The sequence below is a fragment of the Perissodus microlepis genome, chromosome 23, assembly GCF_051167445.1.
Source record: "Perissodus microlepis isolate ML-2025 ecotype Zambia chromosome 23, ASM5116744v1, whole genome shotgun sequence".
NCBI lineage: Eukaryota > Metazoa > Chordata > Actinopteri > Cichliformes > Cichlidae > Perissodus > Perissodus microlepis.
In genome coordinates this window covers 25,892,543-25,962,935 of record NC_140482.1, presented here as the reverse complement: position 1 = coordinate 25,962,935, position 70,393 = coordinate 25,892,543, and the positions used below count along the sequence as shown (strand labels likewise).

General features: G+C 39.4%; 6 protein-coding genes across 7 annotated transcripts; 5 read left to right on the top strand and 1 right to left on the bottom strand.

The window, feature by feature from the left end:
• The first annotated feature begins 9,705 nt into the window (after positions 1–9,705).
• Positions 9,706–12,728, top strand: LOC146361618 (sentrin-specific protease 2-like). The gene is made up of 10 exons (XM_084922521.1): positions 9,706–9,826; positions 10,757–10,872; positions 10,941–10,982; positions 11,070–11,141; positions 11,222–11,287; positions 11,438–11,526; positions 11,642–11,753; positions 11,834–11,942; positions 12,028–12,098; positions 12,614–12,728. Exons 5-10 carry the CDS (start codon positions 11,222–11,224, stop codon positions 12,668–12,670), a joined length of 504 nt encoding a protein of 167 aa, XP_084778647.1. The 5' UTR covers positions 9,706–9,826; positions 10,757–10,872; positions 10,941–10,982; positions 11,070–11,141; the 3' UTR covers positions 12,671–12,728.
• Positions 12,729–14,481: 1,753 nt separating this feature from the next.
• Positions 14,482–16,769, top strand: LOC146361617 (uncharacterized). 2 transcript variants are annotated; one of them, XM_084922132.1, is made up of 5 exons: positions 14,482–15,191; positions 15,334–15,446; positions 15,654–15,808; positions 15,902–16,034; positions 16,108–16,769. In XM_084922132.1, exons 1-5 carry the CDS (start codon positions 15,053–15,055, stop codon positions 16,564–16,566), a joined length of 999 nt encoding a protein of 332 aa, XP_084778258.1. In that variant the 5' UTR covers positions 14,482–15,052; the 3' UTR covers positions 16,567–16,769. The 2 variants fall into 2 exon arrangements, with proteins under 2 accessions (XP_084778258.1, XP_084778257.1); XM_084922131.1 differs by having other exon boundaries at positions 14,483–15,191; positions 15,654–15,811.
• A 100-nt stretch (positions 16,770–16,869) lies between these two features.
• Positions 16,870–19,203, bottom strand: LOC146361616 (uncharacterized). The gene is made up of 2 exons (XM_084922130.1): positions 18,967–19,203; positions 16,870–18,341 (listed from the first exon to the last, which is right to left on the bottom strand). Exons 1-2 carry the CDS (start codon positions 19,143–19,145, stop codon positions 17,111–17,113), a joined length of 1,410 nt encoding a protein of 469 aa, XP_084778256.1. The 5' UTR covers positions 19,146–19,203; the 3' UTR covers positions 16,870–17,110.
• On the top strand, positions 19,059–25,989 carry LOC146361615 (uncharacterized). Its single transcript, XM_084922133.1, has 5 exons — positions 19,059–19,387; positions 19,529–19,548; positions 19,623–19,734; positions 19,836–20,003; positions 24,924–25,989. Exons 1-5 carry the CDS (start codon positions 19,385–19,387, stop codon positions 25,593–25,595), a joined length of 975 nt encoding a protein of 324 aa, XP_084778259.1. The 5' UTR covers positions 19,059–19,384; the 3' UTR covers positions 25,596–25,989.
• Positions 25,990–33,244: 7,255 nt separating this feature from the next.
• On the top strand, positions 33,245–38,309 carry LOC146361614 (uncharacterized). The gene is made up of 5 exons (XM_084922153.1): positions 33,245–33,403; positions 34,434–34,476; positions 37,044–37,093; positions 37,186–37,559; positions 37,662–38,309. Exons 2-5 carry the CDS (start codon positions 34,448–34,450, stop codon positions 37,797–37,799), a joined length of 591 nt encoding a protein of 196 aa, XP_084778279.1. The 5' UTR covers positions 33,245–33,403; positions 34,434–34,447; the 3' UTR covers positions 37,800–38,309.
• A 22,635-nt stretch (positions 38,310–60,944) lies between these two features.
• Positions 60,945–62,985, top strand: LOC146361613 (claudin-24-like). Its single transcript, XM_084922598.1, has one exon. The coding sequence runs from the start codon at positions 61,140–61,142 to the stop codon at positions 61,803–61,805; it is 666 nt and encodes a 221-aa protein (XP_084778724.1). The 5' UTR covers positions 60,945–61,139; the 3' UTR covers positions 61,806–62,985.
• The last annotated feature ends 7,408 nt before the right edge of the window (positions 62,986–70,393 follow it).

Genomic DNA, 70,393 nt, shown 5'->3' with positions numbered 1-70,393 from the left:
TAGCAAAAAAACGGTAAAACTTACCAAATATGCATTTGTAGAGCGCTGTATCTTTAAATGCCATTTTTTGCTTTGTCTGGTCCTTGGTTTTTTTCCCTGCCCAGTTTAGTACCGAGGCCAGCTCGTTTGTAATGGCATAAGCCATTACACGGCGGACTCGCACCTCCAGTGTGGTCCCTCCAATCAAGGCAAAGCGTCTCACCTATAGACACATTTTAAGAGATGGAATTAGCGTGTCTCATGTCTTAAATGTGTATGCAAGTGCTTGTGTGTTTAATCAAGAGGCCGTTGTTATGTCAATGTTGTGCAAGGGCAAATCCAGAGGCAGTACCCCAGCATCTACCGATTCATTGCAGCAGGGATGGCGGATGGCTCTGACCTCCTCACGGAGTTCGTTAACAGCTCTCGTCAGGTCTGACAGCATAGTTAACATCTTTTGTGAGGTTGCATCTGTTTAAAAAAACAATTCTAGAAAGATTAATGGCTTAAGCAGTGAGAGGCGAAAAACTAATAAATAAATAATAAAACGCAGTTTACGTGTGGACAAAAGGTGCAAACGCAAGGTAGGTGAGCGTGCAACGTAAAGTTAGGTGAACGTGCAACGTAAAGTTAGGTGAGCGTGCAGCGTAAAGTTTGAATTGAGTGCGAATCGAAGCGGGTGCTCTCCAATCATTAAAAGTAACAAAGTCATTGAACACATTTATACAGTTACCTTTACGTTTATCAATCATATATCACAGATTTACAATTTTTTGTAGTACTATGCTAAAAAGCAACTACAGAGCGAAAGTCTGGGTCAAGCGCCGAGGCGACGGCAAGAACAAAGGAACCCTCGAAGCAATAAAGCTAGCTTTGTAAGGGAATATAACGGAAAAGTATGAAACGAAAATGTTTTCTTTGTTGATAGACTTTGTTCGCAGTGCAATTTATTTGTTGCCGGATTGTAAGATGATAGTAGACACAATTTCGGGCTCCCACATTTTGTCCGAAACTTTACATTAACAAGTTTGTTTGTTTTTTAACTGTTATTCAAATGCAACCGTGGAAATAACGAATAGAACAAAAGTCATTCATTCTTACCTTATACTAATTGTGGTGCAGGCCAGTGCAGTGCATGAACTGATGTCTTCTCCGGTCAATTCCGCTGAGAGTAAATCTAATGTCCCACTCTACTGTACAAGACAATGGTTACCTGGAGGGATGTACCAATGTGATAGGGGTGCTGCGGAATAGTCCAAGTGGTAGCAGCTTTAATTTCCCGCTCAACTATAAATCGATGGTTTTTCAACGTGATTGTTGTCACCTTGTCAACTATAAATAGATCAACAATCAACGATGACAGAACAACAGTGAATCAATGTTATTTCAATGTCAGTGTCAGGTTTCATCAGTATTTCAATGTTGTTTCAGCATTGAGTGAAAGGTAATGTACACCCTGACCAGGTATCCAGTCTGTCAGAGCTGTTTTCAATATTTGGTTCAAAAATATGAGTGAAAACAAAAATCCAACTAGGATTCTTGCATATGATGAATGAAGTTTGTCTTTGACTGTATTGTCCAGCTGATCCATCAAACCCCTGGCAGGTAAACCTTATTCATGAGATAACAAGACAACAATGTAAAAAAATAAACAGCAACAGTCTAAATGTAAAGTACATTCTATGAACTGATGTCTTCTCCGGTCAATTCCGCTGAGAGTAAATCTAATGTCCCACTCTACTGTACAAGACAATGGTTACCTGGAGGGATGTACCAATGTGATAGGGGTGCTGCGGAATAGTCCAAGTGGTAGCAGCTTTAATTTCCCGCTCAACTATAAATCGATGGTTTTTCAACGTGATTGTTGTCACCTTGTCAACTATAAATAGATCAACAATCAACGATGACAGAACAACAGTGAATCAATGTTATTTCAATGTCAGTGTCAGGTTTCATCAGTATTTCAATGTTGTTTCAGCATTGAGTGAAAGGTAATGTACACCCTGACCAGGTATCCAGTCTGTCAGAGCTGTTTTCAATATTTGGTTCAAAAATATGAGTGAAAACAAAAATCCAACTAGGATTCTTGCATATGATGAATGAAGTTTGTCTTTGACTGTATTGTCCAGCTGATCCATCAAACCCCTGGCAGGTAAACCTTATTCATGAGATAACAAGACAACAATGTAAAAAAATAAACAGCAACAGTCTAAATGTAAAGTACATTCTAAACTCCACTTCAATAAATTATATGAATGTGCAGAGAGTCATTCAGGACTGTAAAACGTGAACTACAGAACCCAGAGTCTTCATTGTTAAATCTCTGGTTGCTTCATTTCTCTATCTTATATCAGATACTTTAAAGGTTTTAGTAAAGTTGCATTGTCATGGTGAGGCAAAGTGTTTTATGTGTGTGTGTGCGCGTGTCATGAACGGCTATAAAAGGCCTTTAATTACAGAACAAAGCGGGGTTTGAGTTCGAGTTACGGCAGACTGTCGCTACTTCTAAATGGAACACAGCCTTCCTACGGCGGACAACTAATAACAGGAATCGGACGCGCGGTCCACCCTAGTCCACAGCAACCACCATAGCAACAGCCTAGCATGACCTTAAAAACATATTCTTTCTTCATAACTATCAAAAACATGAAATGATTTGCAAAGCGTGAAAGTGTTACAGTTGCAGAGAGCTATGGCGGTATCTTTGGAAGCTGTTTACATAGCTAATAATAAACTATGTAACCATGGCGACAGAGTCAGTCACGTGCACGTTTACTACACCGAATAAGGTGATTGCATGCACAGCGTCCACACGCTGCACAGGGTAAAGACATTACTTCAGTATTGTTTCATATTTATATATATTCACTTTCTGTTGACCATCACCTCAGGTTTATCATTACAGTTTCAGCATACAAATGCACACTGTCTAAATATCCTGACAATTACAGTTGAGAAAATGTCAGTTGAAACAGTAGAGACAGGTAGAAATGGGATCAGATTAATCTTTACTTAGTCAGACACCTCCTGTGTTCAGTCCATCATATTAAAAAAGAAACGATAGCACGATCCATGTGATTTTGCATCCACTTCCAAATCGTAGTCAAGCAGCCCAGTCTCATACATAGGTAAACGAAATGTCTCTAATGTAGATGTTTACAGTGTAGTGTAAGCATTAAAAGATCATAAAGGAAACACTAACATTTATGTCAAACTAATTGTAATAAAAAATGAACAGGTGCTTTATAGATTTAAAAAGAAAGAATCTGAAAACAACACTTTTTTGGTCTAAGTGATCAAAGTAGAAAACAGAACTGATGTTCAAGAACAAACCGTAGCTGCACTAATATTACACATCTCGATTGTTGCGGTGAACAGACATGTTGCTTTTAAAACCACATGCAGTGTGTGACCATGACTGTCCACTGAGACCATGAACGCAACTTCGCTGAAGCATTCTTCTTCTTCTTCTTCTTGCCATCAGAATGGAAGCAGAAAGAGCACGAGCTGCTTTGATCTACTGAAAGGAAAAAGCAGAACATCTGAGCTGAAACCAGTCAGCTGAAATCATTAAGATAGAAACAATCATTCAATGCAGTCTCTCAGGTAGCTTAGCCTGTTACAACTGTTGATACAAGCTCAGTACAATTAACACACAGTGTCGGGGAACTCCAATGTGGGAACTAGTGGCTTTAGGTTTGTAGTCATTTAACTTTCATCCATCCATTCATTTAATTCAGGAGGAAGAAATGTCAGATTGGTGCAGGCTGGTTAGCATTTGGTCCCATGCTGTCTTTAACTAAATGACTTGGTTCATTTTATGGCTGGGCTGTATGTGGGGTTATATCATGTTATTTGGGCAGGAGTACCTGTCCCCCGTAAGGCTTAGAAAGTTTATCCATAAGCAGAGCTTCTAACTCTTATAGCTTTTAGCACATATGTAGCTGTGCAGGCTGACATGTTTTTGGTTTCTCTTTCTACCCCACACAGGTTTTGAGTGTGTAAATACCCCCACTAGTTCTTTTGGGTTGCAGTTAACTTGGGAGGAAGGGGTGGGTCTGCCAGGACTAGATGAATAACAATTATCTGGGATACATAAATTTCATAATGCATGCATATATCTCTATCAATTAAACCTGGCCTGAGGGCTGCCATTTTTTACATTCAGTTATTTCTCTTAGAAATGTTGGATCTAAATAATGAATGTGTCACAGTTAAACTGACACTGGTCAGTGTAAATGGCTCATAGGGACATAAAAAGCTTTAAATTAAACCCTATCTACTGATATCTAGTTTCAAACAATATCAAAGCTGTAAAAGCTGTTTACAGTCAGAATTTATAAAAACTATGATTGTAAATAAAATCAAACAAGTCAGCTTTTCTCTTTGTGCTGAATATCAACACTGTGACTTCTTAGACTGTAAGCTTTGCTTCAGCACAACCAGTTGTAGAAGCCGTCACTCCAAATGTCTTTTGATAACAAGACAAAATACCTTTTCAGTACACGACCTGAAGTTCTTCTCCAAACATCTTCTGCCATCAGCTTTGTCTGCTGGTTTGAGGACAATAAACCACAAAAAAGATGATTTAGTCACTTTGTCTGCGTCATGCAGCTCGAATGTGTTGTGTAACGATGTTGAATAGCCGTCATTATCCCTCTGCTGTGTCACTAGGATTGTACTGTACAGCATCTCATTGATATGTGAGGAATGCTTATGTAATACAATAACAGACGTCTAGTCTTACATCATTAAAATATAAAGGGGAGGAGATATTTAGATATTTTTCATATTTATATTATATTTTATAGCTGACAGATATTACTAAATAGATAGAATTTACTAAATAGCTGGATGAACATGAAAAATATGTTCATCATTACAAATGACCATGAGAGTCACCAGAAAAAATTCAAGTGGACACTCAAAAGACGTCCTTAAATGCTCTTTAAGTGGCAGAACAGATGAACAAACAGTTAATCGCTTACTTGAGATGAAATCTGCTCAGCTACTTTGAAAACAGCTTCTAACTGGTTCCTCCTTTAACTGGATGACTTCTCAGGGGTAAGGCCATCATGCAGTCCAGCAACCTTTATGATTCTGTTTTGATTCACCAGGAACTATTATTGAAACCTTTCAGCACCTCCTGTGAAAGACACAGGAATGAACACACAAACATTTATTAACATGTTCCACAGTCTTCCAGTTTGATTATTTTGATTTTCTCATCCTGTGGACAACAACGTACATGGATGCAGGTTTATTGTTGACTTTTGTAAGGTTTATTTACTGGACATATCCAGCTCCAGCTCCAATGTGATCCTGAACTGGATAAGCACTTAAGAAAACGTGTGAATAAATCGACATACATCAGCTTACTATATTTATCCAAACAGACTGGATCAATAAGGCTTCACTGAGTTAGAGACTTTAACAGTCTCTTCTATGTAAGAATGTCTCGTGCTGATATACCTGCAAACTTGACAACAAAGGTTTTTCGGACTACATGTAGCTGTCCTCTATGTCAGCTAACACACAATGTATCCAATTCGGGGTCGCAGGAGGGTGAAGCCTATCCCAGCTGATACAGGACAAAGGCAGGCTGCCAGTTTATCGCAGGGCTAACACAATACGTGTGACAGAAAATCCACTTAAATGTTTGATATTTCTAATAATAATCATAATTATGATTATTATTTAAAATATTATTTAAAGGTTTCTTTATAAATATATTTAGTTTTTTTATAACCCCTAGAATATAAACCTGAGCTGTTTCAGATTCTGACCTCTGACCTCAGTGACCAGGCTGTGCCCTCACTGCAGCTCCCTCTTGGAAGGACTTCAGCTTCTTGTCTACCCCCAGTGTTGACCGCCTGCCCTTGATATCACGTACTGTACCTGAGGAACAAAACAAGACAAACACTTGCCTTGATTTAAGAATTACATTCATACAGAGGTAATCTGTGGAAACACACTAGTTCACCCTTTGGGAGGAATCAGTTCCTGTGAAACATTTCTGTAAATGAACATCGTGTGGAGAATGAATGACATGAGTTCTTCAGGTGACTCAGCAGTCCCACACTGACAAATGAAACTTCTGTGGAAGAAGAATCTGGACTTTTTTCTATTTCTAATTCAGTTCTGGTTTAAAGTATTAAGGATTAAGAAACTGTGCTCATCTTTGCTTTTCTGAAATCTGTGTTAAACAACAACAAACATAAATTAGTAACAAAAATACAGCTGAGTAAAGGCTTTACACACCACCAGCAGCCACAATGCCAAATTTTAATCTTCAAATGTTTCTGAGCCGTCTTCAACCTGTTTTTAACAGAGAAAAGTCCCACAGTCAATGCAGCCTGACTGAAATCCTAAATGTTCAGCACACACACACAGACACAGAGGTACTGTTTAAAGTTTAACGTTAACCTGACTCACTGATCATTTACAGTATTACAGAGTCTGGCAGTCTTTGCATGATGTCCACATCACTGTAAGTTTCTAGCTGACTCTCAGGTGTGACAGGTGTGCCAGCAGGAAAGAGGCTCAATAAACCTGCATCCTGAGGTTTGTCATGCAGGATTAAAGGAGCCAGGCTTTGTTCACACAGCTAGGATTGTATTTTACACTGACCCAGGGTCAGTATAAGTATCATACAGTTTAAACGAAGCACTGAAACTTGCACATATTTATTATAGATGTACTGAAGCTAATCGAGATATTTACTGTCAATCTGTGGCTGCGATTAATCACTTTACTGGAAACTTTATTAACTAGTAACTTCATTAGTCATGACAGAAGCTAACATTTCTGTGCTAACATCATTTAAACAGTAACAGCTTTACTACAATATAAGCTAACGTTTACACCGTAACTTTACGCTAGCACCATAAAGACGGTAAAACACGTAATAATATCTACAAATGCATCGTAAAGCTGTTATATTAGCACTCGTTACATTACTAACATAACCACATTAACATTATTGACACTCGCTGACTTTTAATAGTCATTCTATAAATGGAGATGGCCCATATCTCTGGGACTGATTTCTGCTAATAACGCCCATTGTATGGACTGATAACATCCTAAGCGGGTGAATAAAGTCACCCAGTCGCTAGCTGTGCCATTACCCAGCATACATCACTCCCTCCATCAATGTAATAAAGATACAAAAGTAATAGCCTATAATTAATTGATCTGCTGTATCTGCTTTTTCTCAGGTAGTTGTTGACATTATAATTTATTGTGTTCTGTATACGTCACTACAATGTGATTTCGGAAATGTATAAATATACGGGCAACAGGCTCTTCCGCGGCAATCTCTTGTTGTCAATAAACAACGTTTAGGGAGCTCTATAGTATTCAATAAGAGGACCCTGCACGTCAATTCTTGACGCGCGGGGGGTACCCTGCGCGTCGAGAAGTGAAGCAGAGGGAGCCTGACCATGCGTCACACATTTGACGAGTTGGGAGTGAGAACGTGTTGGATAAAGTCATAAAGAAAACATTACTTGAAGTTATTTCTGCTAGCTGATCTACAAGCTGTTGAGTCATGGGGTGTGGTTAGTTTTCTGCACACTGCTTTTGCATTTGGTTTCGTTTTTGTTGATTAAATAGTGACAGTTAATACAGTGTGTTGTGGTTCATTTCAGATTGTATTGAACTACTTTTAACAGGACTAGATGAATTTTATTGAAAGAATCTCTTTGAATTAACCCTTTAAAGCCGGTGGGAGCAACTATTTTTAAATCCAGGTGTTCTGGGAATTTCTCCTACCCCGTAAACTGTCCTACCCGTTGTTCCTGAGCATGTGCGCGCATGCGCACAACACAAAAAGGGAAGCTAAGCGCATCCGGCTGTGATTTCACGCTACTCCGTTGTCATATTTGCAGGAGAATAGGTAAGTAGTAAGTATTAGTACTTTTTATTGATGTTGATACTTGATTTTTTAAGCCTTTGTGATTGTTTGTCAATATTAAAGTGAAGTCGCTATCTGCTTTCTGCACAAAACTGTCGAATTTGCAGATTCGGTGAAGTCTGCTGTCAAGTTACTGGACACGTGGTATTTGCACAACACTTTTGAGTCCGCAGCTTCGGTGTTTTAAGGCTGTTTCGGTAATGTCGTTATTTAATAAGTTAAATTATTTGCATTGTTAACTGCACATATTGAAGCTCATAAGAAAATGTTTACTGACATTCGTAGATATGGAGAAGAAGTGGGAAGAGATTTACGCGTTCATTTCTGCGGGCTCCTACCCTTCAGGATATGACAAGGCTCAGAGGCAAAACCTCAGAAGATATGCCTCAAAATTCAAACAAAAGGGTCAGTAATTTATTATTAATACTAACAACTCATATATGTGGTTAAATTAATTTCTAAATATATATTGTTTTACTGCAGATGGAGAACTCTTTGTTGGAACCAGAAGAGTAGTAAAAACCATGGAAGATGCCAGGAAGATATTTCATGAGTTTCATTCATCTCCAATTGGAGGACACACTGGCACACACAAAACGCTAAATGCAGTGTGTTCCAGATTTTACTGGTTTGGTATGACAGTTGACATTAAAACATGGGTATGTATTAACTGTTTGTACTGTTGTTAAATAGCGTTTAAAATAAGCAAATTTTTTGATATCAGTTAAAAGAGAAACTGCACACTTGCAAAATATAAATAAATATGGTTAATTAGTGATATTACAGTAATAACCTGTAGGCCTGGCAGAGATTTGAAGACGCGCACACAAACTATTGTTGCTAAATAGTTTGTTCGTTAGAGAATATGTCATTAAGTGTTTTTGTTTTTTAAAATTAGGATGTTGAACATTTACGTGAACTCCATAAATATTTTTACCTTAAAGATTCTGGAATGTGACCAGTGTCAAAAAGTTGGGAAACCACTGACTGCTGTGCAACCGTTGCAGTGTATTCAGGTAAATATTATGCCCCATTTACCCATCAAACTATGCTTGTAGCTCATATTCATGAAGGCAGGAGGGTTTGCCAACTAATTTTAACCATCAATGTTAATGTGTACATTATACAAATTGTTATTCAAATTATTAATTTGTCCTTGATAGGTGTCTGAAGTGTGGGAACTTATTGGTATAGATCTTACTGGACCTCTTCCTAAAACTTCAAGCGGCTTCCAGTATATACTTACTGCAACTGACTACTTTTCAAAATGGGTTGAAGCTTTCCCATTAAAAACAAAATCTGCATCTGAGGTAGCCCAGCACTTGTGCTCCATTATATATAGACATGGCTGCCCCAAAAGGATTTTGTCAGATCAAGGCAGAGAGTTTGTGAATGAAGTAAGTGTTAAATAATTTTCAGTTACATTTTTTAACTTTACTTCACTGGGGTCAAAGATTTTTTCTTGTGTGCTTGTATAAGAAGTATAAGAACCTTGTCCTTATCTGTTGAAGCTCAACTCTGATCTTTGCAAGTTATTGCAAATTGAAAGAAGTGTCACAGCAGCATACCATCCACAGACCAATGGTCTAGATGAAAAGACCAATGACAACATAAAAAGGTATGCCTAATTTTTATCTAACAGTTTTTAATAACATTACTTATGTTATTCAAACTTAATTGTTACTTAATAATTTATTAATTTCTTTACTTCTAATTAAACTTTCATTACTGTCTTTACATATTTCTATGCCTGCATTTAGAGCCCTCCGAAAACTGGTGAATGACCAGCAGAATAACTGGGATCTGTATCTAGAGCCCACCCTGTTTTCACTTCGGTCAAAAGTACACACCACAACAAAATACACACCTTTTTTTCTGATGTATGGAAGAGAGGCAGTATTTCCATCAGAAGTGCCTGCTCAAGTGCCGGTGAGTGTTTGTCAAATTCTTTCTATGTTAGAACAAAGAATTGAAACCATTTAAGCAAAAAACCCAGTAATGTCTTTATGAATATGATATCATCTTGTTTTAATTGCTAATATCTACAAAATTTTAGATTTTCAACATCATTCTGCCAGACGACAAAAGGTACAGTGACTATGTACAGTCTGAAAGTGAAGCACAACATGCAGTTAAAGAAACTGCACAAGAAAACATTGCGAAGTCACAAGACAAGCAAAAGGTTGCATACGCCAAGCGGGCCCTGAAAAAGTACAAAAATGTTGTGTACAATGTAGGGGATCAAATTCTGCTTCTAAATATGAGGAAACGTGGGCGAAAAGGAGGAAGACTTGAACCGGATTTTTCAGGTCCCTACACAATTGATGACTTCAGTGGAAAATGTGTTAGACTGAAAAACGCTGAGGGAAATACTTTAAAAAGTCTATACAGTATTGACCACATTAAACCCTATAGAAGAAGCCACCCTGTCCAAGTCTCAACTCCAACTGAACCTGTTGAGAGTAGCCCATCTTCTGAGATGTGGCCTTGCAGTCCTCAGCATCATCATGAAGCGCTGCAAAATAACAGATCCTCTGTCATTCAGTTTGCACCAAAAATAGCTCAGGTAAAATCAGTCCAAGCACCAGAAGAGCTTGTACCAGTGACCCCCCCAGAAACCCAGCACGCAGGAAAAAGGTGGCATAGCTAAAAATCTCATTCTGACCGGTTGGTCAATTGTTGCCAGTTTGGCTAGTCAAATGGATACTCCCCTCTGGCATGTTTATGTTGTTGGCCCGTTGGCCCTTGTCTGCTTGTGGCCCGTTGGCCCTTGTCTGCTTGTGGCCCGTTGGCCATTGACCGTGATTTTCAAATGGCAACTGTTATTACTAAAGAAACTTATCATATTTTGTTTTTTAGTGAAGTGGCTTTGGGCTGCAAAAGACACCGGGCGTGTGGAGGCAGTCGTTGGGCCATACAAATTGTATGACTCTTCTTTTCGCACACTGGAGGACAGTGGGTGGCTTTCTGATGAGGTAAGTGAAGTAATCATTTTTGGTCCTAGTGGTGGTCTGTAAAAATAATCTTCTTTTAATCCAAACAGGTCATTGATGCATACCTGCACTGCCTCATTAGGAAACAAAAGGCAAGTAAGAACGTATGCCGGTTATTTCACAAAAGTATTTTATACAATTTTGTAATCTTTTAAAAAAAAAAATCTTGCATTTTTCAGAAACCCGTGTATCAGTTGTCTTGCGTTGTTGCAACCTCTCTGTTTTCTGGGAAGTTTAAATGTGTCAGCAAGGTAATGTAGATGTTATATTGGTTATATAGTGTATGTTATGTAAATAAATCTAAACCTTTATAAACTTAAAAATATTCCAGATGTTGTTTCCGGCTGAGGACATTTGGTTGTGCCCACTGAACTCTGGTGCACACTGGATCCTTGTGGTACATGTTCACACCTCATGTGTTTTTTCTCTTTTTTGTTTTACTGTTCTTTTTAGCAGCATATTCTTATTTTGAAAATGCTTACAATTGATTATGTTTACTTAAGTGAGTATAATACACATATTCTACTAAATACAATTTTTATTTTAGGTTGTCAAAATCTCCTCACAATCTGTACTGCTGTTAGACCCTCTTGGAAATGAAGGTTGTTATGAAAGGAAAGTTATGCGTAACTGGAGGTATTCATCATTCATTAATTATCTGTTTTGGGTTGTTTGGTTTGTGGGGTTTTTTTTCTTTTTATTTAGAGCAAAATGCTGGCTACATTTTAAAAACTTGTTTTGTTTTTATTAGGAATTTTCTGAAGATGAAAGGAAAGGAAGAGTCCCGAGTGGATTGGAAAATGGAGACTTTGCCACACAACAAGCAGATGGACTCCAGCAGTTGTGGAGTTTTAGTGTTGAAGGTATTTAATAAGCAATTGTATTTAATGTATTTAACTAGAATGAAGTTAATCAATTGCAATTACTGTAACATATTTTACAGTTTGCCGAACACTGCCTTCGGGGTGGAGAGGTTACTAGGGTGCTGTCCACTCCAGAAGCCATTGGGCTGCACCGCACTGAAATTGCTTGCGAACTGCTAGAACATCAAAGTAAGTTGAGTCATGTGCTTTTGTATTGCAATAGCACTTTCAGTTTTGTTTAAAACTGTTAGGTTGAACGTCAGTGTGTTTCTAGGTAATGCTGATGACTACTGTGTGGTTTGTTCCATGCTGGAAGCCGATCCTGACTCCAGTATGATTGAAATGGTAAAACAAATAAACCACAAATGCAATATGCAGTGGCTTGCAATAGTATTCGGCCCCCTTGAACTTTTCCACATTTTGTCACATTACAGCCACAAACACAAATCAATTTTAATTGGAATTCAACGTGAAAGACCAATACAAAGTGGTGTACACATGAGAAGTGGAACAACAATCATACGTGATTCCAAACAATTTTTACAAATTAATAACTGAAAAGTGGGGTGTGCGTAATTATTCAGCCCCCTGAGTCAATACTTTGTAGAACCACCTTTATCTGCAATTACAGCTGCCAGACTTTTAGGGTATGTCTCTACCAGCTAGAGACTGGTAGAGACATTGGTCTTTCACGTGGAATTCCAATAAAATTGATTCATGTTTGTGAATGCAATCTGACAAAATGTGGAAAAGTTCACGGGGGCCGAATACTTTTGCAAGCCACTGTAGTAATTATTTTCTCATCAAATTCATAATGTTGGTTAACACACTTACACCCCCCCCCCCTTCTCCCTCTTCAGGTGCAGTGCCAGTTTTGTTCCAGATGGGCACATTTTGGATGTGCTCAATATGAATAAAATATGTCAAATATATGTATCTGTAAATATATTCAGTAAATATATACTGTAACTATAATGGAGTGAGTTCATTGTCAAAGTTTATATAGTCAGGTGTTCCAATCACTTCAATGGTGACAGCTGTATAACTTAAGCACCTTGGCATGCAGACTGCTTCTACAAACAAGTGCCAAACCATGCTACTGTTGTTATTATAAACTAGAAGCATAATTCTGACGGGAAGAATTACGTGCCAAAACATGCTACCGTTGTTATTATAAACTAGAAGCATAATTCTGTTGGCAAGAATTACGTGCCAAAACGTGCTACCTTTGTTAATAAGAGCAAGAAGCATAATTCTGATAGGAAGAATTACGTGCCAAAGCATGCTACCTTAGTTAATAAGAGCAAGAAGCATAATTCTGATGGCAAGAATTACGTGCCAAAACATGCTACCGTTGTTATTATAAACTAGAAGCATAATTCTGTTGGCAAGAATTACGTGCCAAAACATGCTACCTTTGTTAATAAGAGCAAGAAGCATAATTCTGATGGGAAGAATTACGTGCCAAAACATGCTACCTTTGTGAATGTGACCTACAAGCACACTTTAATGGGTAAAAAGAAGTGTCAAACTGTACTGGCTTTATGAATATCAGCTACAAACATACTCTGATGGGCAAAGTTAAGTGGCAAACCGTCATACCTACTTAAATTTTTGCTGGAATTATTGTTTGGCAGCAGAAATGTGCATAAATTACGTACAGTAGGACATTTTGCCAAAGTAGGGCAGTTTGTCATATGGCAGCGTAAAATTATCCTACTGGTAGGACGGTTTGCCAAAGTAGGACTGTTTGTCAGGGGACACCGTAAAATTATCCTACGGGTAGGACGTTTTGCCAAAGTAGGATGGTTTGTCAGAACACCGGCAGCACTGCAACCACGTAAGCTAGCGCAATTTTTTTTTTGCATGTGAAACAGGAGGAGTTGTACTTACATCTTATGCCATCAGCTTGTCCTAGGTCACGGTTTCCTTCCACATATAGCTTTGCAAAAACTGCATAAAAAGCACTTGCAGCAACAAAAACATAATATTCCAGAAACACGCTTTGCCAATCCAATCAGCTGTTCGTAACACTTCCTACGTCCATCAGCGCGAACTATCGCATGTCCGCCATGACCTGCCCGAAACTGGAAGTGACTTCATTTTGCGGAAATGTAGTTTTTTACCATCAGGACCTTATGAGCCTATACTGGTGTTTTTAAAAGTTCTGTTTGACTTTATGACTTTCTGTGTCATTTCTGGGATGCTTAGGACTCATATTGCACTGCTGGAAATAGTTTATTTTGATGCATATGCTCCTTTTTTGCAAATTTGCATTATAATATTTATTTTCGTTTTTCCTGCAGTATATAAAAATTGGTGTATTTCAAAAATAAAACTATGAAGACACTTAAAATAAATTTCCTGTGGTGGGAAACTATTTTGTGTAACTTTTTTGTATTTACAGTTTTGAGGGATAAGCCTCTTAAATTTCTCTAACTAGAAATATATGTAAAAAAAAAAAAAAAAAAAAACGATTTTAAATTTCTTTGTAGTTTATTGCACTTTTTTGCAATTTATGTAATTACTATGCACTTAATGCATACATATCATTAAAATTTGGGCTATAATGGTTGTATTGATGTATATCAACTTGAAATGCTCCCAAAAATGGCACTACAGCATGTAAAAATATAATATAAGCTCTGGCGGACTTGGTTCTATGGTAGGTCTTAAAGGGTTAAAGAGAGTGTGCTTTCTTTTTACTCTCTTCAGTCAGACGTCACGGATGACGTTGCTGGTATTTCCGGGTCTAAGTGCTCCTCAAGAAACAACGATGGCGGAGCCAGTGACTTTGTTCACGATTACCTCCTTCTTTAGCGAAGTACCAATTAGGGTTATAAAGGGTCTTAATTCCTTCAACTCTAGTAAAGTGGTCAGTGTAACCGTTCTCCCAGGCGGAATTATAAAGGGAAGTGTCCAGGCATCCATGAAAAAGAAGATTTACAATGTTGAGGTGAGCTAGGAGTAAGCTAGCTAGCCGACGATTAAACATGAGATATTCTGTATTCTGATGTATTTCATAAAGCACACACACGTACAGGAATGCTATAACAGTGGAAGTAAACGAAGATGAAAATCTACATAACATGGAGGTTTTGGAGAGTTAGTAATGTTAGCCTAGTACCAGTTATATTAGCCTAGTTAACCTAGTACCAGTACACAGAGCAGCGCTGCAAGTGTTTGTTAGAATGTTTAGGGTAAACATTAACTTTCTTTCAATGTAGGTGCATGTTGAGGGTCAGTCAGTCAGGTTCAGCTCCTGTGAGTGCCCGATTGGCAATCATAAGTGCCATCATATGGCGGCATTGTTGATTTGGGTGGAGAAGAATGTGTCTCGCACTGACGTGGAATGTGTGTGGAAGAGGGTAAAATCATGCAAAGCAGAAGAAATTACTGCCAAGAGAGTGTCTGTGATGACACCCTCAACAACACAAGGTCAGTTATTTATTTAAAATTTGCTCTTTGAATTAATTATAATTATAATAATTATTTTCTTAACTTTTTAAAAAGCATTGTGTTTTATATGCTAAAATTATTATTTATTCAGATTACTAAAAGCATTTTTTTTTTTTTTCAGCTGGAATCGAAAGACCTGTCTCCCAGGAGGACAAGGAATGGGCAGTGGCATCCCTATCGAAATTGCAACGTTTTACTGGGATGGGGTGGATTTTGAGTCCTGAATGCTCCCAGGTACTTTGATATTTACTTTAACATGTGGTATAAATTGTACATGTATGTAAACTCTTGTAAACTACATACAGCAGACTGTTTGCTTCCACTGTCCCCACTTTATTTTTTACATGTATTTTATATACTCTGTACCTGACTTTGTCTATTCTGTGGTCAAAATTGCTTGGTTCCATTAAAACCTTTAAAATCCTTTTGCTTTAAATCTAGGCTAAACCAGCCAAGACATTTGATGAAGTGCTGAGGAACCTGGGATTTCCCCAAGCAGAAGACAAGGCTCGTTATCTCTTGGCATCACTGGCTGTGTCTGACGAAGAGAAGAAACAGATCGAGGAAGCAACAGTTGGACAAACGAAGAATGCATTGTGGTAAGAAAGTGCTTTGAAATTAATTCTGTTAAGTGTTAAGTATGAAATTTTAGTTAACTGTGTCTCTTAATTTGTGTTTCTTTATAAAAGGTCAGCATATCGCAAGAAGAGAATCACAGCCAGCAACTTCGGTTTGGTCCTGAGTGCAGTCCAGCGGCGCTCATACCCCCCTTCCTTATTTAAGACTCTGCTTGGACAGTACAACCTGACAGAAGGATCTAAAGTAAGTTGTTAGTAAAAAGGGTCTGTGCATCTAAGAATTCCTTTATGACTAAGTTGTATTTTCATCCCCAAAGGCATGTGATTGGGGGATCCTTCATGAGCCAAAGGCCAAGCAGCTGTACACTGACTGTACTGGTGCAGCTATCAAGGAGAGGGGACTGTTTTTATCTAACAGTGGCCTGCTTGGTGGTTCTCCAGATGGGACTGTCTCTAATGAGTGCATCACTGAGGTGAAATGCCCATGGTCAGCCAGAACCAAAACTGTATTGGAGGCTGCAGAAAGTAAGGACTTTTTCCTACAGCTGGATGAGGCAAGTGGTTCCCTGGTATTAAAAAAGAATCACAACTACTGGCATCAGATCCAGGGCAACCTCTATCTCACAGGGGCGAAAAGCTGTCACTTTATTGTTTGGACTCCATGTGACTTTTTCATCTTGCATGTGGATAGAGAACAAACTTGGGCTGTTAACATTGAAACGTTGGAAACATTCTACCGGGAAGTTTTTTTGCCCCATATTTTATCGCAGCTTTGAATTCATATCAGCATGAGTAATTTATCAGTCCAAATGTTTATAGTTAACTTTAAAACTATTTGTAAATATTTGGAAATTGTAAATTTTTTGTCATTGTAACTTTGTAAATATATTCAGATAAATTCTTAAATTATATTAATTTTTGATTTGAAAAAATAAAATGTTTTGGACAAACTGTTCCTGAAAATAAAGAGTAACACATGTATCTGGTATTCTTCATTTTAATTGAAAATGCATAGCAAGAAAACTAGGCAGTAATCAGGAAGCTGGAATGGAATGAAAAATGTAACAAGCCATTGATAAAAACAGAGTAAAACATTATACGAATCACAAATGAGACCATTCTCAATTTGAAACTATGCAACTAAGTTGTTTTTATGTTGTAACATCCTGAGTATACACACAAAACAATCCAGAACACTTAGGAGTTATAAATAATAAAAGTAAACTTATTCAACAGTTGTGTTTTCTGGTCCACAAGTAGTTAGAAAATGACACAATGTACTTTTACCTCTGAACTCTCACAGGTATAATTTATTCAATTTCACGGAGAATAGGTGTTTGTAAATTTTTTAAGACACACACATGCTTTCAAGATCTTATTAATATTTTTTTTTAACTGATATGGGATGTGATGCAAAATTGAGAAAAGTTTCAGTCTTTGAATGGAACGCTCTACATGTATTCTTGCACAGGAAATCTTCCTGTTCTTGTTCACTTCCTCCTGTGTGAATTGTCCGTTGGTGAGGAAGGACGGAATGTTCAGTGAGACCCCTTCTGGTAGGATGTCCCAAATTGTGAAGCCCTTATCTGCAATGACCATGTCACCTGGTTGTAGATGTTGCAGTACTCCACAGTCAGCTGTTATGGCCTTATCTGAGGCACTTCCACCGTACAAGTTGCTTACAAAGGTTATTACACCATTAGGAGCCACACCAATTAGAGCCTTTAGTGTGGTCCGTCCTTTGTACTGGCTGTACAAATGACTTTGTGTGTCAAGTCTCTCTGTGTTACAAACAGAAACTTCCGTGCAGTCAAGCACAATCCTGCAGTTAGGAAATGGTTGGAAGCAATCTGGCAGCGATGTTTGATTCTTGGCTCTCGAGGGAATGTTGTTTTCCAGCATGCCAACATACAAAATGTCATACAGTGCACTAACAATTGTTGTAAAAATATTAGTTACTGTGCCTCTGCTGCAGTTAAACCTTGTTGAAAGGTCTGCATGACCAAAATTAAGTTTGAGCTTCATCAGGGTTAGAAATAACTGGTCAATTAGGGGCATCATTTGGACAGTCCAATCAGAATGATATTTAAGATCAAATCTGGAAAGAAGCGCTTCTAAAAACAGGACAGAAGCAGCATCGGGCAATCCAGTATAGTACTGGACCTTTTCAGGATTGTCAGATATTTGACTGAATGAGAAAGTCTGCTTCTGCTTCTCTACTTGTTTTTTAAGTTTTTCATTCTCTATTCTTAGCATGTCATTCTGAATCTCTAGCACCAGAAGACTTTGGGAAGAACTTGTGGAACTTGCAGTAGCTGTCTGTGTATCTGCATTGTTGGAATGATGTAGCTCATCTGATCTTTCACTCTGATTTTCACCAATAGCTGGGACCTGCTCTTTTTTCTTCTTTTTTCTAACAGGGTTTTGGTCATCTGGGAACTGAAAAGACTTCCCGTCGTTCCATGCAAATCTTGTTGGCCCTGCAGCTTTTCCTTGAGGGAAGTGCCAACTGCAGACTCTTGAGTTGCAGTTTGGGGTGAAGTTTTCACGTCTGTGGAAGTGTTTAAAAAGGCAGAGAGAAATTTCAGATCATACGCTAGCCCTCCATTAGTTATGATTAATAGAAAAAAAAATAGAGATAAATAATAGAGAGAAGCTTCTTTCATCCAGATGAGAGAAGCTTCAAGAAACTTAAAGAAGTCCAGATGCTTTTCTTACACATCGTTGTACTAATTTGCTTTTAAGCTTACCAGAAAGATAAGTACTGGCAACCTTTGCTAGCTATTTGTTGGTTAGGTCTTTATTTTGGTAATTAACTGGCACATAGGCTGGGGATTGTAATGTATTTTCTTACATAGACATCGCTTTTTGGACGTAATTTTTATTCCTCTGAGTGTCGAAAGCTAACTAAGGTTCATATATATAGCGAAGTGACCCTTAGCTCTCAATCTTTGCTTGGAGAAATAAAAATGACTTCAAAAATGCAACAACGTCTTTGTATTAAAAAAACACAATAAAATCCATTGTCTATATAAGTACAATTACTCGTAAAAGCCAGTTTGTCTTTTAGTAGCGGGTTTTAATTGTTCATCACTAGCTATATTAGCTAACTAAAGTAAGAGCCCACTAGCTCTTATCTTACAAATTTATTCATTCACTTACGAGTTGTAACATACCTTATCAACTTCAGCCACTTCCTCTTCTCTCTCTTTTCACAAGGAAACCGGTAAAATGACAGATTAGACTGTTGTTTTGAGCCAGATTGGTTAAAACAACCAGGAACACAGCATTGTATCATATTGAACACAGGAGCGTTTAGACCCGGGAGTAGGATTCGTCGGATTCGTCGCGTCATCACTGAACAACCGGCCACACCTTGCACATTTCACAACCAGAGTGACTTCCTGCTTTGTTAAACAGGGAGCAAAGTAGTGCTACATTTGTGTAAAGCAATAAACCACCAACCATAGCTGTCAGCCACACTTTGAAAGTTTATCTTTGAGTTTACGTCACGACAAAGAAGCCAGTTAGAGTGCTTTGACTAAAAAGGAGGACCTTTAGTTGGTAGTAAGTTTCATTTCCCGTGCATTCAAAATGGTGAGTAGTCGTGTTTGAGCAGTTTCCCTTTTCATTTGGTTTTTAAATGTATATCTTCATATTGAATTTTGATATTTTTGTTTCTGTTGTCACTGAGAAGTGTAATTTTCTAAGGTGTTGTTTTATTTCTAATTTCTTCAGGCTGATGAAGTGAACAGAAGGTAAACTGATGTACTTAAACTCAAAGGTTTATTACTGAATTATTTCTTTAAATAATTAACTGATATTTTTTTAGACAAGAATTTCCAGAAAGTGATAATTTCAGGAGGAACGCAGTGATAATAATCGATGAAATGTTTGACATGAGCAACTACACTCCAGAAGATACTACGGCGTTAGTGGATGAGGTACTGTATCTGACAGAGACATAATGTGTGGCGCTGTCAGTGGGTTTGAATACAAATACTTCTTATGCAACATAGAAAACAGTCTATCTTTGTTTGAACAGATTCTTCACAGCATCTTCTTTTTGGGAACCATCAACAAACCACCTTATACCCCAGAACAGATTTTGGATGTCAAATTTGCTGAGACAAAAGCACTTTACCCCAATCCTTTTAAGTGCTATTCCTCTCAGCTACCCAGGCGGAGTCCATTTTCATGTGTGCTGGACATGGTAAGAGTTTAGTTTGTAAAGCGCATCTGTTGCCAGACTAATCCTCCAGGGCTTAGTTAATGTTGTATTGAATTGTGTGGCTTTATTTCAAACATGAAAGAAAGAAAACACATACAATCAATCACAACAAAACACAAGGAAAATAGAATAATTCTAATCCTAATAAATAACATGTTCAGAAAGGAGTAGGAAGAAGCATAAGCCTATTTATATCCCAGCCCTTTCTTTTATTTGAACAAATAAGCATCACTTTTCTTCCCATTTGTGACATGTCCAATTGTAAACCCAAGAAATTTATATTTACAGATATATAGATATATAAACACAGAACTATACACTCACAAATACATGAAAACCAGAAACTTTTCTTTCACTTAAGTATTTATTGCATAATTACGTTTGGTAGTATAAATAGCCATAAAGGAGCTTTTTATCAGGAGGCAAAGCTGTAAAACCTCTGAAAATACAGTTAAAAGTTCAAAAATCTATGGAGTGATTGCATCCGAAGTAGGTTCCTGTCCCCTGTCTTCATGCTGTCCTATCAAATAAAGCCTGAAAAAAGAACACATTGATATTGCACTCTTGCAAGAAACACATTTAGATGATGCAGAACACCTTAAATTACAGCAAGGTGGAATTGGACAGGTTTTTTTCTCCTCATGTACCAAATACAGAGTGTGTTAAGGACAGGCATGGAAGGTATGTTATAGTCAAGGGTATATTATCGGGTATGGTTGTTTCTATATTGAATATTTACTACCCTTCTGCTCATCCGTCTGATTTTATGACTACAGTATTTACAGACTTCACTGAGATTAGTTCTGACATTTCTATAATGGGGGGAGATTTTAATTGTATACTGAATCCTGTTATTGACAGGCTCCCCCACAAGCCTTTGCCTCTCTCACCACAAGCTAAGGCACTTAATTCTATCTGTGAAGATTTAGGATTTGTAGATGTATGGAGAATAAAACACCTTTAGATAAAGAATACACTTTTTTCTCTGCACCACACAAATGCCATACTAGGATTGATTTTTTTTATTTATTTTTTTTACCGGGGCTGTTATTGCGCTTAGTCTTATCGTGTGAGATTGGTAGTATTATAATCTCAGACCATTCCAATGTAATGCTGGATCTCTCTCTTAAAGATATGGTAAACAGAGCAAAATACTAGAAGTTAAATACAATTATTCTAAAGGACCATACATTTATATCTTACTTCAACACTGAGTTTAGATATTTTTTGTCCATCAATCTGCAGTCAACAAATGACTCCGCCCTACTGTGGGAAACTATTAAAGCGTACACTAGAGGGATTCTTATTTCTTACTCAACCAGTAAGTGGCAGCAGAAATTGAGGAAGCAGAATCAGTTAACGACAGAACTTAAAACAAAAGAAAGGACTTATGCTGACTCCCCAACTCCTGCTTTACTGCAAGAGATATCTGAAGTCAGATCAACTTTAGATAGCCTTTTTACGCAAGATGAAGAGCTTAACCTTAAGTTTACTAGACAAAGATTTTATGAACATGGAAACAAACCCAGAAAATACTTGGCATATCTTACCAACAAAAGATCTGAAACACAATTTATTACAGTTATTTGTGATGCTCAGAATGAGCGCATATATGATAGTAAAACCATAAATAGCATCTTCAAAGAATTTTATTGTAGACAATATACATCTGAACAATCAGTTGACGCACTGGAATTATTGGAGGATTTCTTCTCCAGGCTCAATCTGCCTACCATAACAACAAAACAACAGACCACCCTTAATGCTCCCATTTCCGGAGAGGAAGTACTAAACGCTATAAAAACTTTAAAGAACGGAAAAGCCCCAGGAGCTGATGGTTTTTGTATCGAATTTTATAAAGAATTCAGTGAGTTGTTAATAGACCCATTACTTAATATGTTTAATTATTCGTTCTTGCATAATAGATTACCTCAGGGAAGCTAATATTTCTCTTATTTTGAAGAAGGGGAAGTGCCCAGAGTCTTGTTCCTCTTATAGACCGATAGCTCTTCTAAATGTGGACCGGAAGATACTTTCTAAAATATTAGCTGCTTGACTCGAAATTCTCCTGCCTGTAATTATTAAAGAAGATCAAACAGGCTTTATAAAAGGCCATAATTCCTGTAATAATGTCAGGCGTCTTCTCAATCTAATTCAGGCTACTCAGCAAAGGAACATGGGCGGTTTGGTGCTTTCTCTCGATGTTGAAAAAGCTTTTGACCGGATAGAATGGACTTACTTATTTTACACTTTAAATAAATTCAGTCTTGGTGATAATTTCATTAAGTGGGTAAAAATTTTGTATGATAATACTCAGGCGTCCATCTTGTCTAATGGACTGAAATCAGATAGTTTCCCATTGTATAGAGGAATGAGGCAAGGCTGCCCCCGTCACCTCTTTTATTTGCTATTGCCATCGAACCGTTAGCCGAAACTATAAGGATGGCACCTGATGGCTATGCGAATTGGGAGCCTTAATTTAATGCCAACTAGACTATTTTCTTTCCCCTTCAAGGGGTCCCCCACGGGTTTTGTATACTTAGGGATATTTATAACTCCAAAATTTAAACAAATGTATGAAGCAAATTTTGTCCCTCTGTTCGAGAAGGTAAAGCAGGATTTGGAGAGATGGAATTCCCTACCTGTTTCCTGGCTAGGACGTATAGCTTTGATTACGATGGATATTTTCCCTCGACTGTTATATCCTGTTCAAATGATTCCAGTTGAAAAGTGATGAAAGATCTGAATGGCTGGCTAAGCTCTTTTATATGGAGCAAACGCAGACCAAAACTTAAGATGGCTACACTACAGCTCCCAGGTTCAGTAGGGGGTTTAGATTTACCAAATATTAGAACATATCAATTGAGTACTCACATGTGCTATATTCATGACTGGGTCACAAATAATTTACACTCTATCTGGTTGCGGATTGAAACCTCTCTTTCAAAGTATCCATTAAGGGACTTGCTGTTCTTCAAGAACTTTGAAGATATTAGATCGAGCTGTGATAATCCAATTACACTTAATACACTTAAGGCCTGGCGGTCAGTATGTCGAATTGAGGAAAGGTTAGAAGTTAACATCTGTGTTTACCCCTATTGTGAATAATCTTGACTTTCAACCGGGGATGCTCGATATAGGTTTTAAGGAATGGAAGAACAAAGAAATACACAGACTGAGGGACTTATTCTCCGACAATGTGGTTGTGCCATTTGACCAAATGCTTGAGAAATATTCTCTCCCCAAACATGACTTTTTCCGTTATTTACAGATAAGGCATTATATCTTGCACAATACTAACTTCAGTGAGAGTCATGAAGTCTCTCCTGTTGAAAAATTATTATTTTTAACAGATAAAGAGGTACCTGTGAAGATATTTTATAAGGCTTTATATTCTGTACCTTCAGTGATGTCACAGAGGCTTAAAGGCACATGGGAAAAGGAGTTAGGTATAGCAATTGATGATGAAGAATGGAAAGATGTCTGGAGTTATGCCAAATCAATCTCAGTTTGTAATCGTACCAAAGCAACACAGTTAAAAATCATACACAGAATGCATATATCCATATTTCGCAGACATCAATATAATCCTACCCTTTCACCCACGTGCCTCAAATGCAAGACAGAAATTGGTACCCTAACTCACAGCTTCTGGTCATGTTTGAAATTGCAAAAACATTGGTCTAATGTGTTATCTGAAATGGAGAAGATTTTCGGTTGTGAATTGGAGATGGACCCTCTGTCTCTCATACTGGGCCTCCCCAGCCGGTGGTTAATATCCAAGAATAATAGGAGGTTGTATTGTATTCTCACCTATGCGGCGAGGAAGAATATACTACTCCAATGGATTAATGAAAAAACACCAACTATTAAAGGTTGGAAAAGAGTAGTGTTGGATCTAGTGCCATTGGAATATCTTACATGTGTACTGCACTCAAAAACAGACCAATTCTTTAAGGTGTGGGAACCATACTTGAAATATGTGGAACCCGACGTCTCTAATATTATGTTACAAGGATTCTCTTGAGTGTTGTTGTGGAAAATTTAACAATAACCTGCAACACACCCAGTGAGCTTGATTTGAAGTTGGATTAATAAACACACTGCATCACAGAGAGCATCCCAGTGAAACAGCAGGACCATCTCTGAATTGTGGCCACCGCCCTTACATCTTATATACAGAGACACAGACAAAGAGCATTCCACAAGCTCTCACATGTTGGCCCCTCTCACTGGGGGGCTATACCGTCTCCCTCACAGAGAGAATTATAACCTTGTTTTCTGCTTGGCTGTCACCTAAGGATTTACATCCCTGATAAGCAGAAGGAGTCTCACTATGTGTTTAACGTCTCCCATTACAATGACCTTACTGTGTTAACATCCCACATGCTTGTAAACTAGTGACAGGAGTGCTCTTACTACAGTAAAGTGAGAAAGTGATATTACTATAACTAATGTGATATGATTAAATATGTGATTAATAAATGAGAAAAGAAATCTGCCACCACAGTGTTCAAACTGCAATGTACTACTGGGACCACAGGTATTGTACTGTATTGTATTCTTTCTTTCTTTCTTTTTTTTTAGATGGACCTGAGCTGGTGTTATCAGTCTGTTTGTTTGTTTTGGGGTTGTTTTTTTTTGTTTGTTTTTTTTAATGTTTTTTTTTTTTTTGGTTCTGAATTGTACACTTTATTATGTTATGTAATTATGTACTATTTGTGAAAACAGACAAACTAACAAAAAATATATATTAAAAAAAATAAAGCCTGAATATCAAACATTATTTTTCAAGAAAAATTGATCTATTTATTATTAACAGTTTGTGAGAATGACATTTATGACTCAGTAAATATTTGGATTTGTTGCAATAATAATAGCTTAATCTTTTCTTGTCTGTAGATTGTTCATCTAACTGGACATGAGAATGAAGAGGGCATAAAGACCACACTACAACAACTCATCTTGTACCTGAAGGAAGATGCCAAAGACCGCCAAAAGTGTTTATTCTCCTCTGCAATCTGCATCTCTGAGGCAGGTCAGGGCTCAGTCAAGCACTATGGAGTCTCCATGTCCACTTCTAATAAGGATGCTAGGGGAATCATGGTTGCTGTCTCATGCTGTCATGAATGGGATGAATATGTAGCTGGTGCAGTGATGACATATTTTCCAAACAAAAAGAAAAGCAAAGACAAGAAAAAAGAAATTAATGGAACCATTAGACTACCACAGAATGTGAAGTGTCGAGCATTTAGCCTCCTGAATGGAAAAGAAAAGCCTCCTTGTAAGTCATGTGCCACTTTGTTTTCTTTGAAAACAACAGAAAATCAGGGATGGCCCTATGGCAACTGTGCTGAAGCTGAAAGTTTGAGCAACTTGCTCAAAAAGGAGGCACGAGTTAAAGACAGAGTGGAACTACAAACACCTGAGTTATGGACAGCTGAGAACAAGGAGGTAGCAAAAAAAACAATTTTGACTATTCTCAAGAATTTACTGAAAAAGACAGATTTTAAATGGGATATGCTTTTCTACACCCCACACAAAAGTGGAGAGAAAGTGAATGTTCACATTTAAGTGACTCCTCTCCTTTGTCATAGTTCTAAAGATGGTAATTTACTGTAACTTTGCAGCCTTTGAATGTTCCTGTTATGTGGAAATGAAATTTGAGATTTTTTTTTTAAATTGCCATTTAATGATTTCAACCCCCCCCCCCCATTACTTTATACTAGTGTCTGTAAACATGTACATCAGAGTTTGGTGTACATGGTTATTCTGTAAAACAAAAGACATTCTTGTTTGTTTAATGCTTTGATACAATGATAGTACAAGTTAAATGTCTCTGGGGTGCACTGTGCACTCTGAGGTACACTGTGGAATAAATGGAACTCGACCACGCATGTTAAACTTAAAGGAACTTTAACTTCCCAACAAAGGTGCTTGATTTTAAATAAAACCCACAACACTGCATCACTTCATGTGTAAATTACTGTTTTACCTTTTGTTAATGAATCTCTTCTTCTCTGAACTCATAATAGTGTTGTAATCCACTTGTGTGCTTTTCTTTGTAATTTCATTAGGTAATTTATTCTTTTAAAATCCAAACACGAATATAGGTCAGCAGGAACTGTTAAACAATATCAGCACGGTGCCAAAACTTCATCCATGTTGTAACTCTTCACTCAGTATTCACCATTTGTGGTTAGATCTGAACCTTACAGACCGCTGTTCTGATGAAAAAGAAATTAAGTGAACCTAATGTGGAATGCTTGAGGAAGAAGGAGAAGAAGATACCTAAGGATGGTGATTAGAGGCAGATAAATTCATGTTTACAGTGAGCCGGTGGGTAACATTAATTACACTGCTACAAAGATATTTCTCTATAATTGAAAGTTTTTAAAAAATCCTGCAGTTTCATGCAGCATACAGAAACAAACCCCAGCAACATGCATAATTATGCATGTGGCACTGCAACTTTATTAAAGCAGATATGGTCAGGATCCCACGGCAAATGATATTCTCTGATTTATTAAAGGCTACACAGAACTTATGACAATATATTAGTATTTACATAATAAACACAAGATTGCAGTTGCATGGGTGGAGAAGAGTAAACCAGGCAACTTGGTTTTACAGTGGCACAGTGGTTGGCAGTGTTGGCCTCATAAGAAGAAGTTCCTATGTCTGAATCCACTGGCCCTCTGGGACCTTCCTGCTCAGAGTTTACATGTCCCCCATGCCTGAGTGGACACTCCGGCTTCCTCCCAAGTCCAAACACATGTGTGTTAGGTTAAGCCATAGTTTTCATGTGATGTCAGAGCTACTGGGATACGCCCACCTGCAGGGCAAAAACAGTACTGCGGCCATGAATATATGCTACCTGCGTCACTAAAACTTTCGCTTGATAAGGCAGTGAAGGACAAGGCTGTCCCAGACCACAGTGTTTGGTCACAGATAGCCTTCTGCCATGAGCTCAGGAGATTGCTGCTACGAGCATGGGACCTTCATCTCAGCGTCCAACTAGATGTTGTGCTTAGGATCCACGGCACTCAGATTAACTTAGCTCACCACTACATTTGTGGCAGCAGGACCCAGGGTGCTACAAAAGGTTGGCGTCACCCTAGACATGAAAATTCTTCACCCTGCCATTTGCAGAATGTACAGCGGCTCAACCAGCACCACCTCAAACAACCAAGTATCATGTACATCAATCTATTCTGTTCAGAAAACCACACGCTGTAAAACAATTAGTAGCTGCAGTCAGTCTTCCCAAAAGAGAGTAACGCCCCTGGGAGTTCTATATGAGAATGTATTTTAAATGTATATCTTCATATTGAATTTCGATATTTTTGTTTCTGTTGTCACTGAGATGTGTAATTTTCTGAGGTGTTGTTTTATTTCTAATTTCTTCAGGCTGATGAAGTGAACATAAGGTAAACTGATGTAATTAAACTCAAGGTTTATTACTGAATTCTTTCTTTAAATAATTAACTGATACTTTTTTAGACAAGAATTTCCAGAAAGTGAAATAAACAGCGAAGGGGGGATTTAGGTTGCAGCTTGTGCCGGTTACCTGTTAGCACTTCCTGGTTAGCGTGTGCCCCCGCCCCCCTGCTTGGTAGCAGAAGTATGGCAGCCCACACATCCCAAACTTGTCTGTGTATGGCAGTTTTGCCTTTTGAAGATAGGGACGAGCAGTGTTGCGGTGCCTGGGAAAAAACAAACAAACACACATACAAAAGACAAAACGAAGCCCAGGGTATACTTGCTGGCTAGAGAAGCCCATCTGACGTTTGCATGAACTGCTTTTTGCCAGCACGTAGTAGGGAGACCGTGCTTGGTTTTTCTGAAAGCATTTAAGAGGCCCGCCCCTCCTCCATCTCATGCTACTCAGGCTAGAATGAGGAAAATGTATGCCACTGGTAGTGGAGACTGGGCGGGGGTACCCCATGGGAGGGGACCCTCCCATGGCCCCGCCTCTGAGCCTGGGCCGGTGGAGGTTGGTTCGGGAGGAGGACGTTGATACAGTGTCCGTCCTCTCCTTTGCCGCTAACCTGTCCCAGGGACAGCCCCCTGCTGGCTCCCCAGGCACAGTGTCTGGCCAGTTGGGTTTTATCAGCTCTAGGTTAGAGCATGCTGGGTACTGGAACGAGCCCTTCCTCAGGTTTCTGTCTATGGAGAGTGAACCTCAAGGTTGATGATGTCACGCAGCCAGCGCCTCCTATCACAGGTGCTGCTGCTGCTGCTGCCTGCTTTGGTCTGGGTTGCAGGCAGAGGTGGGTCGAGTATCCAAAAATTGTACTCAAGTAAGAGTAGCATTACTTTAAAATATTATTACTCAAGTAAAAGTGAAAAGTAGTCATCAAAAAAGTTACTCAAGTAAGAGTAAAAAAGTACTTGGCGAAAAGACTACTGAAGTAGTGAGTAACTGTTTGAAATGTCCGATTTATTTTATAAATAAATGCTATCAGACAAACAAAACTAAATAAATATACAAATTTTAGTATTTTCAAAAGGAATATATGTAAAAACATCAACAAAATAAGGCACAACAATTCTAATTTCCAGATTTCAGTTTTTCACAACATAAAGCTTTTTTCACCAATACCTACAGTAAATAATATAAATATATAAACAGTGCAAACAATTTCCAGTGACAAGATATGCTGTAAACTTTATATTCATTTTTGCTCCAAATGGCACAGCAGCCTCAGAGAAAACATTAGAACGCGGCATCTTCAACATATGTTCATACAAGGCAGCTCAGTTTACCATAAATTGTATGGGTGTGCATTTATTTCTGCATATTTAGCAAAAATGTGCCATTTCCTCACTCAGTGAAGTGATGGTTAAGCTTCAGTAGCAGTTTGCTCTCAAGGTTCTTTCTGTTAAGCTCTAACTGTTTAGCAGTGAACAGGAGTCCTGCATGACTAAGAAGTCCTTCACAAGCTTCAGATGCAGGAAGAGCTGTATTGACTTTGATCGACAGCTTCTTGATGTGAGGAAAGCCATGCAATATATCCACACCTCCAGTGAATGGACATGAAAGGTACCTCTCCAGCTCCCCTGCTTCTGGCTTTCCTGACCCCATGGATCCATTATCTTCGTCAGTTAGGCTGCTGTTTGTGCTGGCCTCATCCAGCTCTGTGTCTAGGTGATGTCTGATGAAGTTGAGACCTGTGGAAAGATGTATGGTTTTCAAAAGAATTAGGTCTGGTCATTATAGTGCTGTATACACTGCCAAGCTGTGGATGTTTGTTTGGAGCTAGCCTCCAAAAGCTGGCCATACACTGTGCGATTTTTGGCCCATTTTGAGCCGATTTTTCAGTCGTGCAACCGTTTTGGGGATCGGCCCGCGTTTTGCCTTAATCTTGTGTCGTGCATCGTGTAGTATACATGGGGTAACGAAAAGCAGTTAACACCTCACGACCAGCTCCCAATCATCAATCATATGGTCGCAAGATAATCAAACCTGTTTGAAATCCTGTCACCCCTCAACGCAGCCTCTCACACTGCGCACGCACAAACACAGAAATGAAAGAAAAGGTGGAGCAGCACGGCAGTGCAGCGTGTGATCTGGACACAAGAGATGAAGGCACTGAAGACACCGACACTGAAGACATAGCTGTTCTTTTGTACTGCTTTTAAGCGAAACATTCTTTGTATGTGAGGAAAATGCTGTTCATCCTCTTCAGCTCTAGCGTAGACAATTGGCTCTGCCATGTTTTCAAGTTTATTCTTTCCGTGTGTCCGCTACTTTGAAACGCTTGGGCCGCTCTGCCCGCTACAGTTTCAAACTGGTCATGTGACTGCATGGCCACATCTCATTGGTAAAAAAGTTACAGGAAACTCCACTGGCGGCATGTTATCTAATGTGTTAAACTAATTATTTTTTTAAAAAGTAACGAGTCGAATTTTGCAAATGTAGCGGAGTAAAAGTACCGTTTCTTCTTCACAAATGTACTCAAGTAAAAGTAAAAAGTATCGTGCAAAAAAGGTACTTTAAAAGTACATTTTTTTCAAAAACTTACTCAAGTAAATGTAACGGAGTAAATGTAACTCGTTACTACCCACCTCTGGTTGCAGGCTGTTGTGTGCCTGCCACCCAGTATTTATGGTCCCCTGCCCGCAGACGGTTGCCACCATGCATGGCCGGTTGCAGGTTGCCTGTGGGCCCCTTCCCCAGTAGATCTGCCCCTGGCCCCTCTGGTTGCCCTTTCAGGCCCTTCCTGGGCGGGGCTGCATGCCCTAGTGGGGGCGTTGTTACCCTGCTGGCTAAACCAGGGGGATGGCAATGCAGGCCTGTCTTTCCTGTTCAACGACCATTTGACGCTCCATCAGTGGCACTTGGCACGATAGCTGCTAGTGATAGGTCGTTCGCGAACGAAATGGCTCTTAGAGCCGGCTCTTTGACGTGAACGACGCGAGCCGGCTCCTTATCGCGAGCCGTCACGTGGGTTGTTTTTTTTTCTTTCTCTCACCCTCTCTCTCGCACTTTTTTTCCACTTCACTCTGCACGCCAGCCTTGTGCTTTACGCTGGGCAGAAGGGGGAGGGGCGGTAGTTACACTCAGTAGCACAGGAACAGAGCAGGAAGGAGAGAGAGAAAGAGAGCCAGGGACAACAACGTCACATTAGAAAGGTATAGTAATCATCCACAACTATTTTCGGTTGCAGATGATAAAGGATTCAGAAAGTTTATTCATGCAGGCCCATATGACAGAGAATATGCATGTTCTTTTTGTTTTCATATTATAATTTATATTTAATTGTGTTGTGGTTTGCAGTGTTTTGTGTTGTTTTCACTTTAAATTTGTAAGAGGAAAAAGCTGAAAATTTAAATAGTTAAAAGTTGAAATGTGAATAGTTGATTTTTGTATTATATGATTTATTTATTATATTTTATGTGGAGTGAATAAATAAAAGTATATTTACGGTGGCCCCTAGAGACAAAGCACATACAAACTTCAAATCACATACGAACTCTGAAGCATGTACAAACTCCAAAACACGTAAAAACTCCAAAACACGTAAAAACACGTACAAACTCCGAAGCACGTAAAAACTCAGAAGCACATAAAAACTCAAAACACGTACAAAAGACAACAGAAGTGCTCCAGGATGCTGGGCGTAGTGTTGAGCTTTTGTTATCTTGTGGCTACACAAGCCAGCAAGTACCAATGGCCGGATTTGGTGTGTGGTAGTAACAGGTAAATGAACTTTTTTTTTTTAATTATTTGAATATATATGAGTGCCTGTGTATAAATACACAAACAATACACACATGCTTTCAATTGTGTAATTTAAGTGATCTAGTAGCTCTGCTTTGGAAGTTCAGTTCATGCTAGAAATGTGTTTTGGAGTTTGTACGTGTTTTGTCTCTAGGGGCCATAATTTTATATTATTGTTAATAATAAATTAATTAAAGCAACAAAACAACCTGAAGAGCCGGTTCGGAGCCGAAAGAGCCGGATCTCTAAAAAGAGCCGGAAATCCCATCACTAATAGCTGCAGGCGGGCTGGGGACACAGATGGTGTGGGGCGGCTGTTGGCTGATTCCTCGCACCTGCCCTCGAGGCTTGATTCGTTTGGCCAGAGTCACATGATCAGTGACGTCCGAAGCTTCATTTAAAACGTAATTGATTCAGTACCTGATTCAATGGTTTATAAGGAAGTGAATCATTCGCGGGATTTGTGGAGTGTTTTGATGGTGAGAGATAGCAAACCACTGATCATTCTATTGAGAGTTATGGAGCCAACGAGGAAGAGGGGTTTTGTCATTTGGGAGTATTTTGAGTTGATTTTGGTCAATCAGGTGGGATTGCCAACTTTGTGTTCTTGTTGTTTGTTTTTGTTTTGTGTGTTTATTTTATTTGAAAATGTGAAAAACTTAAAAATCTGCTTTTCATAATATAAATATTATTATATAACTTTAGAAACACTTCCATTTGACTTAAATTTAATATAATTATAAAATATGTATTTTTAAAATAATCTTAAAATGTTATTCTACAAAATGTGCAGCAATTTAATTTGTTTATTATTTTTAGCTGATAGTCTGTCAGACAGACCGTACCTGCATCTCTACCAGTTTCTGTGCACTCCAGCCTCTTCTCGTCCATGTTAGAAAATTTTCTCTAAGGCAGGAGAAATTATCTCTAAGAAAGGAAACAGACATTGCACAGTGAAACAAATTCTCTTCTTAAATAAAAATGAAAAAGTGTTACTTTAAATCCATCATGTTTTTACTTTGCAAGTTCATAAGCATTTTCCCTTTCCTGTTCACAATCAATTCTACCACCAGGACAAAGATATGTATAAGAAAAATGGCCTAATATAATATTATTTATAAACATACCTGTCCAGCTGTCCAGTGATTAATTGTATAAGTATATGGAGGCAGGTCCTCACAGAAGAAGCATACTCCATAATGTGTTGTACATTATTATATGTATATTATATGTATTTTTCACTTATTGTATTTACCAACATCAAGAAGTCACAAGTAAAGAAAGACCACACCATGGCGCATGTTTAAACAAGGACAGTTTACTGATCAAAATTATTTATTAAACAAATAAACAACAATTTTTTTCACCCCCCAAAAATACATGTTCAAAGCAACACAAGGGTGGCCTAATATCAAACCGAATTCCACTGTGTAGAGTGGACAGTCATAATGAAGCAGCTCGTTTTATTTTGTAGATTCATGCTGCACATCATATTTGTGGCCGCCAGATGTCACCAGAGAGAATTGTGTTGAAAAGCTTCGAGTAATGAACCCCTTTCAGTGCTTCAGAAAGCTTCATTTAGCCATCACTACAAGTTGTCTGTGCATGCATCTCGAGTAGCTCACATTATCGCTCAGGCGTCCTATACGTGAAAAACAGACAGTTTTGACAAAAGGCGCAGAACAGGAAGTGAAGCTCTGTTATACTCTCTGTGCTCTGGAAATTATTCCACCATCCTTTTAATAAAACTACTTGGTGTTAATTGTCTATTAGCTGAGAGATGATGGAATAATCATAGTTTCAGCTGGAATAAATATACAGTAAGCTTTTAGACACCAGTTAAAAATAACGCTTTTTTTGTTGGACGGAAATGACGAACATGAAAGCTTTGTTTTGTTTTTTAATGTCTAGAGTAGCTTTAGTGAAATGTAAGTGTTGTTTTCCGGAGGCAACCTATTGTTTGGGCTACTCAAGTAGATTACATTTAATAAAAGGAACATAGGATTGTCTTTATTTGGTGCTACGTACTCAGTTTCTCCTGCACTGGTCCCTGACGGACGCAAATGGGAGTGGCTGAGTGCCTGTGAAAACAAGTACGTGACACGGAAGTGTTATTTTCCGTCAAGACGGCACAGAGTGCGATTGTTCGGCTGTGGTAAGTATTTGTCTGTGTTTTCTTAAACACTGGTGAACAAGGGCTTTATGTGGTTTTAAGCTTATTTCAGTTTGACGGTGGCCATCTGTGTCAAAAATATTAAGTAAAAGTTATAAAAAAAACAAGACAGATGATTAAAACTCCGAATTTGGTGTCAAAATGATTCCCAGCTTCCGCCTTATTTCGCCTTTTTGGTGGCTCCATAACGTGCTTACAGCCGCGACGATCCTCAGAATCACCTCAGATCCAGTTAACATACACACAAAAAAGAGTCCTACAAACGACACAGTGACGGCATTTCAGAAAAACTGGGCCTCGTTTATCTTTGGTCACGTGGTATTCTGAAGCACGGCACGGACTTTATTTGGACACGCCCCTTTCGCCTCGTTGCACATCATGCGTGTGACGTACGGTATGTGAACAAGGGACGGACTAAAAAAAAAAAAGCAACAAAGATTTAAGAAAGTTTTATTATTAAAAGATATAAAATATAAAGGTCACCCATGCTTCTCAAATGTTCTCAGAAAACATACAAAAATAAATAAAATAGAGTAACAATAAATAAAATTTGTTCAGGGGAATCTGACCTCGAACATGAAGTTTTACACGTGAGAGACAAACTCCAGATTTGAGTGTTACATTTAAATAATGGGAATGGACTATGTAACGATTACACTTAAATACAGTTTTATGACAAAGGTTATATATTTATTACAAAATCTGAAAAAACTTGCATCCTAAAAAAAAGAATCTTGATTATTATTAATGTTGGATTTTTTTAAAATGGTTTGTTCTTTTTGCCGTTTCCACTGTTAAACTCAGTTTATTGTTTGATTTTCTCTTGCAAAAGTTTTTTTTAATTTGAAGACTTTAGTGTGACTGCACCGCACTGCCACAAAGGGTAAAACACAGAAAAGTAAAACATGAAAAATGATTTTATATTATTGTTGTATTAATGTGTCAGCGCATCAATAAAGGTTTGAAATAATCATCAAAAACTGCTTCTAATGATTCTAATTTCATTTTGTAGGTGACAGAACTAAAATGCCAAAAGACATAATGCTCAACAGCAGGTAAGAACCAGTTTCCTCACTCTGTGTTCCCACTAAGTTTTGTTCTAGTGAGTCATGTTTTACATCTCGGTTTGGAACTTGTGGCAAACTGAGAAGTTTTTATCTGTCTCTGCTGGTCAAAGTGTAACCATTTTTACACATTATATAACATGGCAGACGTGTTTGCGACGTGCTTCCAAGGTACAAAGACAGTGAGCACAGGGACTCCCCAAGGCTGTGCGCTCAGTCCACTACTGTACACCGTCTTCATCTATGACCGTGTCCCCTCCAAGAGCAACACCTCCATCGTTAAGTTTGCTGACAACACAACTATTGTCGGGCCGATTACCTGTGAAGAGGATACTCCTTACATGCAAGAGGAGGCTCAGCTGGTGTCCTGGTGCCTGGAAAATAATCTCTCCTTAAATGCTGAGAAGACTAAGGAGATGATTGTTGACCCGAGGATGAGGAGAGACCAGCACGCCCCACTACACATCAATGGGACTCAGGTGGAGAGGGTGAAGACCTTCAAATTCCTCACGGCTTCCTAAGGAAGCTGAGGTAATTTGGATTAACCGCCAAACTTCTCAGCAAATTTCACAGATCCACAGTGCAGAGTATCCTGACAAACTCCATCACAGTGTGGTATAGGAACTGCACCACTCAGGATAGGAAGGCTCTCCAGTGTGCCATCAAAACGGCACAACTCATCTGTGGAGTACCCATCCCACAACTACAGGACATTTACAACACTTGGGTCAGGAAAAGGGCACACAATATCACCAAGGATCGCACCCATCCAAGCACATACTGTTCACACTCCTACCATCTGGCAGACGCTACAGGAGTGTGAAGCAAGGACAACCAGACTAAAAATGGCTCCTACCACAGGCCATCAGGCTACTGAATCACTGTCTTATTGTTGAACTGTAATTTTAATTTGCTATTTTGTATATTTATATGCACCATAACACAACTTCAGACAATATAAACATTTTAATATTGCATACTCTCTATATATTACCACTGTGACAGTGTTGCAACTATATGCACTTTGTAGCATTTGTAGCTCATGTGTGGGTTTAGTCAGAATTTAAAGCACTTGTTTTACTTTATTTATTATTTTTCTATGCTCAGGGTTAAGTTTACTTTTTATTTTAGTTAGTTGTTTTTAAATTGTGTGAAAAGAACCTCCAAAGTAAGAATTGCATTGCCCTGCGCAACCATTTGTGTTTTCCGGTGTACATGACAGTTCTTGAAATGTAAAATTTTTGAGGCTCTTATTTTCATAAATTACAGATTGGAAATGTTGGGGTTTCAAATCTGAGTAACATGAGGGATCAGAGTCATGAAAACCTTTCCTTAAACACTTGTTAGCACCAAAATCTTCTTTTAACATGTTAAATAAAGAAAAGATGATAAGACAAAGTTTTAGACAGAGGTGACGTTTTTTTATGTAAAGAAAGTTAACTAAATCAAAGAAGATGCTGAGCAGTTTTCAGGGGCTGCCAGGGACTTGTTGGATTTGGACAATAAAACCTCTTGTATAGCACGAAGACCTGGAAGGAGTTGAAGACGGCCCACATGTGTCCACAGGATGAAAAATCCAAGGAGCAAGCAGAGATGAAGTGGGCTGAAGAGGTTTAAAGCCATGGCTGGTTGGGTCTCCTGAAGAGTGAAGACCTGCACAGCTAAGAAAACGTTTGTGGATTCTGTCATATTTAATTTGATTGCTGGAGTTTTGCTGTTGAAATAAGACAACTTGGAGTTTTCACTTCTGTTTATTTACTCCCAAGAGTTTTCAGCTCCTTATCAGTGTTTCTGCTTCTTTGCTTAACTAAGAGCGGTTCAAGACCTTTAAACCGTTCCCACTCTGGGGGAACAGTTTCTGTTTCCAGCTGTGGGCAGAAATCCAGCTGTGGATTTCTGGCTTGCAGATTCTTATGCTGTAAGCATTACAGATCCTCAGTAGCTGAGCTACTTGAGCCGCAGCACAAGGAAAGGAGAGTTTGTGCTGCTCAAACATCAAATTACAAAAGGTCCAAACATCATAGAAAGGCGACATTTCTGAGTGCATCAAAAAGGATGTAGCACACTTTCCAGGGGCTGCCAGGTATTGGCTGGACGTGGATACACAAATTCTCATTGAAGGCCGCCTTTCACTCAGAGGGAGAAGAGAGGAGAAGAAGCGCAATGAAACAAGTAATTCTCAACCTCATATCTGTATAACACAATAGTATTTACACACAGTAACAAACATGGTGTGGCCGCGGATAAGCACCCGACTCACTCTGAGATTTATAAATGACTGCAGACTGAAGCCTTAAACCAAACTGCCACACAGGATGTACGGACCCAGGATGGTTGATGGTTCAGTGCAGAGACAGCAGCTTATAAACCCAAGCTCAAAGCTGTTGAACACAAACACCAAATTACTGTGGTGCCATGACTTCAGGAGGTCAGACATGAAATGTCATTACTTTGGCATTAGGCTCTGTACAGTGAGGGTCACAGACTGACTGAGGACTTTGGTAAAGGGAAGGCTGTTGTCATAAACTCTGTTAACATCATTATCTTTTCTGTCTTAGTTTGGGACAGTCTAATGTGTTTCATTTCCCTCCGCCCAAAAGAAGGAAAGGTACGCTCCAATCATCTTTGGCTCATTAAAAACAAGTCATTCTGTGTTTTCCATCTTTCAAACACCTTTCAAATGTCTGCCTTGTGTTGCAGATGAGGACTCCCCAGCAGATGGTTCACAGTTTGAATCTGCAAATAAAGGCAAGCGTTTCCCCTTAAAGAAGCCAGCTGGTGCAATTTTAAAGAAAGCAGGGCTTAAGGACACCGTTTACAAAGATGCTGATGTGAACGGCTGGGGAAAATTCTACCTTCCAAACACTGTAACAATGCAAGTTGTTGGTGTGGTGGAGGGCATCTCATGTCCCTGTGACCAGCTCATCCTGATGACCTGTGAGGACCAACAGGTGTACGCCTATGATGAGGAGGAGCTTCATCTGGTGGCTTCAAGCTTCAAGCAGCTATTTGATGAGGGAATGGAGTATCCAACATCCAAGACCTACTACAAGGGGGAGGCCTTCAAAGAAATGGTGAGAAATTATATTTGTTTGCTGGGAATAAACAAGCTTTCACGGTTCATTATCTTCATTAGTCTGTAAACTTTCTTTTTTTTGGTTTTTTTTTGTATTTAGACCAAGAAGGACTGGGAACAGGTGTGGAAGAGTCAAGTCGGGAGGAGGTTGGATGAAGAGCATCAAAAATTTGTGGCAACAAAAAAGCCCAGATTACTGGACTTCATGAAACACAATCAGGTACTTAAAGGCTGTTGATTGTGTTTCATTAAGCCTGTCATGCATAGAGGTTACTACACAGAACAGCTACTCTGCTTCAGGTTGTGATGGCCTTCAGGATAGTGGATTGTATACAATCTGAGTGATGATAGGGACTGCCAGAAACCTGTATGCATTCCAAAATGGAAAAGAAAAATGAAGCCAGAAAACAGGAGAATTGAACATTTTCCTGGGATGTCGTCATGTCAGACATCCATGATCAAGAATGTGCTGGTCATCACAGGCAGGTCTTCATCGTTGAAAGTCCGAAACTCAGGAGTTGGTTCATTTCTCTGAAGAGTATTAAGTTACAATGTGAGAAAACATCAGATTAGCAGCATTGAAAATTTATTTTTATTTTGCAGTTTCCACGCAATATATAATTTTCTGTTGGACTCAAATTCATGGAGTCCAGTTGAGTGGACATGTTTGCAATTCAATGAAAAATAAGTTCATAAACAATATTGCAGTTGCATTGTTTTTTGAATAAAAACTTTCAGGAAAACAAAATCTTGACTGAGGTTCTTATATTTCATTCATGAAAAGGTGCTCTGCTGTTCAACGTTGGCTGGTAAGACAAAAATGTGATTTATTATGGGATGCACCCAGTCAAACTGTTGCTTTTTCTTTTTTTTTTTAAGTAGACCCTCTTTCAGTTCTATTATTTTACCTGTCAGGATTTAATGATGAATAATCTGGTCCTTAGTTGGTTTTTAAAATTTGTAAATCCAACATGAATTACTACACATTACGTTTTCCATCTGTCATTAATTATTCAACAAAAAAAAAGCCAAAGCAGTGTGCAAAAAACTAAGCACACCTAAGAGTGTAAGTCAAATGCACCCGATTCATTGATCATCAGCAAGTGTGATTCACTCTATAAAAGCAGGTATGCATTCTAATTAACAGAATCCCTGAAAATTCACCCAAAGGTCAGACTGTGCAAAGCTCAGAGAAACTACAAAACACTCGAGCTTCATCTCAGACTCTGCAGGTCTCAGCATGTTAAATGTTAAAGTTCATGAAAGTGGCACTGGACAAAAGACTGAACAAGAATGGAAATGTTACAAAGGCTTGTTACGGCGCCTTGGAAGTAGTGAGCCAACCTTCTTTCAAGCAGATTTGAATGTGGCAAACCACAAAGACAACTGGCTGTTTGAACCTGTGGTTATCTCCAGGGAAAATCTATTGGACCAGCTGAGGGATGCCAGACCAATCAGCAATTGGGCACACCTGCATCTTTAAAAGGCTGAAGAACATTCATTCAGGGGCTGCTGTTTTGGACTGAGTGTGCAGATTGCCCTGTATGCTTCTGTCTGTGAGCTGTTAGCGAAACCTTGTCTTAACTGTGATATTCTCGAGTAATATTAGTTGTGCTTTAGCCCATGAGGCTAATTTTGATTTGTTTGAAGTTTTTTTTTGTATTGGTCTTTTGTTTATGGTAAATGCCACTATTATTTTTCAGTTCTCTGAGTTTGCAAGATGGGGGCTAGAACAGCTGGGATAATTCATTTTTAAACCATCAGCATCATCCATACCCTCCACCTCTAGTCGACTCGAGGTTGTAATAGGAGCACACACACACACACGCACCATCTGAATCTAGTGCAGGTAGACAGTGTTACAACTTTAGCATGTTTATATGGCAGGCACGCGACTTGCGTCTATGATCAGGGGTACAGATTACCTAATAATTTTCTCCTATTTTATCACGGACCTCAAAAGGCCCATCACTTAGCAGACAAGGCTGAGCCCAAAACATGTAAGAGAGAAAGTGGAGCACTTGGTAAAGTGTAAAGCTAAAATATGTCTAAAACATTGCATAAATCTTTTGGTATTTGGGCAATTCAGCTATATGTTTGGTGTTTGTTGGCTGCTATATGTTTCCACTAGTAGAGGGCAGTCACGGCAAAAAGAAAAGGAAAATGTTCTGTAAAAAACAAGAAAAGAGAATGCTTGGGTTCTGTATGTAAAAGCCAGGTTTCTGAGGTACCCAAATAAACTCGGTTTGCTGTTTACATCAAGTTGTCCTGGAGTGGTGTAACACAAGCACTTGGTCACCTACTTGAAAATCTCTCTTAACAGAAGTTTTATCATAATTGTGTTTCATATTCCGCTGTGAAACAGCGAGTTGCTTTTTACCCAGAGCGTAGGCCTGAGTAAAACTTTAACGAAAGCTTTGCACATACTTAGTCACAAATGTTTTGGTGCTCTCTTTAGGAATCAAATTTCTCTTTCAGAGTGAGTGGCCCCCTGAAGCGTGTGGCCAAATACTACTTCAACTGGACTTCAAGTGAGTGACTCTTGAACAGCTTCACGAGCATCAAACCGCACAAATGGGATCCTCTCATCCCAACTCCTTTAATCCTCTAGGCAGTACTTTCGTAGCATTGCCTTTAGGGTCTGATGCCATCGTTCTACTGCACCCTGGATTCTGGATGGTAAGCAGAGGACACAACATGCTTAATATTAAGGAATTTAGTTACCGGTTTCTTTTACATAGAACATGATGACAACAACAAGACAATCATCCTGCAGTGACCCAGTTAAAGTCCAGGTGTCAATCGAGTTGATGATGCTGTAAAGGAACCTGGGCGATAATTCCTCCCCAACAATGTGAGAGACAGACAAAGTCATACAGAAAACATTACTTCAAGTTATTTCTGTTAGCTGATCTACAAGCTGTTGAGTCATGGGGTGTGGTTAGTTTTCTGCACACTGCTTTTGCATTTGGCTTTGTTTTTGTTGATTAAATAATAACACAGTGTAATACAGTGTGTTATGTTCATTTGAGGTTGTAATGAAGTATTTTTAACAGGACTAGATCATTTTATTATGTCCTGAAAGAATCTCTTTGAATAAAAGAGAGTGCTTTCACGACAAAGAAGCCAGTTAGAGTGTTTTGACTAAAGAGGAGGGCCTTTAGTTGGTAGTAATTTTCTTTTCCTGTGCATTTACAAAATGGTGAGTAGCTGCTTTTGAGCAGTTTCCCTTTTCATTTTGTTATTAAATGTATATCTTCATATTGAATTTCTACATTGCGGTTTCTGTTGTCACTGAGATGTGTAATTTTCTAAAGTGTTGTTTTATTTGTAATTTCTCCAGGCACATGAAGCGAATAAAAGAAATATACATATTTACAGATAGACACATAAACACAGAACTATACACTGACAAATACATGAAAAACAGAAACTTTTCCATCATTTAATTCTTTATTGCTAAATTACTTCATGTAGAAGAAATAGCCATAAGGGGAGTTTTAACCAGTAGGCAAAGCTGTAAAACTTATGAAAATACAGTTAGAACTCCAACATTTATGGAGTGATAACATCCAAGCAGCTTCCTGTCCCCTGAATGTGTGTGTGTGTGTCTGTCTGTCTGTTTGTGTACACACAGACACACACACACACACACACACACACACACACACACACACACACACACACACGTATACATATATATAAATAAAAAGTTTTCAGGAAAAATGGGGGGCGGCTTACTGGGCTTAAGCCCGGGTCATTTTTTCAGATGCCCGGGGTCTTTTGGAGTGTAATTTGTTTCATAGTTAGATGCTTGACTGAGAACTATATAAAACAAAAAAAACACACACTATATTCTAAGCACATAGCGCACAGTCGTAAATTCCCCCTAATTTTGGTATGATCCGAGCTCAGGCACTAGGCGACTGAGCACAGCACTGTGAGCATGTGGTCGAGGGGGGAGAAGCTGCTGCCTGCGAATTTGCTGTAGGAGAAGTGCAGACAGGCAGACAGAGGACAGCTTAAGTTTGACCAGGTACCAAAGCAAATCATTTGTACTGTACAAATAATGTAAATATGACGGTGTATCACAAAAGATATCAAACTGATCACTTGACCCATGTTACGTTACTTGCTCTTCGAGTGAATCAATAAATGGCAAAATGAAAAGCTGAACAACAATGCTGTATTTTTTTAGAGAGTCTTGGCTTACATGTGTGTTTACTTCATATTTTCAGTTGTTACCCTCCACGGCTAAATAAAGCACTCTAAATCAGTTATGTACTGATGAACATAACAATGGACATAAGGGGCTTCTTTCAAAGAAAAAACTCAGGTAAATGTTATTTTATATATTATGGTTTGTGTGTTGTTCAAAATATTTCTATGGAAAACAACAGGAATTTCAATACACAGCAGTATATTCACAGTTGAAACCAGATATTTACATACACTTTAGGGAAAAACAAGAACTTTTTTTTTTACTGTTCAACATCAATTTAGAGTAAAATTTTTTCTTTTGGATAAATAAATATTGAAATCTTTTTGAATTAGTTAAATGTCAGAATAAAGAGAGAGAGGTCTATTTTTTGCACTTTCATCAAATTTAGTGTGTATATATATATATATATATACATATACTCCTAAGTTTATTGTGTCTTTAATTAATAAGAAAACTCCAGACGATTCCATTCTGAGCCTAAGAAGCTTCTGATATGTTAGTAGAGTCCATGTGAGTAAATTGGTGGCACACCTGTGGATGCATATAAGGCACCCCCAAAACACAGAGCCCGTTTCTTTGACATGGGAAAATCAAGCAATATCAACCAAAACACCAGGAAAAGAATTGTGGAGCTCCATAAGTGTGGCTCAATTTTGAATACAATTTGGGTTCCATTTGCAATTAAGAAATACATACAATTTCTCTCTTTACTCTTAAATGTAACAAATGTTTTTTATATTTATCAATCAAAAAATAAATAAATAAACATTTAGTCTGATTTGATGTTTTACAATTACAAAAGTGTTTGTGTTTTTATCTGAAGAGTATGTAAATATCTGGTTTCCACTGTGTATTTGATGATGTTGGTGTTTGGCTTGATTGTCAGCACAAAGAGGGAGAGAGAGGAACAGAGAGGGAGATGGAGAGGAGAATGAGGACAGAACAGAGATGGAACAAGAGCCAGGTGAGACAGACCTGTTAGTCAAATGGTTGTTTGCCAAAACTCATTAGAACATGTAACACTACCTAGTGTAACTTTTTAGGTTTGTTATTTTTCAAATTCTGTATTTATTAAGTTATGCAGGCTTGTTTGCACGACAATGATTTCTGCCATTTAATGATTTCTAAATGATCACATTTCATTTATTTATTTCACACTTGGTTCAACAGTTTCAACAGTTTTGTTTTTTCATACACACAAACCATGCTTTCTCTCAGTATAACACTGCAACCATGCGTGAAAAGGAGCAGTAAGAAGAAAATATTCTTATTAAACCCTGCCCCCTATCTGCGATCCAACTAATATTACAAGTGGGCACCATAAACCAAGGAACAAACTAACATTTATCTCCAGGTCCTAACGCATACCAAACAACAAATTTACAATCAGCAATATACCTTCACATAATAACAAGGAGTCGGTGGCGCTGGAGTAGGTCACCGATCGTCGGTTGGCTGCCGCAGCTGGTGAGGATGGTGTCATTTGAATGACGGTCGCGAAGGGAAACGCCAAGAATGCATCAAAGGCAACGCATTTGGAAAACTTCGAGCTTGCTCAGGTCGTGTTTGAGCATCTTCCATGTCTCCGCACCGTAGAGTAGAATGGGCAGGATCAGGGTTCAGTAAAGGTGGATCTTTGTCGCCAGTGAGATGTTTGATCTTGTTTGATCTGCACACCTCTGAGGTGGACGATTGCTGATGAGCCGTCGGTCGTCAGGACTTTGGTCTTCTCGGCGTTGATCTTGAGGCCGTACGGTTTGGAGTGCCGGGCGGTGTCATAGAGGATGTCAGTCGCCTCGGCGTTGTCTTCGGCAAAAACGGCGCTAGCGTCGGCGAACATTAGATGATAAATCGGTGGGTCGAGGCTTGGACTCCACGGCGGCCCTCGAATGCCTTGCGCATTATCGCATCGATGACGATGTTGAACAACTGCGGCGACACCACATTGCCCTGCCGGACCCCGGTCATGATGGGGAATTCTTCGGACACTTCGTCATGAATGCGTACCTGGCTGGTCGAGCCATCGTAGGCGGTTCGTAGTAGCTCGATGATCTTCGCGGGCATAAGTTCGGCTGCCAAAGCCCTCCACAAGGCCAGCCAGTCGATGCAATCAAACGCAGACTTGAAATCAATGATGATGATGACTGTTCGGCGTCCGCATCTGATCCGTTCCTCCATCAGTCGACGTAGGGCGAAGATGTTGTCGCTGCAGCCTCGTCCGGGACAGAACCCAGCCTGTTCTTCTCGGCTGGTTATCTCACGATGCTTTTGAAGGCATGATTGAATTATTTTCATGAGGACTTTGCCAACGATGGAGAGTAAGCTGATGCCCCGGTAGTTCTTGCATTCTTGATTGTCGCCTTTCTTTAGGATGGGTATGAGAGCCGCCTTCTTCCATCTCGCTGGTACCACATTCGATGTCCAGATCAGTTTGAATAACGAGTGTAGACTTATGGCGAGAGCTTCTCCTCCAGCTTTGAGGCCTTCTGCCACCACATGATCAAGGCCAGCGGCCTTGTTGTTCTTGAGCAAATGGATGTCAAGTTTGACTTCTTCTACCGTTGGTTCTGCATCGGACATCGGCGCTGCAGGAGGGTCGATGATGGGTGGCGAGCCGTTGGCCTTTCTGATATTATCATTCGTCATCTGGCACTTACCACTGAGACTACGTATGGTCTGGTACAGCACCCTGTAGTCTTGTTGTTCGGCCGCATTTTCAAGTTCTGCAGTGACTTTGTTCCAGTATGCCTCAAGGTCTGCTTTCATCTTCAGCTGCACCTCACAGTTTAGCCAACGATACTTTTCGAAGTTGGTTAGCTTGGCCTCCTTGCGTTCAACGACCAGGTCAAGACACTCCGAGATCCACGGTTGTGTGCGACGTTGGGCGGGTGGGCACAGTGGCTTGGCGCAGTCCAAGATGGCTTCTGATATTGTTTTCTTTTTTTCGTCGGCGTCGTCGCTCAGGGGGGAGGAGGGCGAAGCAGTTCGATAATGCGATCTGGAATTCTTGACGCCAGTCGTTGTTGTTGAGGTGACGCCAGTCCAGCCTGGGCGGTTTGGGTGTTGGCTTCTTCACTCGTTGGAGCTTCAGGCGCGCTTGGGTGCGGACGAGATAGTGATCAGAGCCGCAGTTGGGTCAGCTCATAGCCTGGACATCTTGCAAGGACAATCGGAACCAGGTGTTGATGAGCACGTAGTCGAGTAGCGCCAAGTCGTTTCCTCTTGGGTTGCGCCATGTCAGACGGTGCTTGAGCAGGTGTTGGAATAGCGTGTTCCCGAGGACCAGTTTGTTGGCGGCGGCGAATGACATCATTCGCAGTCCGTTGTTGTTCATTTCTCCATGGCTGAACTTTCCCATCGTTGATTCCCAGCCAGTGCGGTCGATGCCGGCCCTGGATGCGGTAGCATTGGTCGATAAAGCTGATTGTTGAGATTCCATTGGTTTCAAGCCTAGTTTCCCCGATTGGTCAGTTCTGGTCGCTTTGGCAGGACGACCACCCTCCTCCTTTCACAGCCGGTCTTGGGACCGTTCTTGGCGGAATTCATTCTGAATTATTGTTTTAGACATATAACACTTTTTAAAACAATGTAAATTTGTACAATTCTTTAGATTATAATGAAGAGAGTTCCACAGTCATATACCCCTAATCGTTGGACTCATTAATCTTTGTGTAGTCCTAGCAAGCTGATGCTTAAAATAAAATTTCCTTCTGCTATCTTCTCCCCCCAAACACATTGAAAATAAACTTTGTAACTTCAAAGGCGAAGTATTATTTTTAGCCTTAAACATAATTAATAGTGTCCGTAGTTTCACTAAATCTTATTTCAATAGTTTAGATTTTATAAACAATTTATTTGTATGGTCTCTATATTTAACTTTATGAATCATTCGTATTACTTCCTTCTGTAATAAGTTTAGAGGGTTTATAGTATTCACATATGTATTCCCCCAAACTTCCACAAAATAACTAAAGTATGAGAAAAACAATGAAAAGTATAAGATGTGCATTGACTTGTAGTCTAATAAATCTCTTACATTCCCAAAATATAAATGTTTTTGACCATCTTCTTTCTAATATACTCAATATGTGATTTCCGTGTCAAAATTTCATCTACTATTACACCAAAAAAGCAAAATTCAATAACTCTTTCAATCAATTCTCCATTAAAGGACATAATAACTTCTTCCTCCTTTACATGATTGCCAAATATCATGAATTTCGTTTTTGTCAGATTCAAAGATAATTTATTTACATCAAACCATTTTTTTTATATTAACATCTCAGAAACCATGATTTCAACCAAATCTTTCAAATTCTCTCCTGAGCAATAAAAATTTGTATAATCTGCAAATAAAATGTAACCTTTTTGATGTGTCACAGATATCATTGATATGTAAATTAGTTTAGGTCCCAAAATAGAACCTTGAGGAACGCCACATACAATCTTCAGTCAATTTATACCAGTGTCATACAAGAGTTTGGTGTACATGATTATTCTGTAAAACAAAAGTTTCTTGTTTGTTAAATGCTTTGATACAATTGTATCAAAGCCTTAAAGTCAAATGTAATAACGGCCATTATGTAGCTTGGCAGTATTGGAAACTTTATCCAAGAACTGCTGGTCTTCCTTACAAGGTTTCTTTTCCTTTTTCCTTGGCACACTCTGGAAAATAAGTTTTAAACTGCTGATTCCACAGCTTGTCAAGTTTCACCACAGATGCTCTGACACTTATCTGTGGCTGATCTTGAGCTTCAGTTTAACTCTCACCCGAAGGTCTGTTTACTGTCCAAGGACAGTTTTAAATAGCTTGGGGTCCATCTCCAACACTTGTGATGACATCTAGTGGTTCAAATATGGCTAGTGAATTTTATCATTCTGATGAGGAATGTTTCCTTTATGCACAGGTATAGTGTACTGAGTATAAAAAACGAGATCACAAAATTCATTCCTGTCTAGTCCAGCAACTTCTGAATCAGAAATAATCAGTTTCAACAACTTCATTTTGTCCCATAGTTCTCAGCAGAATGTTGGCTCTTCTTCCGTGAACGTTCAAGCTTATTCATCAGCTTCACTGTGCCAAATGATACAGAGTACTGCCTGGGTCAAGAAATGCACAGGTGTACAATGTTACATTGCTATCTTGGACTTAACTTTCATAAGCACTATTAAGAGTTTGAATTCATTTTTACCAGCCCCAGTAAGAGCACTCGTCTGAATAGAGCCTATGGCACGGTCTTGAGCCTATTCCTTTGGTTCTTGTTCTTTGCTCATTTTCTTTTGACAGATGTGTAGCATTTGAGGATGCTTAAAACACGTCTTGCAACTGAGGTGCTTTTTGCAGTCTCTACTAAAGACACCCAAAACAGACTACATTTTCTTTTAGAAAAGCAATTTGGTTTTTTGTGTTTTTCTTTCCAACTCTTGACAGTTTTCTGCAAAACAAGCAACTCCTCATTTCTGTGGCTCTTTCCTTTTCCTTAACTTTGTAATTTTCCTTTTCAAATGCTGTCACAGAAGTAGCAAAATAACCTTCCTTGAATCTTGTGTGAACTTGTGACTTAAGTTTTCTTGTGTCTCTGTTTGTCGTGCAGACATCTTTGATGTCCCTAAACACTGGGTCAGATGCAATCTTCACTTGTTCTTCCAGAAAATCCACCATATCCTTAAATGTAGCTTGTCGATTACATTTCCTCCTGAAAGTCATGGACTGCCACTCTCCACGTATCTCTCCGCATGTAGGGTAGCATCTTTGTTATGGCTAGCATGTTGGCAGGCATGTCAAGCTCCTGCATATAACTGATATCTTCCATAGCATTACAAGAACCTCTGAGAAATATTGTCTAGGCTTTAAGAGCTTTCGTGTCCTCTGCTTTTATTAAAGACCAATAAAGAGCTTTGTTCGTGTATGCCATGGCAAGTTTATGTTGGTTGCCAAAATGCTGCTGTAATAAAGACTTTGCCTTTCTGAATCTTGCTTCTGAAGTCACGTTTAGGCAACTGCTCACAAGTTCTCTTGGTTGTCCTTTTGTGTATTGTTTCAAATAATAAAGACATCTCCAGGGTTTTTATTTCTATGTTGTGTTCAAATGATTTAATAAAAGTCTAATACTGAAGTGGATCTCCAGAAACTGGGATCTCTTTTTTAGGTAATGAAGAAAACCGTGCTGTTGGATTACAGTTTTTTCTGATTGCTTAAGCACATTTTTTGTAACTATTGGGTATTTTTGCAAAACTCTACACACAAATAAGAAAACCTGTCACCCAATTATCAAAACATTGTAGTTCTCTTGCAAAAGCGAACACAGCTAGATTAACTCTTCACACCTTCGTAAAAATGGTGTTTTCGTATCAAACAGTACACACAAGCCATCATCTACTAAGCACACAATGCGCCAACTGCACACTGATGGTATGAATACAAAACACATCTGGCTTTTGCTTTCTCTGTGTACAGATGTCAATTTGAGGTCACACTTTTGTCATAGTGTCATGTAAACATACAAGGATCCAAACTTCAAGTATTGGTGTTTATTCACACTCATCAAAATCAAGACAAAGTCAGAACACAAAATAGGAATTTCACAAAAAAAAGGAAAAAAAAAGACAATCAGCCTACATCATGTTGTCTTTCTGGGTCCGGCCACAAAATTTCGTCCACATCGCATGCGATATCCTCCAGTCCAAGGCACCGGGGAAAATATCTCCTTGAATGCCGTATCCAGGCCTGTCATGATGCCTGGTCAATATCTCCACATGCCTCCTCCATTGCCTGTAAAAGGGCTACCTGTTGATGAGGATGACGGTCGTACACTTTCCAGCGCCAGGCAGAGAAGAACTCCTCGATGGGATTTAAGAATGGAGAGTATGGAGGGAGGTTGAGTGCCATGAAGGATGGGTGGTCTGTAAACCAGTTGCGGACCAAAGCAGCCCTATGGAAACTAACATTGTCCCATATGATGACATATCGGGTCTGCTCTGGTCTCTGAACAGTGAGCATGTCATGCAAGGTGTCCAGGAATGCAATAATGTGTGCAGTGTTGTATGGGCCTATGGTTGCATGATGGTGAACAACACCATTTTGGCTTATAGCTGCACACATGGTTATGTTACCACCACGTTGTCCTGGGACATTGATGATGGCACGGTATCCAATAATGTTCCTGCCACGTCTCCTGGTTCTACTGAGGTTAAAACCGGCCTCATCCACAAAAAGTAGCTCATGTCCCATTGCATCTGCTTCTAGTTCCATCACTCTCTGGACAAGACAAAACAAATGCAACACATCAGGCCCATGCACAGCACTACAGTATGCACTTCCAAATTCAGAACCAATGACACTAGCTTACCTGCACATAGTCATATCGCAGTTGCTTTACACGTTCTGTGTTTCTCTCGAAAGGAACTCTGTAAATTTGCTTCATTCTTATTCTGTGGCGCACAAGTACACGACTTAGTGCAGAAATGCTTGCACTGTGTATATTTTGAAAGATGGTGTCATTATCAATTATGCGCTGCTGTATTTCGCGCAGTCTTATTGCATTATTGGCAATCACCATGTTCACTATATGGGTCTCTTGCTCTGGAGTGAACATTCTGCCTCTGCCCCCAACATCTGGACGTCTAGCAATTCTGTAAAGTAACAATTTCAGTATTTTTGCATGTATGGTACTGTTGTGTTTCTCATTAGAGTATGGCAGTGCTACAAAGTACTTACCGATTCTCATTTCGAAATGTCCTAATGATGCTTGCCACAGTGTAGTGGCTCAGTTTAGGCTGAACCCGTTGGCCAGCTTCCCTCAGGGTCATCCCATGGTTGATGACATGGTCCACTATTGTAGCTCTGATGTCATCAGTTATTCTGTTTCTTACTATTCTTACCCTTCCTCTTTCCCCTCCTCGTCCTCTTCTTGCTCCTCCTTGTCCTCTTCCTCTAACTTCCTCTAACCCTCTTGCTTCTTCACCTCCACGTCCTCTTCCTCCAACTTCTTCACCTCCACGTCCTCTTCCTCCAACTTCTTCACCTCCACGTCCTCTCCCTCGGCCTCCTCTGATTCTCACTCTTCTCACTCTTACTGCTCCTTCCATTGTACTCCACATAGACAGCTTACCTGTGGCCTGTTTATAGTGCTTAGGCTGATTGCAAAGTGGACTAATTATCTAAAACAGTTTTCACATGTGAAAGTGTGCCAGACAGTTGGCAAAATAGTGTTAATGATAGCCATACATGTGTATAATTTTGCTAGGAGTGTGTTGGAAATTTGGTAATTGAGTGTAAGCAGTGAGTTGTGTTTAAAGTTCTGCAAAAAGAGTGTTGTGCAGTGAATTGTGCCTACAGTTTTACAAAGTGTGTGTTACAAAATTGCAAACTGAGTGCAAAGCAGTGTTTCTGCTTTTAGTTTTGCAAACTCAGTGAGTGGTTTTGCTATAAGTATTAATAGTTTTAGGAATTGTGCTATAAGAATCACAGTTAGGGTTAAAGCCATCAGAAAAAACTGTAAAAGAAGTGGAGGATCTATCGGTTTTGTGAGGAAAGATGAGAGGTAAGTGTGTTAGCCTAACTATTAGCCTAAAATCCGTCATCAGTATTATATGAATCATGATAAAACACACCTACTATGTTTTGTTTCTATAATTTCCTTCGGGATTAATAAAGTATTCTGATTCTGATTCTGGGTTCCTGCAACTGGTCCGTCGGGTTATTGTCTCCCCAGAAACACTTCCGTTGTGGTTTTTCCTATTTTGTGTTTTCGTTTTTCCTATTTGTTCTTCTTTTTTCCTATTTCCGTTGTCATTTTTCTTATTTCCGTTGTGTTTTGCGTGCTTTTGCAGTGTTTTTCTTATTGCTGGTGTTTTCTGAAGTTGCAGTCTGTTTGGCCTCTCAGGGCCACCGTAAATTTTTCAGCTACTGTAGTAAATCTTGTCCATAATTAGTTTGTGGGTAATTTATTATTTTCTTTCTAAACTTCTAAAAGTTTGACTTAAGGGGGCAGGACGTTTGTTTAAGGGGGCATTGTCCCCTCTTGCCCCAGTGTATAGCCGGCCCAGGTTGTATATATCCCCAAGTTAACAAATATGTATGCATTGTATGTTACTATGCATATCCACAGCAACTACATGAATTGCTAAAACATGCAATAAATGACAAAGAAATTCATTTTTATTTTTGCTCATTTTTCTAGCTACAGAAATGTCAAGAGGTGTATCACTCAAAACTGTAAATGCAAAACAGTTGCACAAAATAGTTTCCAACCACAGGAAATTTATTTTGAGTGTCTTCATAATTTCTTTTTTTGAGGTGCACAAATTTTTATAAACTGCAGCAAAAATTGAAAATATATATTATTTATAATTTATTTTTTTACATAGCATCCATGCTATGCCACATTGAGACAGTAATTCATGCAAAAGGGGGCCATCCCAAGTACTGAGTACATATGCATGTTTCTACTTTTCAAAGGTCTGACATTTCTCTATTTAAAATCCTTGTTTTATTGATGTAAACTGCACACTTTAGCTGTAGAGCTGACAACCATTAAAATGAAATCAGATACATAAAAATATGTGAAAAAACAAGAATGTTAAAAAGAATGAATGAAACAGAGTTTCTTTGCTCTCGTGAAGAGACATTGATGAAGTCATATTTGCATTTTCTTCCACAGAAGTATCCATTTCCTGATTTGTCAGTAGGGGCTCCTGAAAACCGCACCCACACACAACCATTTGGTTGTGTGTGGGTGCGGTTTACCACCAGTGATGATCGGTAACACTCAAACTTCAGTGACCATTGTTCAGTTATTCATGTTCCTCCCTCCTCTTTGGCTGAAAAGCTGAAATTCTTTAGACTTTATCACATTTACAGGGATGTTCAGGTCAGTTTCTTTCTTCCTGAGCCTGCCTCATTTCTCCCAGGCTTCTTAAAGTGGTTATATAGCGAGTGATCTACAAACTAGAATAATACAGCAGAAGGAATCTAATCTATTGTGTTTTCAGTGGGCATCTTTATGTGGATGAGACAAAGAGCGGCTCCAGGTCTGAGACCCTATGTGGTCCAAAAAGGGAAAAGTGGGTGGGAGAGTTGATAAGGACTCAGGATAGGAGAAGAGTTGTGAGACGAGAATCTGAACAGCCTTACACGTGCAATCCACAAGTGGAAACTAAGATCTATAAATGTGTAAAATGATTTGTGTGTAACTCTACACAAGCCTGTGTTTTAATCCACACATACATAAAAGGCAACTGAAAAACTATTGTACAAATAATTCAATACAAATATATTTCTGTACAATTTATTTAATTCACCTTCAGGAATGAGAAAATTTTGTCTTTGAAAAAGTTTTCTGTGCAAACAAATGACTAAAACTACACGTAACATTCCTCAACCTCACATATGAAACCTTAAGTACAAGGACACAAATTGCCCGATACACACAGATTGTGTTGCATATCTCATTGGAGTTTAATAATCTCAGCCCAATGCTCATTGCTATCTAAAGTATAACAGGACACTGGCGTAAATTCTCGTTCATCTCACATTTCTCTTTAATCAGTTTTCTGTTTGATGTTTATTCAGCTGTAATCTCTGCCAAACCCATTTACTCACAAACAAATAAAACACTGAAAAAAGCCAAACCAAAACATTTTTAAGTTATCTAAGTGACTTATGTATCATGTTTAACCTGAGTAGCGAAAGACCACGTGGGGTCTGAAAACGATGTGCCGGGAGTTCGCTGTTCTCACTCCGGCTAGCCATCGAGCTGGTGATGTGATGTCTTGATAAACCGAGCATCTGGGATATAGTGGGCCACAAAGGATACACCAGACCCATCCTATAAATCTGGGAAAAAGGAGGGTGCATTTGTCGGAGTCTATGAATTTGGACAGCCTTTGTCGTTTCGCTGTGACGTAATCGGCCTACAAATGCGCGTCAGGAGGATGCAGCCTATGAATTTGGATACCCCCGAAGATGGGCGCCGAAGCGACGTTATTCCCGCTGTTCAGTCTATGGACAGCCAATCGGTAGCACGCAGTTTGATGATGTCACATTTTAGCACCTGCTCGTATTGCTTAGAACAACAGCTGAGGAGGTACTAAAGAAGTACATGGTACTATGTACCAGGTACTATGACCCAATGGAAAACCGTGAAAACCATGGGAAACCCTGCCAAGTCAATCCGAATAGGTACTAATAGAAAAGGGGCTAAAGAAGTTTTCTCAGAGAAAGAAGTCAGCAAAATAAAAACAGTATGGCTTTTACAAAACAAGCCCACTCCACACCTCTCTCATGCGGCTCTGCTGTAGTTTCCCTTTGAGCTTTCTTCTGTAATTGTCGTCAGCCTAACTGATCTTGCTCTGAACCATTCTCACCTCCTCTAAGTTGCCCGCTCTGATGGCCTTCTTATTGTTGTTAAGGAGTGCTTTGTTATGCTTTATCATACACGACTTGGATGACAATGGACAGTATGACAGTATGAGCTGGGGCAACAGTCCAGAAAGAGTGTCTCCTAGTCTGTCACCTCAAAACATCCCTGAAGTTCAGTTAAGGCCTCCTAAGACAGTTGAGTCTGTTCATTTTTTTCAACTTTCAGAGAGTATTCTTTTACACAATCATCTTCATTTTTCATTTTTCCTATTTCCTGATATTAAACCTGTGAGGTTTGTTGTTCCAGTTTAACACTGACCTTTAATTTTGAAAATTTTACTTTCCCCACCTTTGGGTGCTTGATCAATTGTGACTGTATTTGTAACGTTAAGCAACTTGTCAAACCAAACTGATTACATGCAATTTTGCTACTTCAGTTAATGCAACTTTTGTTGTTGTTGTTTACTTGTGTAGTGTGTAAAAGCCACCGAGTAACCGCTAAAGGTGCAGAAAAATTATTTACTGCTAATTACCTTGTGACCAGAAAACATATGGGAACACACATAAATAAACATCCAGTTCTCACCCATGGAATGGCATGTTGTATTTTAATTCTGTGAGCTGTCAGCAGCATGAGCAATATTAAAATTACTACCCCTTCAAAACACTTATTCAGGTAGGCTGGAATATCCACCAGAGATGGCAGAGAATCTGACTTGTTTCATTCGACTACTCTCATTCGTAAAAAAACAAACAAACAAACAAAAAAAACAGTGACCAAACTGTGGGAATCAAAGTTATGAAACAAACATTGTAACAGTCTGTGATTGTGAAATATCTGATAATGGATCTGCCTTTGTTTGCCCAGGGAACAGAATTTGTGTGGTAATATGTTTTTTGAATGTTATGTCCTGTAGTCCTAAAATGCTTTGTCTATTTTTGAATGCTGATGTGATTTCCCAAGTCCGCGAACAATAAGTGTTGACAAAGGTTTGTGGTTCAGATAAGAGTGTGTACTCTTTTGCTACACGAGGGCCCCTTCCTAATGTAACACTGGCAGGGTAAATATTATAACAAACGAGCGTGACACAAGACCCTGTCTTGCCTGTCTTTCCCCCTCATTCAGCCCTGAAGAGAGGCCCACCATAGACTCATAACACATATCCTGACACCATTTCACTTTCTCTTCACACAGCTGTTAAGCCCTCACCAAGAACAAAAACAAGGTTCCTCACAAATAACCCTTTTTTATGCTGGCATTCATGTTTCTATTTGTTTCTGAGATATGAGCCTGCAGACAAAGAAATGTTGACATAAAAGAAGAAAATAAGGCTGTAATTTCCCGTCTCTGTAAACAATAAGGGTGGTCAACGGTATATTGATCAGATAAGAGTGTGTATTTTTGCTACTTGACAGCGACTCCAGATTTTAAGACTGAAAGAGTAAAGATTATAACAAAAGAGCCTGACCCCCTCATCCAGCCCCAAAGAGAGGCCCAAAATAAAATCTAAGACTAGCAACACGTATGTATCCGAACTCTCTCAACCCACATGTTTGACAGAAAACTATTAGAGAAAGAAGTTTAAAGTATGGAGGAGAAAAAAACAAACAAAACATGAACAACTAAAACATGCATGCACACATGTTCTTACACATTTTATATGTAACAGTTTTCTTAAACATCAATGGACTTCAGGAAGACCAGGAAACACTTGACCCCTGTTTTAATCCAGGGGGTCAGTGTTGACATTGTGGATTACTATATATACCTTGGAGTATACATTGACAATAAACTGGACTAGGCTAAAAACACCACAGCACTTTACACGAAGGGCCAGAGTCGTCTCTATTTTTTGAGGCGACTGAGGTCCTTCAACATCTGCCAGAAACTGCTCAGGATTTTCTATGAGTCTGTTGTGACCAGTGCAATCCTCTACGCTGTTGCATGCTGGGGGAGCAGGCTGCGGGTCGCAGATGCCAACAGACTCAATAAACTGATCCGTAAGGCCAGTAATGTTGTGGGGATGGAGCTGGACTCCCTCAAGATGGTGTCGGAGAGGCGGATGTTGTCCAAGATAAAGACAATGTTGGCTAACACCTCCCACCCACTCCATGACATGCTGGTCAGTTACAAGAGAAGCTCAGTGAGAGACTAAGATTACCAAAAAGCACCACTGAACGGCACAGGAAATCATTCCTGCCTGTGGCCATCTCTCTGTACAACTCATCCAGTTAACACACTGTATACTGCAATAGCTACACCCTTTTTGGACATGTTCTTCCCTTTTCAGATATTTATTAATAAGCGACTTTATGTATATATATGCATGTATATATGGTGCTATTGTTATTTGTGTATTGTCTGTCTTTTTACTGTTTGTTTGTAATGGAGCACTGTAACGAAAAATAATTTCCCCTAGGGATCAATAAAGTATTCTGATTCTGATTCTGATTCTGAGTAAGTGCACTACATCTGTAACTTACTCACAGGAGAAAGTTGTGATATTCTTTAAATTTGAACAAAATGAAAACTAAAAGACTTTCAAATTACAACAAAAATATTTTATTCACAACATAGATAACATGACAAATGTTCAGACTGGGAAACTGTACACGATATGGGCTGCATGTTTTGAAAAGAGCTATGAATGCTGAAAGGTATATAAAGGATTTAGACCAACATATGCTCTGGGTGACTTCTGTTTCAGGGATGGCCTTGTGTATCTCAGCAGGACAATCCAAAACCACATACTGCAGCTATTATGACAGCATGGTTTAACCTGAAAAGAGTCCGAGTGCTGAATTGAACTGACTGTCTGACTGAACATTTGGCACCTCATTAAACATAAAATATATCAAAGACACCAACAACTACTTCAGCAACTGGAAACCTGTCAGACAAGAATGGGATCAAATTCCAAAACCAAAACTCCAGAAACTCATACCCTTGAAACCCAGACTGACTGTTCTCTAAAGAGGAGAAGATGCTACATCATGATACACATGTGCCTGTCTATTTTGAGACCTGTAGCAAACATCAAATTTGAAATGAGCTCAGTTTGTGCTTAAACTTGTAAAATGTTTCAGTTTAAACATTTGTTATGTTATTTATGTTGTATTGTGTTCTATTTGCCTTGTTAGCTTATGTGTATTTAAGCCCTTGGTTGTCCTTAATTCTTTATCACATCATTTCTTCCTTCATGCTGTGTGATCCGTTTCCCTCGTTCTTAGCTTCAGCTGTAGCCCTGTGTTTATTTTGCATCCTGCTCCTAGTCTGTCAAGTTCAGCAATAAAGCTGTTTTCACATCAGTCTCTGTCCTGCATTTGGTTCCTCCCCCCCCACCCCCACCCCTTGCCACACAGAGTATACATGGCACTGATAGTGTTCAAATTTAGAGTTTAAATATTTAACACCCTGTTTCATGCATATAGAGCTTTATAAGGGCTCTAACTCCTGAGCTACAGACACCCCTCTGGCTATAGCTACATATTTTCTGGTAACAGGTTATTTCTTGCTCTGTACGTTGTTTGACCAGTTTTAAATCTTACCACTTTATTAATTCCAACATGTTTGACCTAATGAATTGTTTGTTTGTTTGTTTGTTTGTTTTTTACAAATATCCAATATTCCCACAATGCCACAGTTGTTTATCTGTCTTTTCTGAAACAATATTGTCAGTGAGCAGTTTTTGTTTCTCAATGAAGTCATCTAATCTGTCTTTAAAGAGTGTTTCCAGTATATTGAGAAACTGAGACTGCACTGAAACAGTCCTTTAACTACTAAAATGATGTCTGCCACCAGTTTGATAAAAAAAAAAGTTTTGCTATTTTCATGTTATTTGAAAGGCTTCAAAATATACATTATAGATGAAAAAAAATAGAGCTAGAATTCCTGTCCCCAAGTTTCTGCCCAGCCCCTTGTGATTCCAAGACTCTTACTGTCTGTTAATCTTAACAAAATATTCAGTGTAAAATATATTTTTACTAATACTGTTCAACACATTCCAAATATTGTTAATGCTGCTTTTATTCTATTATTACTCTATTATTCTATTGTTGATGACTTGCTGCGTTTAAAAGCAGGGACAGACTCACTTCAGCTGTTACTGTGGTGCCTTGAAGACCTTAAACAGTGGATGTCATTTTTTTTTATTATTAAATGAAAACCAAACAAAAGTTGTAATTTTTGGCAGCTCTGTTAGTAAACACACTGATGGTGCTCTGGGCCCCTTATCTTCCTATTGTAAGTCAAATGTAAAAAACCTCAGTGTGTACCTTGATGATTCCTTTAAACTGTTTAGGCAGGTGAGTGCAGTAGTCCAATCTAGCTTTTTCCATCTGAGACAGCTAGCCAATGTTTCAGCTAATGTCTTTGAACGTGTTATTCATCTGTTCATTACTTGTGGACTGGGCTACTGCATTTCTCTGTAGTTTTGGTTTGGACCAGGCCTCTATTTATTGTCTCCAGTTGGTCCAAAATGCAGCTGCTCGTCTGCTAACTGGCACAAAACAGAAGAAGCATGTTACCTCAGTGTTGGCCTCTCTACGCTGGCTCCCTGTTCCTTACAGGATCCAATTTAAACTCTTACTTTTTGTTTTTAAATCACTAAACGGCCGAGCCCCTTCTTAACTGTCTGAGCTCCTATTTATTTATGCTCCACAAAGAACCATGTTGTTTAGGTCAAAACTAACCTTCCACAGACTAAACTTAAATATCATGTGTCTTTAGTATCATTACTAAAGACACATTTTTATGGATCTAAAGAGATGAGGAGAGTGTCTGAAGTTTATTTATAATACTAAGTACTCTCTTAACTTGATTAATCTTAATCTTTATTTTCCAAATTCTTTGTGCTCCTTTTATCCATTCAGTATTTCTGCTGCTGCCATGATTCTTTTCAGACAAAAATTCAGACTTCTTGATAATCTTTTCCACCCAGTGCGGTGTCCAATTCAACCGCTTTGTCAGAGATCATCAACAAGGGTTAGGGGTGTATCTAACCCTGACCCTTCTGTGCAGTCACTCGGTCTGATGGGCAGTATTCTGCACATAATGATCCCACAGCTGCACAAACTCCAAGTCCTGGACTGAGTTTGATCATAGAGTCTGATTTCTTATTCACTCAGGGGTCTTCTGGTGATACTCTGATGGATGTCTTTCTTTGTTTTAAACAATAATCTAATGCCTCCACCAACCTGTTACTTAAGCTGAACTTCATTTGTGGCAGGCAGAGCTAGGACCCAAACACGACATAATGAACTAAAAGAGGCAGCTTTATTCAATGTACAAAAAAATAACTCTTGAAAACTAAATACAAGAAAACTAAACCAAAACTATGAACTAGGAGTAACTAGGGAAACAAGGAGCACAGACCCAGGACCATGGCACTATCAGCTCCTCCATTCAGACTGTGAGGTGAGTGAGCTCCAGACCTGAGCTTACACAGCTCACATTGATCATATTCATCTGGGAGGATATCTACCTAACTGTTTCCTGACTTTAAAAAACAAGATGGGAAATTTGAAATAGTTCTGTCCTAAAAATACTGCAGGTGTCATTTTTTATTGAGTTTGAAAGTTTGAAAGCTGACAGTTTACAGGGTGAGTTTGAAGTTTCAGTTTACTTTTCATGTCTGGAATTTTTGGTTTTAGTTTCAGTGTTTTGATTATAATATTATGGAAGGTTTTTATCTGGGGCAGATTCTCATAATGAAGATATGTTTTACATTGTTTACCTTTGAGCTCAGTTTTAGTTCACTGTAATAACTCTGCATGACACAGAGAGGTGATCTGAACTGCCATATAATGCTGTGGCAGGCAGGATGAGGACCAAATGCAGTATTGGATACACATGAGGATAAACTCAAAAGTCTTAACAAAAGCTTTATTTTGCTGGAAAAAAAAACAGAGCACCACAAAACAGAAACCTACTGGAAAAATTTTAACTATCCAATCCAACTTTATTTATGAAGCACTTTAAAATACTCAGCAAAGGACTAAAGTGCTGTACAGTGAATAAGTTTAGAACAATATAATCAAACAGAACAGCAAAAAAACAATAACAACAAAAAAAATCCCAAAACCCAAAACCAAACAAAAAACCCCACAGAATACAAAAAAATTAAAACAGCCCTATATTAAAAAAACAAGATAGCACCGAATCAAGTAAAACTAGGAGTTACAAGGGGAAAAGGAGCAGACTAAAACCACACAGCTATGAGGGAAGACACAACAACGGGCAGAGAAAGGGCTTAAAAGCACAAGGGAGTAACGAGGGAAGTAGAAACACATGGAGAACACAGCTGGGAAAGAAACTGAAAACACTAACATGGGACACGAGACTGAACTTGGAAGAGTTGCAAAACATTGGATTTCTACAGAGTAGAAATGTTTCTGAACAGTGAGCGAGGTAACAAAAGTGTATCAGTCAGTTTTATTTGTCATAATTTTATTTTATGTTATTAGTTAGTTAGTTTTATATTACTTAGTTATAATACGGCTAGTTCTGTTTTTTTTTTGTTTTATTTAACTTTAATAACCTTGGTATAGAACTTTAAGAATTTGATCAGGCCAGCATTTAGATACATTTGGCTTAACTATGATATATAAAGATGATGATTTGCAATTTATTATGTGATTTACTATTTTTCACAGCAGAACACAGCCTGTAAAATCTAACAAAAATTTGATGTGCAGTTTCTGCTAATGTCCAACTGGAGGCATCATCAGGCCAGCAAACAGCAACACTGAAGCTCAGAAAACATTCTTTCTTTTTCTAATTTAAGTTCTGCACTGAGATGTAACTGTGCTGCAGGTTATCTTCAAATTATGTGATTTTCAAATGGAGTCTGGTAAGAAGTCAGGTTACTGATTAAACAGCCTACTGAAAATATGAGCTGGCCATCATCCAGTCAAGCTCCACAAAGAATCTAAATATGAGACTGGATGATCAATCAGACTCTGCTGAGTATTTTTAACTTTCTAAGTCACATGAAAACCTCATAGAACTCCATTATTAAAAACACAGTTCTTGCAAGTTTTGTTTCCTACAGTGAATGTGAATAAATTGGTTTTTCAACACAAAATACTTCAGAGTTTCTTGTTTTGTGTTGGTGAACAGAAACTCCAAAAGCCTGCAGATTATCTATAGGTTGAAAGTATTTCAGGAGGAAATATGGAGAAATGTTTCTATAGCTGTACTGCAGCATGACTACATGCGAGGTCTTAAATAAATAAATAAATAAATAAATAAATAAACTGAGCAGTGCAGCAAATCTGAATAAAACTGCTGACTGTAGGGCTCTGAATGACAGTTGCATATCTTCTATTTGACCTTCATGGAGTTTGGTTAACGACACACTTTAAGAATAAAAAGTTATAGTAAAACTGAGTGTTTTCTGAATTCTTCTGAATTACAGAGACTCAGATTATTTAAAGGTTTAAATGTTAAGTCAGAAATTTAAAAAAAAATCATTAACCAATCAAACATTAAGCTCTCAAACTGCTGTTGTGAATCTAGGGGAAGTAACCTGCCTAGAAATGTTAAAATTCTCAATGAACGTCTGCATTCATGCTGCATTACACACTCACTCACTCAGGTTTCTGTAATGGTGGAGAGGAGTGTGTGCATGTTTCCTTTTGATATATCTCAATCAGCTGAACGAAGACCAAACAGACGCTGTGTAAAATAGAGAGGAGGGGGGAAGGAGGAAGGCAGCAGGGAGGCAGAACAAGTGACGTCGCTGACTTCAAACGCCTTTCAGTCTGAGATGTGGGCATCGATAACATCCTGTCTACAGGCGACCTCACAGCGATGCTGTTGTTTCCAGTCAGCCAATCACATTCTGCCTCTGCCTTGAGAGGGGGGTGATAACCCTCCTGACTGGGCCTGACTGCAGTGTCTCTCTCTGGGAACAGTGATGTGCGAGCTGGCCCACCTCCTGACAGCAGCAAGGTAAAGACCAGCACTCTCTGAAAGCCACAACATCACCATCATGGACCCTATCATCAGTGTTCTGGAGCTGGTGGGGGTTCTGATCTCAGCGGGGGCCTGGCTCTGCTCTCTGGCCACCACCCTGATGTCCTCATGGCTCACACTGTCCAACTTGCTGGTCACAGAGACTCTTGGGGTGGGCCTCTGGGAGACCTGCGTGCTCAATCAGCAGGGAACACTGGAGTGTAGGCCCTATGACAGTCTGCTGGGGCTGCGACCAGAGATCAAGCTAGCCCGGATCCTCATGTGCACGGCGCTAGGGGTAGGAATGCTGGGGCTTTTGCTTGCCATACCCAGCCTCCACCTTGTCAACGGCTGCCGGCAACAGTTGGAGGACGTGAGCTGTAAGAGGGCCCTGAAGGCAACCAGTGGGGCATTGTGGCTGGTGGCGGGGATCCTGGGCCTCATCCCAGTTTCCTACATCGCCCATGTGACGGTCGAACAGTTCTTCGATGAGTCAGTGCCTGACATGGTCCCACGATGGGAATTTGGGGATGCTCTGTTCTGTGGTTGGACGGCCGGCGTCCTTCATCTAGCTGCAGGAATGCTGCTGCTAATTTCCTGTTTTTATGTGCAGAAGTTAAACAGTAACAGACCCGTTGATGTCCCTCCGGTCCTGACGAAGCTAGAACCTGACTCCATGAGAACCAGATCTGAGTATGTCTGAGACCACCTCATAAAAAGGCTGCTACAAGTCTTCTTCAACCTTTTCTGCATCTAAAACTAAACGTTGGACTACCACACTTCAAATTTGTGGCTCTTGAGATCAGATTGGAGTATTTCAGCGAATTTCCAGAAGGGATGTTACATTCCTGGTTTTGAGGTTGTATCCAAAGAAGAGGTTAAAAATTTTCTTAAAACTAGACTTTACCCAAACAACTGTCACAACTAGATCTGAATAGAACAACGGGGAGGTCTGAGGTTGCTCCTCTAATTTGACAAAGTGAGACCAGATCAGGAGGTTCAGTCCAAACCTGCAGTAAAACAGATGATTTCTCTATAGAATTTCGATGGTTTCAGAGGGTTTGAAAGATATAAGTTTAAAATGTTCTTGATCACAAACAGATGTAAATTTCCTTCTTAATCTGTTAGGAGGGATGGAATTTCTCTAAAATAAAGCTTCAGACTAAATCAGAGTTTATGTTTTTATTTTAATTTAACATCTAAAAATAACATCTAGGACAAAGATGTTCTTGCTTTTTAACTGCTTTGGTGGTTTAAACTAAAGAATCAGAGAGAAAATAAATCAGATCATTTTGTCCTGTTGTTAATTGGACTGCATGTAATCACCTTAAAATGACGAGAGATGCCAGTTTATAGTTCTGATTTCGGATGTTTATGAGCAGCAGAAAAAAAACCCAGTGAAGAATATTTGAGCAACACACCCAGACCTTCAGGATCTGTCGAGCGTTTTATTCCCTGCGGTGACTTACCTTTGTTTCAATCATTGAGATGTTTGCTTTAGTTTTCCTGGAGCCAAAGAGATGAAAGCTGCTGCGGTTTCCTGCTTTATTCATTTCATTTAAACACTTTATGTAGTTTTTATTGTTAGTCTTAAGACTGGATTTCATCTCTTTTATTGTTTTTATTTGGAGACAAGGGAAGACAAACTGTTGTTTTTGTGGTTAAAGCAGACTGAAGCAGAGAATAGATTTATTGATAATAGAATATAAAGATATATATCTTTTATCTTTAAACATGAAGGTCTGTGTGAGTTATGAAACTGCTCAACTTGTTTGTAATCAGTTTTGTTCAATCAGATGAATGATTTGTAAAAAGGATTGAATGTATGAATGTGCGCAGCAGATGACTGCAAATAATGAATAAATACTCAAAGTTTCATTTAATGTGTGTAAAAGAAGTTTTTTGTGGACATTTAAAATGTGAGAGAGTAAACAGACTTACTAAATTACAGATATACAGACAAACAAGGACAACCTCAGGCAGGTTATCATATAAATACAGTCATAAATCAACACAACTGAGTTTTATATTTAAAGAAAAAAAAAACCATTTAAGAAATATGATTGATAACATAAATGAAAATAGAACAGTTTTTGTTTTCAAAAAAGGGGGAACCGCGAGAGACCTTCAGCAGGAAATTAGCGAACTACGAGGAAAGAAGTGGGAAAAAGAATCTGCAACGGTGAGCTGTTTTTGATTTGGGGGGAGTTTTCAAGCGGACCACAGAGAGGGAAAACCTCAAAATACGATGCCTAAATTAAGGACTGTCGTGGGAAGGACTTTTCTGTCCTTGGGAAGGACTCTTCTGTCCTTGGGTTTATGGTTTTTAGCACTTTGTACCGAAGCAAAGGCTGCAGAGGGGACGCCCGCCTGCAATGGGTGCTGAGCTCAGCAAAGCGTCTACAGGAGCCGTGGGGAGGTTGTGTCCCTGGAGGTGGTCTGGTTGAAAACTCCAAATGGGTGGAGTATGTGTTGTGTAAGACAAAGAAAGATGTCAACAAAGAAAAGAGGCTGATGTGTGTGGGATGAATGATGAGAAGAGGTGTGTTAAATGTGGAAAAGTGGTGTTTTTACTGAATCAGAGAATAAAAGTGTTAGTGAGTAGTGATAAAAATTATATTAAATAAATGTTTTAGTGTGTTAGTACAGGTGGCTACAGAACTGGATCAACATCCACCACAAGCACAGTGGCCGGAGCAAAATGATAGCTTAACTTAATTGGAACCGCATCCAGCTGTGTTTTGGCTGAATATTACACAGCTTCACTCCATGTACATCTTAACCTGAAGAACAAGCTTCGAGGACAATCAATCTCTCCCTGAAGACAAAATGCAGTTCGAGAGCAACGACGTCCACTTCAAGAGTCGACAATGTGAACACACAGCAACACTGCCCTAAACCTTTCGCTCCTGATCACAAGCTGAGAGGTTCACCAGCGACATCACTGTGTGTGAATGGACTTGAGAAGACTGTGAATTTCACATTTGCCATACTAGGAGTTGAAATGGCAAAGGAAGAGACTGAACAGAGTGAAAGACAAAAGGCAAAGCTGAAGAAGAACGGCCCACTGGGCCCCTGACATGCCACAACTGTGAACTGCTGCAGATGTGGGAGAGAGACAGAAGCTGTGAGAAGTGGGGAGAAGAGAGCATGGAGGAAAAGTGAAGCCTGTTGTTGTTAACGTGAGAACACATGAAAATTGGGTTGGAAAACTGTGGCTGACTGTCTTGTGGAGGTTGATAAAGAGTCTGTAGGATCGCAACAAAGGTAAAAATAACACACACAAACACACATAAACAGAGAAATGTGAAGGAAAGGCAGCTTTAAGGACATGCCCTGCTGAATCCTCAGCTCCACTGCACACACATCCATTAAACCTGCCTACTAACACACACACACACACATGCAATGAAGATCAGCTTGTTATCTCTCATTAGTGTTAAAATTGTGTAAATTTAACAGACACTTGTTATCTAGGTTGCAGGACAAGAGTTTAACTTTTGTGAAGAGGAAAAAAAAAAGAGAGATTCTGGTTTGACCAACCAGTGCTCAGACAATAAATTTAGTTGTTAATATAATAAATTGTGAAATGCTTTCTGCTTGATTGGTGCAGCACAAGTAATTTACTGTTTGAAGGAAATTCTCTTTTGTGATAATATTTTGAACGTGCATTTCTGTTGTCCTGTCAACTTGGTGGGTTAATAGCTGATATGCAAATTAGTTGATTGTTACTAGATCAGGGAAGGGTGACTGGATTATACAACAAGTGAATAAGATTTAGCAGAGGGTTGAAATGTTTCCTGTTTCTGATGTATGGGTGAAGCTTGCATTCAGATATACACTCTGATTACATGAGAACAAACTTGTTTTGTGACATACATGACATGTCACATGTTTTATGTTGGAAAAAAAAGAAAAGTTAAACAAAATGATTGGGTCTGTAAAAATGAAAAATAATTAAAAAAAAAAAAAGCACAGAAATTCACATTCTGTGTTTAGGAAGCTTTTAATGGTGAACATTAGTGTTGTGCGAACTGTGCAGCTGCTAATAAAAAAAAAGGGGGGGGGGGGGGGATTTCTCTGTGTATTTTTCAGGTGGAACTATGTTGGTTGGCCCCAGACTTTCCAGAATTGTGTGATATTCTGGAGCATTTGTGGGCAACCAGTAAATATTATGTGGGGAAAATGAACAAAGGTAGTGACTCTTAAGTCTGATTTCAGACCATGTAAGCATCAGTTATTAATTAAAGCCAGAATCAGTGACTGCAGCAGCATTGCATGGCAGGTTCTAACCCTTACAGCATGTTGTTTCACCTGAAACCAAGACATTTTTCCTGTGATTTTTCTGGCAGATTTTTGGGTTTTGTTTTAGTACCAGGTCGATTTTGCCAGTTAGGTTTGGGTTGTTTTCTTTTTCTAAGAGAAAGACTGGGGTTTTGGGTTGTTTTTTTTTTTTTTTACACTTAGACATGTCCAGAACCGGGCCTAATATGTTTTTTTGTAACAGTGCACTTAGGAAAAAACCTGCCAGGTAAAATCCCTCTGGGGGTGATATTTTGTGTGTTGATTATTTAAAAGCAGGGCTGCAAGATTGGGAGTAAAAGGCTATAAAATACTTTAATTCTGAGAAAATATAAGGTGAGCTTCTCTAGATTACAATGGGCTTCTGAGGAAATTCACCTACCTAGGACGCTGACCATATTAGATGGTAAGTCCTGTGTTTAAAAGGATTGTAGTGATTCAATCCATTTCAAAAGCAATAAGAATTGTTCTTATTTTTGTAATATTGCTGCTAGTGGATACTTACATTCGTGCGCGGTTTTCCACTATCAGCAATGACTGGTATGAATGCATGTGGCTGGACTGTGGCTGGACTGATGATGTGGACTAAGTGTGACGTACTTGAAATTGAGAAGACGGTAACTATTTTAGTATTAGTCCTTTCTAATGCCCAATCCACCCCAAACAGTGAAAAAAGGGTGGATGTATGTGAGGTTTTTTTTTTTGTTTGGTTGGTTGTTTGCTTGTTTTTGCAGGAGCAGAAGGGTGACGGAGACCAGAGGAGGGGAGACTGTAGGTTTACATGAGTGTGGGCGGGCCTTGCAGACTTAACCCTTTAGCTGCTACTTTTCTGTTTTACTGATTTTGTGTGAAAGAAACTGTTTTTACTAGCTGCTTGTTGGTTATAGTAACACACTGTATTGTTGGAAAATGTCAAATGTTAGAAGTTGGCAGAAAACATAGCGTCCTTGAAGAGTGTGCAGAGAAGGCCAGCCCACATCAGCAGCAGTTAAACTATGCTCTGATGAACGGCTTTTACCCAGCTACTGCTGACTTCATTAGGAAATAAAATTTTAATCAAAACACAGATGGGTCGGTTGAATGCATGAATTGGGCCCGCCATGCGCAGGAAGTTATTAAAAATGTTAAAAAAAAGAAGTCACAAAGCTCTGCAGCCACTGCCTTCATAGCAGATGAATTTTTTTTCCAGGGATGGGCTGGAAGAGGGCAAAAATAGAGGCAGGACAAGGAGAGGTAGAGGGCCCATGGCGACCCCAGGGGAACCGCAGAAGAGATGGGAAATGTTACCAATGCGGGGAGAGGGGTCACTTCGCCAGAGAGTGCCCCGAAAACAAACCTGAGGAGTGTAGACGACCACACTCACAAAATCCATCACATAATGAATGACTAGCACCTGTCGACACTGCCAACACACACCCAGGTACAGATGACTCTTTAGACTGCCAGAATCAACAACAGCCTTTGCTGTCTGTGAAGGTTCTCAGTCATCCAGGTCATCGTAGTCTAAGGTGCTTGGAAAGAAAAGCGTCTGGACTTCTTTAAATTGCTTGAAGATGTTTCACCTCTCATCCAAGAAGCTTCTTCAGTTCTAAGGTCAAATGGTGGAGAGTCCCAGATTTAAACCCAGTGGGAGTAACCCCCCAAAGAGGGACAAAGGACCCCCTGATGATCCTAAATGATCCTGATGTGCTCCAGACCATAGATTTAACTGAGGTGGATAAGTGCTAAAAGTAGTGAGGTTGCACCTCCACATGACGACAGGGTGGATGTATCTATGTATGTTTCTCTGCTTTTAAAGGAGTGGAAAGATGACAGCAACATCCTAGGTTGCGTGCTGATTTAACCCTTTAAATGCCACTTTCTGTTTACCAGCAGAGTGCTATTTATTACCTAGTATTGCCAAATGCAGAGATCACTGTGAGAAAGTGTGTATACACCTGCGCATCGCTAACATTTACATTCTCTTTTCTACTGCAGAGGGTTAATCATGTGTTCTGATTCTGTGATTTATAGCAGGACACACAACTGGTTATTTTTATTTTTTTTCACAGGATTACTGGGTTTATGTGTGAAGGCAACTGTGATTACAGGTTATATGTTGGTTATGCAATTACACTATGTTGTTGAGAAAATGTGAATACAGTGTGAAACATACTGTGTTTGAAACCAGTATTACCTCTTTTACAGCAGAGTGTTAACTTTATGACCTTTTTGCAGCACATCTGGAATCTGTAGATCCCGGACTGACCTCTGGGATGCTTCATATGTTTTGCTAGTGTTTGTTTCTCTCTAAGAGTGCTTGTGAAGGATTCAGCACAGACAGACAAGTGAGTAGAAGTGCAGTGATTGTGTGACATTTTTAGTGTTGGGCTCATTATCTGATTACTGTTGAGCTCATAGTGATGAAAAGTGTGAGTGACATTGCTTAAGGAAAGTCACCGGTTACAGTAATGTTGAAGGAACACATGGGATGATTCATGTCTGGGGCGAATTATGGCAATAATTGTGGTTTAATGATTTAAAAAAACCTGCACATGATACTTGTCTTTGATGCTGAATACTTTATTACTCTTATGAGCTGCAATTGTTTGCAAGTGTGAAGTTTGATTTACCTTCCAGATCTTGTTTACCAGGCAATGATAGCGGGGATGCAGGCTCCTGGCGGAGCCAGGTGTTAAGCAAACTTAATATGCAAAACACACTGACATCTTTTATTACAGAGCTACTCCGGAGGAGACGCCCTGATGTTGCATTGGAAATGATCTAACTACCCCTTATCTTTAAGAAAGGAGCCTAGTTCTGATGAGTTGACTCATGGGAGTGTCCATACGTCAAGAGGAGGGATTCCAGGTTTAACATGAAACAATGCTTTCTGTGTTTTCCATGAGTTTTTCATGATGATTTTCTCCATGGCTTTTTACTGTGACTTGTGGGATTAACATGTTATGGACAGGTGGTACACCCATGTTCAGATGAGGGTTTGAAAACCTATAAGTGAAGTTCACTAAACTGAAAGGAAAAACGTGGTTTGATAATGGTTGAAATGTCTTCCAAATGGTTAGAAGTTTTTCCTTCTAGTAGGGAGATACAGGTGCAGCAGCCAGAGTATTGCTGGATGAAATCATCCCAAGGGTGGAATCTCCAGACTGAGATTGAGACTGGGTGCTGATCAGATGTCTTCAGAGACCCAGTGAGAAATATCAATCAATCAATCAATCAATCAATCAATCAATCAATCAATCAATCAATCAATCAATCAATCAAGGCTTTATTCGCCCTACAGTGAAATAGGACCCCCCTCTCTCCCCCCCCCCCCCCGACCTTACACACACACAACACAGACATCACAATGGGATACAGGTCGGAGATCGGGTAGCGTTACAGAAAAAAAAAACACTGAAATATACACTACAATGGGAAAGTACAAGAGGAAAAAGAGAGACCTCTACTCATGCTGGGCTCCTGGGAGGACACGTGACAAGCCACAGGGTCGGCTGGGGGGTGAGGAGTAATCCGAAGCAAACACAGCAGCCATCCTGCCCAGCGCTACCATTCCAGCGCGGGCTCAGATCCGCCGCGTTCCCAGGAGGGAACAAGCATCGAAGGTGTTTGGAAAGGGAGGGGGGATGAGTGTGTGCATATCAGTGTATATGTATGTGTGTGCGTGTCCAGAGTTCAGCTGAGACAGTGTCCTTCGCCCTGCCAGGCTAAGTAAACAGTCTACCAGCCAACCCAGGTGGCATTGCATGGAATGGGAAGGAACAGACTCAACACAGTCGTTATCAGGGTGCTTTTGTTCGGCTCCCGCCTTGCGACCGCAGCTGGCGCCGAAAGGGTATCCGCATGAAGTGATGGTGGTTTTTACTTTAGTGCGAACAGCTCATATGAATTTCAAAGCTGTTCTACAGTCCAACACTGGTCTCTCAATCTCCCGTTGGAGAGCCGCGAGCTTCGCCATACTTGCGCTCTGTGATGTTGTCATTCTTGTGCTCAAAGAGCCGATTCTGAGAACTCACGACAGTGTGCCTCCCCGAGATGTCATCCAATTTGCGCTCAGAGATCTTATTCTGAGTATTCACGGCAGCCGTAAGCCTTTCCAAGATCTTATCCGTGCTGCATTCAATGAGCCCATTTTGAGAAACTCACGCCTCTTCCCATCGTTTCAATCCCAGCGGGCAGCCTTGTGGGGGTTTGAACAGCCGGTTCCGCTTTCTTAATTCTTCGATAAGTCAGGGCCAAGCCAGCTCCGATCAGCCAGAACCCTGTTACCATGGTTCCGAATAGGTAGATATCTTCAGCACTCAGGCTCACCCAAGCCCAAACTTCTCGTTGAGAAAGGGGTGTCAATTGCATTTAGGGACCAGTTGATCAAATCCATAATTCCTCTTTTAGGTTTTAGAGAACAGACTGTGAGAGAATGTCCAGGGAAAAGTAATACAAAAAAACATGAGACCAGACAAGGACATAAGAGGCTAAGGGAGAGGAGGAGAGGAGAAAAGTGCGACGGCCTTCGTCAAGAGCAAGAGCATAGGAAACACTCATGGCATAGCTGACAGCCCAGGCAGTGGTTGACGTCAAAGGTCGTGCGGTTTGGGGCCCTACTAGTCATCATGAGAAGATTCCAGAACCACAGCAATAACCATAAAGATGCATTGGAACAGGAGGGTGACGGGTGAAAAGAGCGCCCTCCTCCAACAACGGCGTGCCAAGCTCCAACTCAGCGACTGCAGAGTGAGACTCTGTGTCATCCAAGAGGGATCAGCGAATGAATGCAGATGACACCTCATTAAAAAAAAAATCAGGCAGTTGTGCCTGAATTAGTTCCGTGTGTTTTTGAGTTAAGGTGGTCATTGGTGTGACGTTTCTAATCATCTTATAAATGATATGCATTTACATGACTCTCTGAACATCACAAACTCTGTTAGAGTCCTGAGCCTGAGTAGAAGTGACTGGAGTAGTTATAGCATGCAAGTTTTACAGCAACCTAAC

What these genes read in the sequence shown, in the direction of transcription:
- LOC146361613 (XM_084922598.1), top strand. Translation starts at nt 61,140, where the DNA reads ATGGACCCTATCATCAGTGTTCTGGAGCTGGTGGGGGTTCTGATCTCA.
- LOC146361618 (XM_084922521.1), top strand. Translation starts at nt 11,222, where the DNA reads ATGTTGTTTCCGGCTGAGGACATTTGGTTGTGCCCACTGAACTCTGGT. An exon ending in GTGGAGTTTTAGTGTTGAAG is followed by an intron (nt 11,754 to 11,833) that starts GTATTTAATAAG and finishes CATATTTTACAG; the next exon opens with TTTGCCGAACACTGCCTTCG. An exon ending in ACTCCAGTATGATTGAAATG is followed by an intron (nt 12,099 to 12,613) that starts GTAAAACAAATA and finishes CTCCCTCTTCAG; the next exon opens with GTGCAGTGCCAGTTTTGTTC.
- LOC146361615 (XM_084922133.1), top strand. An exon ending in CTACGGCGTTAGTGGATGAG is followed by an intron (nt 19,735 to 19,835) that starts GTACTGTATCTG and finishes TTGTTTGAACAG; the next exon opens with ATTCTTCACAGCATCTTCTT. An exon ending in TTTCATGTGTGCTGGACATG is followed by an intron (nt 20,004 to 24,923) that starts GTAAGAGTTTAG and finishes TCTTGTCTGTAG; the next exon opens with ATTGTTCATCTAACTGGACA.
- LOC146361616 (XM_084922130.1), bottom strand. Translation starts at nt 19,145, where the DNA reads ATGACGCGACGAATCCGACGAATCCTACTCCCGGGTCTAAACGCTCCT. An exon ending in AAGTGGCTGAAGTTGATAAG is followed by an intron (nt 18,342 to 18,966) that starts GTATGTTACAAC and finishes ACACTTCCACAG; the next exon opens with ACGTGAAAACTTCACCCCAA.
- LOC146361614 (XM_084922153.1), top strand. Translation starts at nt 34,448, where the DNA reads ATGCCAAAAGACATAATGCTCAACAGCAG. An exon ending in TCCGCCCAAAAGAAGGAAAG is followed by an intron (nt 37,094 to 37,185) that starts GTACGCTCCAAT and finishes CTTGTGTTGCAG; the next exon opens with ATGAGGACTCCCCAGCAGAT. An exon ending in GGGAGGCCTTCAAAGAAATG is followed by an intron (nt 37,560 to 37,661) that starts GTGAGAAATTAT and finishes TTTTGTATTTAG; the next exon opens with ACCAAGAAGGACTGGGAACA.
- LOC146361617 (XM_084922131.1), top strand. Translation starts at nt 15,053, where the DNA reads ATGGCGGCATTGTTGATTTGGGTGGAGAAGAATGTGTCTCGCACTGAC. An exon ending in TGAGTCCTGAATGCTCCCAG is followed by an intron (nt 15,447 to 15,653) that starts GTACTTTGATAT and finishes CTTTAAATCTAG; the next exon opens with GCTAAACCAGCCAAGACATT. An exon ending in ACCTGACAGAAGGATCTAAA is followed by an intron (nt 16,035 to 16,107) that starts GTAAGTTGTTAG and finishes TCATCCCCAAAG; the next exon opens with GCATGTGATTGGGGGATCCT.